At 46.5% G+C, this 70,897-nt stretch overlaps 2 protein-coding genes and 1 non-coding gene across 4 annotated transcripts in view; 1 reads left to right on the top strand and 2 right to left on the bottom strand.

Moving 5' to 3' along the window:
- Nup133 (nucleoporin 133) overlaps window positions 1-29,557 on the bottom strand; it is a 45,062-nt gene extending 15,505 nt beyond the window's left edge. Inside the window, exons 1-18 of one of the 2 annotated variants that reach the window (XM_041650203.1) lie at window positions 29,321-29,557; window positions 27,642-27,760; window positions 27,379-27,482; window positions 24,351-24,458; window positions 22,082-22,216; window positions 20,692-20,862; window positions 19,252-19,407; window positions 18,527-18,597; window positions 16,724-16,871; window positions 13,350-13,497; window positions 11,718-11,875; window positions 9,892-9,983; window positions 6,032-6,195; window positions 4,546-4,640; window positions 3,555-3,779; window positions 1,674-1,796; window positions 861-960; window positions 96-347 (exon numbers count right to left, since the gene is read on the bottom strand). In XM_041650203.1, coding sequence (XP_041506137.1) covers window positions 96-347; window positions 861-960; window positions 1,674-1,796; window positions 3,555-3,779; window positions 4,546-4,640; window positions 6,032-6,195; window positions 9,892-9,983; window positions 11,718-11,875; window positions 13,350-13,497; window positions 16,724-16,871; window positions 18,527-18,597; window positions 19,252-19,407; window positions 20,692-20,862; window positions 22,082-22,216; window positions 24,351-24,458; window positions 27,379-27,482; window positions 27,642-27,760; window positions 29,321-29,499 — 2,548 coding nt within the window. In that variant the 5' untranslated portion in view covers window positions 29,500-29,557. Of the gene's footprint in view, window positions 1-95; window positions 348-860; window positions 961-1,673; window positions 1,797-3,554; window positions 3,780-4,545; window positions 4,641-6,031; window positions 6,196-9,891; window positions 9,984-11,717; window positions 11,876-13,349; window positions 13,498-16,723; window positions 16,872-18,526; window positions 18,598-19,251; window positions 19,408-20,691; window positions 20,863-22,081; window positions 22,217-24,350; window positions 24,459-27,378; window positions 27,483-27,641; window positions 27,761-29,320 lie in introns of those variants that run through there. The other variant, XM_041650204.1, reaches the window with a different exon arrangement.
- Window positions 29,558-32,510: 2,953 nt separating this feature from the next.
- Window positions 32,511-69,166, bottom strand: Abcb10 (ATP binding cassette subfamily B member 10). Its single transcript, XM_041650233.1, has 13 exons — window positions 68,601-69,166; window positions 56,978-57,178; window positions 55,719-55,921; window positions 53,251-53,385; window positions 51,426-51,572; window positions 50,429-50,564; window positions 48,255-48,350; window positions 46,795-47,004; window positions 42,872-42,951; window positions 40,538-40,718; window positions 37,076-37,119; window positions 34,782-34,816; window positions 32,511-34,616 (listed from the first exon to the last, which is right to left on the bottom strand). The coding sequence occupies exons 1-13, from the start codon at window positions 69,016-69,018 to the stop codon at window positions 34,385-34,387; spliced, it is 2,118 nt and encodes a 705-aa protein (XP_041506167.1). The 5' UTR covers window positions 69,019-69,166; the 3' UTR covers window positions 32,511-34,384.
- Window positions 44,633-44,774, top strand: LOC121447727. The gene has a single exon (XR_005974250.1). It is a non-coding gene; the product is annotated as a small nucleolar RNA SNORA43 (small nucleolar RNA).
- Window positions 69,167-70,897: the final 1,731 nt, after the last annotated feature.

Raw genomic sequence — 70,897 nt, 5'->3', positions numbered from 1 at the left:
TCACAGGAAGATTAACTCTGCAGGACTGCACTGTGCAAGTTCTCCAACCCCCACCTGTCTGTAGCCCACAGCCATTTCTAACTGCAGACACTCACGAAGGGGAGAGAGGAGTTCCGATCTTTTCTGCAGATACTCCACTTCCAGACTGCTGTATCTTTCCTGGTCTGTGGATTTCTCTAGCGACTTCAGCTGGGAAACGTAACTGTCCAGGAAGCAGTCGATCAGCGCCACCAGCTGCTCCATCACAAGGCTGCGGAGGTTGCTGTCGGCCTGAGGGTACACCATCTGCAGGATGATCCCATGCTGGCGCAGGATGACTGTGCGGATGCCGGACGGACCGCTCGTAGCTGTAAAGTGCGCAAAGTAACTTCCTAAGAAAGCATTCATGACAGTAGGGAGAAGACCAACGACCTAAAAATTAGGTTACCTCACTATTCTAGGAAGACACAGCAGTGTTCAGGTGATACCTGCTCGTGCCCTGGTTGAACCCCATCTTTCTTCTCAGTGGAGATTTCCATTAACACAGGTCGCCGGGATCCCTCTGCCTAACTCAATTCCTTTAGTGCTAGCCCACTTACTCCTTGTCTTGAACATGAAATGGAGCCTATTCCTCCAAAGCCAGCACCTGTCTCTATGAAGGACTTGGTACTAAAACCTAACAGATGTATCTAAACCCCACTGATAAAGAAATAACAGGTGGGATCAATAAATACACCAAAGGGACCCGGAGAGTCTAGAGGTGTCGCGTCAACTGTTCCTTCACCTCACTCACAAGCCTGCCCCGGGGAATAGCACAGCACCTCCCAGGCCAGCCAGACACGAGCATGCTCTGGACGGCCGTCACCACTCCAGCACGGTACCTGTCCATGGCACATACTCCGGTTCCTCCCCCAGCGGTTCTTCCCGACTGTACATGGAGCTTCTGTTTAGGCGGTAGTGAGTGGCAGCCTGCAGCATGTCCTGAGAGAAGGAAAGGCACCGTCAGGCATGGGAAGCAACAGGCTGCTGCTAAGGCCGTAATTTGGTCCATTTCCTTCTGTGGGAGGCTGTGTCTAAGGAAGACCTACAACACCAGCCTACAAGGAAGAAAAGCGCTCAGCGCTGTGGATCCTGCCTTCAAAGTTTGGTTTTATTCCACAAATTTAACTTCATTTGGAAAACTATAACCAAAGCAGAAAGTTAAAAGAGAGAGCGAGAGAGAGAGCACTATAGAGTCTAATAGGTAAAACTGAATGAAAACCCTTAGTTAATAATTTAATAAACAAATTTTGAATAATTAAAAAACAGAAAGCAGATGTAGTAGTATGTGCTTGTCCCTGGTAACTGGAAAGCTGAGGCTGGAAACAGGAGTTCAAGGTGAGAGAAATGAATAAATTTTGATAGCTCTGTTAACAAGCACCAATACCTCTGCAATGACAGAAGAGAAAAAAGTTTCTTAAAAAAAAAAAAAACAACTTTACCCAACAGAAAGTCAAGACTATAGAAACTTATAAACTTACTAGTATGCAAAGGGAATACTCAAAAATTCCCATAATTCATAAAAATATGGGTTCTTGTAGTTTTTGAACTTGACAAGCAGTCTTCACCTCACTAGGTCAGGCATAGGAAAACCGCTGTCTTGTCCCTCCCTGTACTGGAGCGTGGTTTGCTGACACCACTGTCACGTGTGGTACCTTGAGGACTGTATTCACGTGGATCGCCACCTCTGCCCACTCCTGAGAGTCCAACGCGACATCACGCAGGACTTGTTCCTCATGCTCCAGCAGGCACTCGCAGATAGTGTCCACCTGGGACACCTGAGGGCAGAGAAGCCACAGTCACAGCCTCTTAGGGACAGGGAGTCCACCTGGTAAGGTAAACCTTCCCATCACGCAACAGACTCAATAACAATGAAAGTAAACATAAAGGAGGAAAGTCTGACTGTTTACAGTTATTGTCGTTTAGATAATAAAAAGGCTGCACACTCTTACCCTCAGTCTTCAGTGGTAGGAAACACAGCTCCTATGCTGTGCCAACACAGCCTGTCTCTGAGTAGTTAGTACTATTTTATGAAGCCTTGACTAGTCCCAGGCCTCTTCCCAAAGTGAGTTAACAGTAAAGTTCTGCACCTCCAGAACCAGGCCCATTGTCTTTTACTTTCTACAAGGGCTACAATAGCAAAATTCTCCCTCCATGGCTGATCTGAGCAACCATCTCTCTCTTTTTTTTTTTTCTTGGTTTTTCGAGACAGGGTTTCTCTGTGGTTTTGGAGCCTGTCCTAGAACTAGCTCTTGTAGACCAGGCTGGTCTTGAACTCACAAAGATCCGCCTGCCTCTGCCTCCCAAGTGCTGGAATTAAAGGCGTGCGCCACCACCGCCCGGCTAACAACCATCTCTTAAAATACTAGCACCCTTCAGGAATATGACTTTGCTACTTGCAAGCAAGTGGACAGGAGAAAGCAGCGCTCCAGAGGTCACTGGGATATAGCTAGCCGCACAGAAGCTTGACTTGGGTCAGCGAGATGACTCAGCAGGCAAAGGAGCCTCCTGCCACGCCAGATGACAAGCCTGACCCCTGGGACCCACATGGTGGAAGGACAGAACTCCTGAAAGTTGTCCTTTAACTTCCACACGTGTGCCATTATGTGTATTGCGCATGCACACACGAATAAAAACATTTTTTTTTTTTTAAAAAGAATCTGATCTATGACAAAGGGAAACCACCAATGTACTGGAGAATAGCTACTCGGATCTTCTTCCCGCAGTGCCCCAGCTCTTCATCCCAGCACCAATGTACTGGAGAATAGCTCCTCTGATCTTCTTCCTGCAGTGCCCCAGCTCTTCACCCCTGCACCAATGTACTGGAGAATAGCTACTCTGATCTTCTTCCTGCAGTGCCCCAGCTCTTCATCCCAGCAGCAATGTACTGGAGAATAGCTACTCTGATCTTCTTCCTGCAGTGCCCCAGCTCTTCATCCCAGCACCAATGTACTGGAGAATAGCTACTCTGATCTTCTTCCTGCAGTGCCCCAGCTCTTCATCCCAGAACCAATGTACTGAAGAATAGCTACTCTGATCTTCTTCCTGCAGTGCCCCAGCTCTTCATCCCAGCACCAATGTACTGGAGAATAGCTACTCTGATCTTCCTGCAGTGCCCCAGCTCTTCATCCCAGCAGCAATGTACTGGAGAATAGCTACTCTGATCTTCTTCCTGCAGTGCCCCAGCTCTTCATCCCAGCAGCAATGTACTGGAGAATAGCCACTCCGATCTTCTTCCTGCAGTGCCCCAGCTCTTCATCCCAGCAGCAAGCCTGGGAGCCTACTGAACAAGAACAGCTTCCTGTGCTAGATACAAGGGGGTGGGAGAGACACGGGAAATGGGGAGCCCCTTTCTCAGCCAATTATTGCCCCCCTTAGAGGGCAAACAGTAAACAAGAGACATGGAGTAGCAGTTTCATAAAGCAGGGAGCCCAAGTCAGCATTTCAACGAGGTCCTTTAACAACCCGGTCAGGGACGTCCACCTCCGCGACAGTGCAAAGAAGACACAGAAGACAAGAATGAGGGTGTGTCTGACCTCTCGGAAGAAGACGTCTGCAGGAGTCAGGCTGGAAGGGACCTCACACTCCCTCTTGTGCAGGGCACGCAGGATAGCTGCATTCACCAGCTCAGGCAGCCGAGAGTGATGGTTTTTGAGTGTGATCGCAGCCGACAGCTTTTCTGCATGTTCACAGAGCAGCAGGCGGGTTGTCATGGGTGTCCCTCTGATTGGGTAAGAGCTGAGACGTCTAAATAAGCCGACCTCACCAAAAAAAGAGGAAAAGGAAAAAAAAAAGAGAAAACTATAAGCACCTGCTCTCAGAAAGCACTCACAGAAAATGTGGCCATTCTGCCAGGAGCTTCCCTGCCACAGGCCACTCTGGGTGCCACTGTCCCCAGTGTGTACGAGGTGTACTCATGCAGTATCCATGTCAGAGTCTCCTCACCCTTCCTACCCATGGCTGCAGAGTTTTCAAACTACTCTTTAAATATTGTAATGATCAAATGGCTTTTCTGATTTGTACCAGTCACCTATTCTGGAATACAGATCTTTGGGAAATGGAAACTTGGTTTTTTATTTGTTTTGTTTTTCAAGACAGGATTTTCTCTATATAGCCTTAGCGCCTGTCCTGGAACTAGCTCTTGTAGACCAGGCTGGCCCCGACCTCACAGAGATCCGCCTGCCTCTGCCTCCTGAGTGCTGGGATTAAAGGCATGAGCCACCACCACCCAGCGTCTATGTTTTTACACAAAAGAAAATCTGTTTAAGATTGTACAAATTGCTGTTTGGGGGCTGGCGGGATAGCTCAGAGGGGAATGGCACTAGCCACCAAAACTGACACCTGAGTTTGATCCCCAGAAAGAAAGAACTCCCGAAATTTGTCCTTTGACATCCGCATGTGTGCCATGGCCCTGGAACTGCTTACATCAATACACAATCCAGGCCCCTCCAAGGAAATACCCCAGAGGGCAGGGCATCTCACTGGGCTACAATGCCAGGCTCACCCTTAGCCTATGCTGGTGCTTACTTGGTGAAGGAAGTCCACCAGCAGACAGTGGGCTTTCATCTTGTCCTCCAGCTGGTGCAGAATGATCAGTGATGTGTTGCTCAGTCCAGGGGCCTCTGTCAGAACACAGCAGTACAGAGTAAGCACAAAGCGATTTTCGCAACAGTAGCTACTAGAAAGTGACAAGCTAAGAGGATCTGAAGGGAGCAGGGCACCAGTCCTTTAAAACATTACTTAGAGCACTCAAGGAGTCTTAGAATGGATCTATAACTCAGTGGGGGCTCACATCTGTAATCTCACCTCTCGGAAAATTAAGGCGAGAATGCTGAGTTCAAGGCTAGCCTGGTAAGTTCTAGAGACACCCCACATTACAAAAGGAGACCTTGCCTCAAAAAAGTTTTTAAATGCAGAGGAAAACCTAGCCAGGCAGATACTGTACTTACTCAAAACAGAAAGCATGCCCTGGTTTAGCCATTGTATGGTTTGGCTAAAAGAAAAAAAAGCAAGGAAACTCCCTATATCCCTAGTGCAGAAACTTGTACCTGAGACACTGTCTGGTAACTGGGAATGCAGAGCAGCCTAAGGGGGTAGTCACCTGGGACAGGCAGGGGGATGTGAGATGTTCACTTCTGAATACCAAGCATTTCTCTAACACTTGGGAAGTCCTACTAGCCAAATGCACGGAGTATGCCAAAGTTGTTTACTCTGAAGCAAGTGAGTGCCAAATGCCTATCACCACCATCGTGATGGCTATTCTTGACCTCACGTGGAATTAAGTAAAAACCCAAGCCACTGTGAGGGATTTTTATCTAACTGGATCATTTGAGACAGGGAGAAGATTCACTTTAAATATGGAACATCTGAGGTCAGAAAATCCACCCTAGATCTGGGCCACATCCTCCCTCGGCAGCCTACGTAGGACAAGGAGAAAGACGCTTTGCTCTTTGTCGGCTTGCTCTTGCTCTCAGCGGCAGAGCGCTCTCTCTCTCTCACTGCAGGCTCGCTCTCTCTCACTGCAGGCTCGCTCTCTCTCACTGCAGGCTCGCTCTCTCTCACTGCAGGCTCGCTCTCTCTCTCACTGCGCTAGAGCCTGCTTACCTGGGATTCTGAGACACACTGAAGACCAGCTGAGTCATCCGATCTTGTGGACTGACAACTACTGACTTCCTGGACTTTCTGTCAGTAGACAGTCATTGTTGGACTAGCCGGGCCACTGCCTGTAAGCCATTCTAATATCTTTAAATATCTATATTCTACCAGCTCTCTTCCTGACTGACACACCCACCCAGTTCTTTCAGAAATGAAATGGTGAGAAGCACGAGGACTTGTTTCAATGTTTCCGTGTCCTCTCAGACGCTCCTCTAATTGACAAACAGGGCCATCTGCCCTAGCCTTCTCAGATGTGCCACAGGGAATGTTACCTGCAACTACTTGAGAAAATAAAGATTACAGCATGATCAAGGAGTGCAGAAGCAGCACTCCCCTCTCCCATCACGACGCTACTGACCTTGGGGGACTGACTCCGCCCACCGCGGGTCCGAGGCTGGGTAGTCGTCCACCAGGTCCATGCTGATCTGAGTCACAGCCTTGTCTAACTCAGCGTCCGAATTCAAGTCAGTGTGAGAGGAAAAGAACTCATCCGCCATCATCTGAGCACGGCCCAAGTCTTTCCTGTAGGAAAATGGGAATGCGAAGCTACAGCAGAGGCCAACCGTCCCAGACTCGCCATAGAAAAGTTAACGGTGGGCTGGAGAGATGGCTCAATGGTTAAGAGCATTGCCTGCTCTTCCAAAGGTCCTGAATACAATTCCCGGCAACCACATGGTGGCTCACAACCATCTGTAATGAGGTCTGGTGCCCTCTTCTGGCCTGCAGACATACACACAGACAGAATATTGCATACATAATAAATAAATAAATAAATAAATATTAAAAAAAAGTTAACGGTGAGGTTAACATCCATGTACAGGCTTTAGCCCACAGGACTGGTCACAAGATTCACCTCATTACATAGAAGAAGGCTTCTGTGCGGCTGTGAATTCATTAACACACTGAACGTTCTAACAGGAGAGGCACTAGACAACGGCTAAGACTGAAACCAGCCCTAGGCTTTAGGCTACGGTGCCAGGAGTCAGACCACTGAACAAGTGAAGGCACATGTGCTGGCCAGTACTCAGACAGCAGCCGTGACGGTTTATACTGTTAACCTGAGGTCTAGAATCACCTTACGACAAATCTCTGCATTTTCCTAGTTTGACGTAAAGCCTCAACTTCCAGAATGAATAAAAAGATGAAATCGGGCTGTGGCAGCTTCCTGACTGCTCCTGCTGCCATGTGTCTCCCCAATGATACAATGATCCCCCGAACGCTAAGCTACAACAAAAGCCCCTCCTTTCCTAAACTGTTTCTTGTCAGCTATCTGGTCACGGCAAAGAAAAAAGTAACTAACAGACCACCAAGCACAGGGAAGGGCAACCAACCCATCAGAGGGCAGGGAGAGCTCTCTGGGGGAAGAAGCCACAGCGGCGGGGTAAGGAGAATGAAGTGGGAGTGGTCACCCACTGAGCATGCCCTGCTGGTTAGCAAGGAAGCTACAGCAGACATGGAAACAGGTCTTCTAGGAAAAGGAGTCTTGGAAAAAACCAGAGCAACAGCCTGAAGGACAGTGAGCCCCTAAAAAAGAGGACTCTTCTAAACTGGGCCGACGCGAGAAAAGAACCAGGTACTAATGAGGCCAAGAGGAAGGTAAACGTGGCCTACACTCAGGAGGAATGAACAGGTCAGAAGGTCCAGCCCTGAAGACTGCGGTGTAAGAACTGCACAGACACTGGGAGAGGCTGTGCACCGTGAAGATAGCACCAGCCAGCCCAGCAGTGGCCACGGCTGTTAGGATGAACAGCAAGGAGAGGCACGAAAGTCCCCTAGACCCTCCAGGGGCTGCATGGCCCTACTGGCTCTGTAATGTTGGACAGGAGTCCCATCAGCATAGAGCTTGTGGTAATTTGTTCTGGTAGCCACAAAAAATCAAAATAAAGACTCCAGTTGCTGGCCGCATTATCATGTACACTTAACAGACTGTCACTGAAGAGAAATATGTGCAAGACGAAGTAACCCAAATCTTTCTAGGAAGACTGAACCATGCAACAGAACAAGGTCATAAAGCATACTACACTGTTTAGTGGCATCCCCACCTGGGCAGAACAGGGAGTGCAGCAGATCATTGGCAAAGCAGTCAAACAAACTTAGAACTTAATATTATATATTTCAGGGAATGAGCAGCCACCCTGCACAACTGAGTGGGAGGGCAGGTCAGGACCTGAGAACTTGTCATTTTTTTTTTTAAATGCTTAAAAAAAAATACTTTCTTCAAAACCAAGACACGCTAGGCAAACTGGATCCTTCACTCTTCTCAAGCAGGCACAAAGGAAGAAACAGGGCCAGTGACTGTCCTGCCAAAGCTTCACAGCTCTGGGAAGAGGCTGACTTGGCAAGGCTTGGCCAAGACTTTCACAAGTGTCTATTCAATTGTGAAACAACTCTGCTGATGAAGGAAAGCGTGTAAGTGGCATCAGGCATGCTGATAATAAACGGAAATGTGACCGTGAGCCCAGGACACCTCTGCTGCAGGTTCACGCCCACAGCACCTAGGACACCTCTGCTGCAGGCGCATGCTCACAGTACCTAGGACACCTCTGATGCAGGCGCATGCTCACAGTACCTAGGACTCCTCCGCTGCAGGCGCATGCTCACAGTACCTAGGACTCCTCTGCTGCAGGCGCATGCCCACAGTACCTAGGACCCCTCTGCTGCAGGCGCATGCCCACAGTACCTAGGACTCCTCTGCTGCAGGTTCACGCCACGGCACCTAGGACACCTCTGCTGCAGGTGCATGCCCACAGTACCTAAAACACCTCTGTTGCAGGTTCACGCCCACAGTACCCAGGACCCCTCTGCTGCAGGTTCACGCCCACAGTACCTAGCCCTCACAGTTCTAAGGGTGCTGTGCCTCTAGTACATTAGGAATCCTGCATTCCACAAACAACCCAGACAGCCAGTGAGATAGTGGAGTGGACAGGATGATGTGTAGTTAGGTTCCAGAGGCTCTCTGGACAGGTGGTAACTCATCTGCTTAAGGTCATGAAGCGTTAGCAGCCAGGCTGAAGCTGGAAGCAGTCGTTACTCCAGGCTGCAGGATACTTGTACAAGACCTGACCAATAATTACACAAGTTGTTTGCCCAAACTGTCATCAACAAAACATCTGTATTTGCATTTTTTGAATAAATTAAAATGAAAACCAAACAATACTAAGTAAGAAAAATAAAGACAATACTTAAAAGCTCTATGTTATGTTTGACTCAGGGCATTTGACAGTGTTTGGAGACAAGGTGGTTGTAACAAGCAGGGGAAGGGCTACTGGCTTCCAGTGGGAAGAGGCCAGGGCTACTGCTCTATAGCCTGCAAGTCATCAGATGCCCACAAATGGTTACCTGTCTCAAATGTCAACGCAGCGATCAGAAGCTACAGGAAGCAAAGAGCTGGCCAGCCAAGGCCCTAGAAAGATGAGAAGCCCAGGCACAACACAGCCAGACTGGAATCTGGCCACAATGAGAGCCCAGGTTGGACTTGGCCAACTGCCACCTGACCTGACCTCCAACAGCCAAACTGCAGAATCTGAGCTTGGCTGAGCAACCACTATGTTCTGTGGTCACTGAACCCCAGCTAAGGGGTAGGCTTACTTCTTTCATAACACCCATATGACTCCATCTGCAACTTACTTGCTCGGATGTGTTAAAAGACATTTTGTCCTCCGTCTTTAGGACTGCCAGTTTTAATGGTCACTGCTTCCTGGGGAGGCTATTAGACCCGATGTTAGATCTACGTAGGGTGGGGCCTCTTGCGATGCCAGATTCAGATAATCAGCTAGCTCTCACCACCCACCAATGCACAGTAAGCATCAGGAAAAACACACATAAGATGGGCTGTGATTTTAAAATGTGCTGTGCCTGCTGAGCATAACAGTCATGCCTGGAATTCCCTAGAGGAGGACCAGCCTGGTTTACACATTTAGGAGCACATTTAGGCCTTGAATTTAGAGAACCACCTACCTCTGCCTTCTGAGTGCTGGGATTAAAGGCACGTACCACCACCACTTGGCTAATTCATACTCATTTTTATTTTTGTTTGTTGTTTTTTTGAGACAGGAATTCTCCAGGTAGCTTTGGAGACTGTCCTGGAACTCACTCTATAGGTCAGGCTGTTCTCGAACTCACAGAAATCCCTGTTTCTGCCGCTCCAGTGCAGCGATTAAAGGCGTGTGCACCACCACCCAGCTCTAAAGCAGATCTTAAAACAAGACTGTGCTATACCTGCAGTACTGGAGGAATGCAGCCTTAAGTAGTTTTGTCTTATCTTCATGGGCTACAGTTTGATTTTTTGTTGTGGTCTCAAAAACCATACTCTACAAAAGAAAACAGAAAACAAACTGTTGCTTCCAAGAACTGGGCACAGGAACAGTCGCACATGTTGAAGGAAGTGTACGCCACACTCACAGATGGATCAAAGCCCTACAGAAAAGGCAGGTGACTCAGCGCTTGACCCCACTGTCCCTATGCTTACCACAATAAACATTAAGAACATGGGGAAGGACACAGCTAAGCAGAACTCAGGAAAACTGCAAGAGATGGACTAGTGCAGAACAAACCCAGGAGCATGCAGCAGCACTAACCTAGAAACACACAATCACAAGCAAAAGTTCAAATACATTACACTCTGTACAAACTGACAAATCGATTTTCTTGGTTTAAAATCAATTTTTTTTAATTTTACACGTGTGAGTGACTGCATATATATCCACGTGTACACATGTATGTTGTGTGTGCAGTCCCCAGAGGTCAGAAGAGGGTATAGGATCTCCTAGAACTGGAGTGACAGATGGTTGTGGGTGCTGGAATTGAACCCAGGTCCTCTACAGGAGCAACAAATGTTCTTAATTGTTTAGCTTCTCTCTAGGCTGTGTTTGAGACAGGGTCTTATTATGCAGCCTGGGCTGGCCTAGAACTCTCTACGTAGATCAGGTTGACCTTTAATTCAGAGTTCACCTGCCTCTTCCTCTCAAGCGCTGGAATTCCAACCAGCTTCTTGCACTTCAATTTTTAACTAAGAAAATGGTCTATACAAAGACTACTCATGGTAGCATATGTCTGGTATTCCAGTGCTTGGAAGACTGAGGCAAGAGGTTTAGCCTGAACTACACAGTAACTCTGTCAACAGACGACAGACAAGCCAGTGTCTTATGATTAACAAAACCAAATATGTGAATCTGTCATGTATTTCAGTAGAAGATACTCGTATTTTAGCCTTCTGTAACTGAAATATTTTTTTCTGTTTAAAAACTCCAAACTTACAGATAAAGTTACCTCAGGTTTCAAGATAATAGAAAGGTGATTGCTTTTGTTTTTTGTTTTGTTTCTCTGTGTAACAGCCCTGGCTGTCCTGGAACTCATTCTGTAGACCAGGCTGGACTTGAACTCAAAGGGATCTGCCCGCCTCTGCCTCCCAAGTGCTGGGACTAAAGATGTGCACTACCACACCTGGTGAAAGTTGATTTCTTATTTATTTATTTTTAATCTCATCAAGCCTCTCAGAATTCATCTGCTGAGGTCACCGAGATGTCTCAGTGAATAAAGACATTTGCTGTGCAACCTGAGTTTGATCCCCAGAGCCCATGTAAAGTGGCATTCAGGTCTGCCTAGCCCAGCTGGGGACAGGTCCTTATGGATAGTGACCACAGATACCCCAACAGGCACCTTCCAAAGCTGCCAGACAGTGTGTGCAACAATCGACTCAGCAAATAGAATCGATGCTGTCAAAGCTCCAGGAATCACCAGATGTGTATTGTGTGGAAGGTCACTGGTGCTTCCCTGGAATGAACCGTTCCAACACTCATCTGTCACCCCATTCCTCAGCAAGGCAAAGGAGAGGAGGACGCATAGAAGTTGTTCCAAGCCCCTGTTCTAAAACTGTGACCTGGAGACAGCAACACATCCACTTGGCTCAGAGATGCAGAGGAAAACGCAGATGGGACCGAGACAACGAACAGCGAGAAAAAGGACAGAGAGCGGACCTCACCCCAGCCTTTCTAATTCGACTGCCCTTTCCAGTGTGAAACGCAGCAAATGTCAAGTGATCTTACCTCATTGCCCTGCCCACCAACTGAAGAGGTCAAAGACTCTTCCAGGTCCTCTGCTAACAGGGACACACTTTCCCTTGGAGTGACAGACACAAGGCCACTGTTCCTAGAAAAAAGGATTGGAACACCTCCACAGGAGCCAGCGCCCAGAATGCCATCTCCTGAGAAAAAAATGCACAAAGATCGCATAGAACAATTTCTCAGATTTCCGATGACCTGCATCCTTCTTCCTTTATGACTCCTAAAATTAAAATGCTATGGCATAAATGAATTTAATTTGTTTTTACTTTCTTTGTAGAGACAGCCTTACTATGCTGACCGGGCTGGTTTACATTAGAAGGCTTATGCCATCACCTGCCTCAGCCCCTAGACTTTATGTTTTACTTAGGTCTCAGCTTTTAAATTGTAAAAATGTCAGGACCCTGTTGCTTCTCAATAAAGCAGACTGTCCACGTTAAAGACAAAAAAAAAAAAAAAAAAAAACTGGGCTGGCGATGACTCAGCAATTAAAGCATTTGCTGTCTCCACAAGAGAGTTCAGTTCTCCCCCCACCCCACCCCCGAGACAGGGTTTCTCTGTAGCTTTGGAGCCTGTCCTGGAACTAGCTCTTGTAGACCAGGCTTGCCTCGAACTCACAGAGATCCGCCTGCCTCTGCCTCCTGAGAGTTCTTAGGGGCCTCACTGGGAGGCTCACAACCTCCTATAACTCTACAGGAGACTACACCCTCTTCTGGCCTCCACTGTACCTACATAAATAAAAGTCTAAAAAACAAAAACAAAACAACAAACACCCCCCAAAACAAAACCACAAAACTTGTCATTGCAAGAGAACAGTGAGCAAAACCCCTCCTCAATCCCTCCAAAGTTCTTGTTCTGTCAAACCCAGAATGGCAGCATCTCCACCCTGTGGCATCCTCTTGTTTCTTGCCTAATGGTCTTTCTCTAGGGGGCCAATCCAGGCAGTAGCCAGCCTACTCTGTGCCTTAGGAACAGCCCACTATACTGGTCCCTCTGTGTGGACCACCACCTAGGCTCCATCTGTGGCCTGGCCCTGTCCTGTAGGACTATATGCTTGTCAGTATCGACGTGTCTGATCTGTATTGCAAGCTAGCCCCCCAGGATTTTCCCGTCAGGGGTCTGGACAAACTAGCTTAAGAACGCTAACCCAGTCTGAGCCACTCTCCTAAACCAAGATGAGCACTTACTTCTCTCATAGTTAGCTCTTACCTTCTTGTCTCTTCTGGGGAACCTTTTTTTTGTGGGGGGGTGCGGATACTAATTTTGCCTATAAAGATAACAGTTTGTGAATTCTACCCACCCTTGGGTATTCAGTATGGCTATGAATTCAGCTACTGCCAACAGTATTAATATTTCTAACGGGCAAGTAGCAAACCAGAGGCAAAATGTACAGTAAAAGAGAAACTGCCAAGAACGGCTAATGAGCTGGCCAAAGCGCTTGGATCTAAGAATCACTTATTGGAGACTGTACAATACTGGTGGGTGGACAGACACGTATAAAAGGAGAACAGAGTCCAGACAGACACATGCATTGGATTAACTGAATTCTGACAAAGGTGAAAATATAATTCAATGGAGAAAGAACCATCTTTTCATCTAAAGCAGCCATCCATGTACCTTGTGCATCAAAGACAATTTTCTCCTGAGGAAGAGAAAACTTCCCAGTTCCCGTGGAGCACACAAAGACCGCATTCTCCATATAAAGATAGGTCATCTGGCTTGAAAAGTTTGGCACCATCAATTGACATGGGATCAGGTCTTCAGACTGAAAGGTAAATTTAGGATTATAGTTTGTAAGATTCAAGACAAAAATATTTGTATGATTTTTGCAACTACATTAATATGACACCATTCCACAAAAAATGTTAAAATTCTCAGTCACTGAATATCCTTGTGAAAGTCTACACAAGATGATTCACAAAGACAGGAGAGGCTTACAGTCACTGCTGGGCCTGGACATTGATGTCCTCCTGGAATCTAGAAGCCGACTGCTAACTGTGTGAACATGTGGGGTCTTGGGAAGGCTCTGTCTACTAGGAATAGGCACCATAAACACTGGCACCTTTATCTTGGACCTCTAAGCTCCAGAACTTCCCACCCTTAGGGATTTTGCTGCAACAGCCCAAATGGACTAACATATTTGCCTTACAGAAATTATTTCCTAAGTTGCAAATTAGTAAACTTTTAAAATACTAGGCATAGTAGTAGGATAAAACATCTTTAATTTCAGACCTTGGGAGGCAAAGGCAGGCAGACCTCTGAGTTTGAATTCAGACTGGTCTACAGATTAATGATCCAGGACAGTCAGGACTATACAGAAACATCCTGTCTTGAAAAAAAACAACCAAGCAACCAAACAAAAAGATTATAACTAGAAGTTTGCAACAAATGAGACACAAAAAGCTCTAATATGTTATATTATTTATTTTTAAACTGGCAGGTACAAAAGAAAACGTTTTGTTTCTGGCTCCCTTCTCTTCTGAGAGTCTAGCGATACTCGCGATGTACCTTGGTTGCCCTGGAGTTCCCTATGCTGACCTTAAATTTACAGAGATCTGCTTGTCTCTACTTCTAGAAAAGTGTGAACCTCCATAAAAGTGTGTGTCACTGCATCCAAATGGCTTTGTTTTACACCAGGCATCAGGTACAAGCTTGCATTTAGCAAGCCCGAGACGCCCCCACAGCTCTCAAAGATAAGACAATTGAATTCATTTGTTTACATGTAAAGTCAGAGAAAGAAATACAGTAAGAACTCACTAGGCACAAAAATTAGGAAATACTAACAATCACCAACAATTACTAAAGAAGTATTAAAATTTTACAAAAATTAATGTGTATGTGTGTGTAGTGGATATGTACATATAAATGCAGGATAGAGAGGACAGAGAGGAGAGATGTTTTGGATCCCTCTGAGCTGGAGTGATGGGTGGATATAAGTCACCTGGGAACCAAACCTGGTCCTCTGCAAGAGCAGCAAATGCTCCTAATCACTGAGACATCTCCCTATTCCCCTAAAATAACTTTTAAAGCATTTCATTAAAGTGAGACTCCTGGTTTTACTCTCAAATTGTTTTCTTTGCATTCTTTTTGCACTTTCTGAAAACTTTTAAATGACATTGTGTTATGATTTCCAAAGTCTACTTAACTGAAACACATGATAAGGTTTATTCTTGTTAGAAATAAAAGAATAACAGATTTTCTTATGGGATTCAGATAAGCAAGCACATTAAGATTCAAGACTTAGTAGCTGGAGAAATGGCTTTGTGGTTAAGAAAGCTTGCTGCTCTGCTTTGGCAGAGGACCCAAGTTTGGTTCACTGCAGCCCATGCTGGGTGGCTCACAATCAACTGTGACTCCAGCTCCAGGGGTGTTGACTGAGGTTTTCTGTCCCACCAAGTCCCACATCTGTTTGCCTCCGCCTTCTATAAGCACCTGCACACACATGCAAAAACACCCCAAAATAAATAAATTAAAAAAGGGCTAGGTAAGGTTACACATACCTTTAACAGCAGCACTTGAGAGGCAGAGACAGGCAGCACTCTGAATTCCAGGGTGAGCCAGAGCTACACAGTGAGACCGTCTCAAATATATAATAAAGATTTAAGAGAATTAACCAGGTGGTGGTGGTGGTGCATGTCTTTAATCCCAAGCCGAGCGGTGGTAGCGCACACCTTTAATCCCAGCATTTGGGAGGCAGAGGCAAGTGGATCTCTGAGTTCGAGGCCAGGCTGGTCTACAGAACTAGTTCCAGAACAGCTAGGACTGTTACACAAAGAACCTTGTCTTCGAAAACCAAAAGACAAAAAAATGATTTAAGAGAATTAGATGCTACATAAGGCTAAATGGCATGTTTCATAGTTGTCCCCTAGTAAATATCAGTTATTAGACAACGTGTTTTGTTTTGGTTTGGTTTTTCAAGACAGGGTTTCTCAATGTAATAGCCCTAGATGTTCTGGAACTAGCTCTTGTAGACCAGGCTAGCCTTGAACTCATAGATACCCACCTACCTCTGCCTCCCAAGTGCTGGCATTAAGGCGTGCACCACCACCGCCCAGCTAGATAATTGCTGTTTATACTCAACATTAGTGCAACTGTCTTCCAGGGACTTACTTTGTAGAGTATGTAAATAGTCGTTCCCTAGGCACATGGAATTTTTCTATAATATAAACGTCTCAAAATTGGACCCCTGGAAGATAGGGTGGCACAGACCAATAATATCAACAACTTGGGAAACGAGACAGAAAGATCTTGACTATGTAGTCAGACTGGGCTACACATCTCAAACACAAAACAGCACATACCAAACACACACACAAACCAAAATGAATCCAAGTATTTCACCAGGAACCTCACCATCAAATTTCATTTTTACTCAATAAAGAGCTACAGCAGAAGGGTCAGAGGACCAGCTGCTGATACAGAGCTACAGCAGGAGGGTCAGAGGACCAGCTGCTGATAGAGCTACAGCAGGAGGGTCAGAGGACCAGCTGCTGATACAGAGCTACAGCAGGAGGGTCACAGGACCAGCTGCTGGATACAGAGCTACAGCAGGAGGGTCACAGGACCAGCTGCTGGATACAGAGCTACAGCAGGAGGGTCACAGGACCAGCTGCTGGATACAGAGCTACAGCAGGAGGGTCACAGGACCAGCTGCTGGATACAGAGCTACAGCAGGAGGGTCACAGGACCAGCTGCTGGATACAGAGCTACAGCAGGAGGGTCACAGGACCAGCTGCTGGATACAGAGCTACAGCAGGAGGGTCACAGGACCAGCTGCTGATACAGAGCTACAGCAGGAGGGTCACAGGACCGGCTGCTGGATACCTTCACTGTCATCTTTCTTTAGCTCGGACTGGACCAGAAAGACGGAAAAACAAAAAATCAATAATATTTGAAAGTATTTCCAAATCTTGCAAGTGAACCTTAAAAGACACCAATAATGGTCAGAGAAGGAATTTGAAGTGTTGTGGAGTCTGTGTAATTTTACTTACCTGGAAAGGTGGGTTGTACTGAGTAACTTCTACAGTAATCATATCTGACATTTGGTTACCACTGTCTTCCACCGTTATCAGAGAGTAATAGACGAGGCAGGGACTGTCTCCCGGGTGCCATGCTGCTGCCAAAACCAGGAGTCCATCACTAGACGAGAGGGGGAAAAAGACAGGCTTCCTGAATGTGGTTTTTTTTTTGTTTTGTTTTTTCCCTTTGAGACTACACAGCCCTGGCTGTCCTGGAACTCTCAGAGCTCCAATGTGCTACCAAACCCTGTACGCTTCTTTGTAAACAGTATGCTAGATTATTACAAAATTAAACACACCATGTATGGTAGAGCCCTGTACCTACATATTTACCCAAGGGAGAAAATATGCTCATAATTACCTTCATGCAAATGTTTATACCGGCTTTATTATAGAAGCCAACCTAAAAATAACCCAAAGTCTTCAACCACTGAGGAGATAAATCCTGGTGTCTCTCTCTCTCTCTCTCTCTCTCTCTCTCCATATATATATAGTCTCTTGAATATTTAGTTATGAAATAAATTTCTGAATCACCTGGGCAGTGGTGGTGCAGTCCCAGCACTTGGGAGGCAGAGGCAGGCAGATCTCTATGAGTTTGTGGCCAGTCTGGTCTACAGAGTGAGTTCTAGGACAGCCAGGGCTACACAGAGAAACCCTGTGTTATTTACACTGCATGATTTATTTATACACCATTCTGAAAAAGACAAAACTTTGAAAACAGAACAGATTAATAAGTTCCAGGGGCACAAAGGAATTTTGGAGGAAAGGCGATCTCTTTCTCCACCACTCCCTCTTGAGGTTCAAACTCTGCCTTATGTATGTCGATACTGCCCTACCACCGAGCAACACCCCCAGCTCTGTTCTATGTCATGACTATGGTCAAGATGACTGTATGTGCCGGGCGGTGGTGGGAGCACGCCTTTAGTCCCAGCACTCGGGAAGCAGAGGTAGGCAGAATCTCTAGGTTAGTGGCCAGCCTGGTATATGAAGCTTGTTCTAGGAGAGCCAAGCTTACACAAAGAAACCGTAACTCAAAACAACAACAACCCCACCAAACAAACAAACAACCAGAACAAACAACAACAAAGATGACTATATGCACTTAGCAAGACTCACAGAAAGTCAGGCATGGCTGGTGGTAAATCCATTACTTGAGGCATGGAGGTAAAATAAGGCAACAAAAAGTCTTAATTTTGTTGTTTGCGACAGGGTCATATATTGCTCAGGCTGGCCAGGAACCATAACCCTCCTGCCTCAGCCTTCCTGAGTGCTGAGACCACAAACTGAGCTGCCAGGCCCTGCCTGAGAACTGTTGCTAGGAGAAAACTCACTCCAAGAATAATCCATGCCCAGTCTGGCTTGCGCTGGAGGAACACAGCTTCATGACATCAGCTTAGCCAATGACTATGGGACACAAGAGCTCCTTCCTGACAGTGATGAGAAACTGATGTCTCCATGGAGACCAGAGAGACCACTGTTCAGGATTCCCTTGGCAACAGAAAAGTGCTGGCATTGCCTTAAGATGGAATAAAGACAGACAGAGCTGGTCCAGCTGTGCAAGCCCAGAAGCCTCAAGTCTAACATGGCAGGAACACCCTATTTAAAGCTGAGGAGTGTGTCCATTTCCCACAGCAGCCGGCAGCACCACAGAAGAAATGAGACCACTCGGAGGCTCAGCAGAGACGAGCAGAGTAGGCAGAGCAGGCAGCAGGCCACACGTCACCACAGAGATGCCAATGTGTTGTCCAACTTCTTTAGGACAAATCAGTTACTTACCAGTTTTGCTTCAAGTCCAAATACTGAATGTGGACCCCTTCTTTAATGGCTTCGTAGTTGCTTTCGGATCCCTAAATGGAAATACCAAAGTGTAAGCTCGCCGTAATTACTGTGTCTTTCTTTCTGCCCAGTGAACGCCCAGTACGTGGCAAAGTGCTGCACCCACGAGCAACTAACATTTAAAATCTAGCACACCAAGCCAGGTATGGTGGTGCAATCTTAAATCTCTGCACTCAGGAGGCAGAGACAGGCAGATCCCTTTGTCTACATAGTGAGTTCCAAGACAGGCAGGTGACAGGAGATCACCTGGGTGTAGTGGCACATGCTCATATTCCTAGAACATAGGTGGTGGAGGCGGAAGATCAACTATGTAGTGAGTATGAGGCCAGACTGAGCTACACGAGACTCTGTCTTATATCTGGCCACCCCACAAATTAGCAAGTTAATCACTGATTTCTATTATAGATAGGAATTGAACACCCAGTTATACTTATTTGACACACACACATACACGTCATGGAAATGTGTTTCAATGAGGCAGATGGGCTGGCTGTGGTGATGCTGACCTACATATAATCCTAGCACTTGGGAGGCTGAGGCAGGACTTAAAGGACCTGGGCTACATACAGAGTGAGTTCCTATCTCAAAGAAAACAAAAAACAAAGAAGGAATAACACATTTGAACACCATAAACCAAACCAGAAATGTCCATTCCGGTTCCTCACCCAAATAGCATCAGCAATGCTTTCCTTCAGGGCTCTGTGCACGTCCCAGCTGTGAGCCAGCTTCTCTGAAGAATCATCCAGTTCCCATTTACTGATGTTTGAACTCGTCAGGGTGTAGAAACTGGATCTTGTGCTGTTCCAGAGAACACTGGCCAGCTGTGGAGAGAGGAGGGGTCACATTGAGACTGACTCCAACTTCATGTGCTTTGCAGCTGACTATAAACCTTCCTCAGGCTCTGGAGGAAGAACCCCTGAACCTCTGAGGCAGACCTTGAAAGCAAGGCCGAACCTCCAAAGGAAAGGACTGGGGAGAGCAGAGCTGAGATGGGAAAGTTAAGAGTCCTCAGGGGACCAGCGTCTTAGTATGTAAGAACTTTTAGAGAAACCACAGCGGAGTCTTCACTGTGTCTATAAACCTGGTGAGTCAAGGAGGTGTTGCTTGTGGCTTTTGGGCCTAGAATTTGAAGGAAGCTGGCAGAGAGGACACTCATCAGACACGGGCATTGCTTGCATGAGTAGACTTTTGCATGAAATGAATGTGTTTAAGCTGAATGCACACAGTAGTTTTTAGTTTAAACTTAAACCCCCATTGCCTCCATTTCTCCTGTTACAGGTCAAGAAAGGTCAACAATGAGGCTTCGCTGGCCTGTGAACAAGAGCAGACGATGGGATGGATGCACCCAGAGGCAGCTGGGGAGCCACTCTGTACAAGAGAGGGAAGTGCAGTGACGAGCACCATGGTTTGCAAACCAGGTCACTCAAGAGAAGGAACAGTGCCATTAGTAGAAAGATGTGTCAAAAGACGATAAATCTGTGTTTAAACATGTTGTTTTGGGTTTAAAGAACACCCAAGGGACCAAGTGACAAAGTCGCCTGAGGTGCGGAACAAGCAGTGTGTTGAGGAGCTGAGCTCTATCTAGTTCAGGCTTGAGTATGACAGGTCCACCTCAGCGCTCGCGACCTCAGCCTCTCCAGCACAATGGAGAGAAAAGAAAGGCTCTGCTTCACAGGAGAACCAAAACAGCTGGCAGATCCAAGCCTATACCCGCCTCTCCTCCAGGCCAGCCAGGAGGGGAAATGTGAGTTATCCACACTTCAGTTCAAAACCAGCCTTAAAAAAAAACTCATTATTTTCACAATGTGGAGATATGGATCAGTGGTCAACAACACTTACTGTTCTTCAAGAGGACCATGGTTTGATTTGCAACACCCACAGCTCCCAACTGTAACTCCAGTTCCAGTTCCAGGGGATCTGATGCTCTCTCTGGCCTCAGCAAGCACCAGACAACCACGAGGTGCATAAAAATGCATGCAGGCAAATACTCATACACATAAAATTAAAAAGCAAAAGCAACAACACAACAGCTTACACTCATATGAGACCAATAACACTGTCACAGGAAATTTCAACTCAGTGCAAACAGCTCTTTACAAACGCACCATGAGGTCACTAGCAGGAGACAGAATCCCGAAAAGGGAGGAAACCCTCCGGCCAATCCCTGAGAGCATGCCTTGTCCCTGGGGCAGCACGTGCTGGTGAATCTTTCCTGAGCTTTCGGGAATCAATCTGATCAGCTGGCTCCCCACAGAGGACAGGATGAAACTTCCTCCCTGTGAACAAACAGAACAAAATGAGCCTGGAATACATACACTCTCAGGATGGAGAACTAGAAAAAAAAACAAAACAAAACAAAAAAAAAAAAAAAACGGGTTACAAAGCCTGGTGTGGTGGTGCATGCCTGAAATGCCAGCACTTGAGGAACTGAGGCAGGAGGATTACCATTAAGGCCAGCCTGGGCTGCAGAGCAAGACTTTTGTCTCAATTGAAAAAAAATACACACACACACACACACACACACACACACATATTTGATAGACAAAATTTACCCCTACCTTAAATATACCTGACAGGATTTTTCAAAAATCTTTTTTTTTTTTGTTTTTTTGAGCCGGGGTTTTTCACCTGACAGGATTTTAAAAGGGTGCATTATTTCATTAAAATTCTTTCACTAAGCAATACACAGAAATATTCTTACAACAACATAGTTCACCTTGTAAATTAAGGCTTTACCATTCATAGGTTCAACAAATTTCAGACTTTTTTTTCCTTCCTTTTTTTCCCCCTAGGCAGCCTCATTCCAAGCTGACCTTGAACTCACAGCCAAGGAGGACCCAGAATTCTCTATCCTGAACGTTGGTATCATAGCTATGTACCACTACATCTGTTTTAAGAGGTGCTTGGCCCTGTGCATGTTAGGCAAGCACTCTGCTGACCAAGCCCTAACTCCAGCCCAGATTTCTTCCAGAACTGAAGAGTAGACACCAACAAGCATTTGCCCAGAGTTAAGCTTCTTTCTTTCTATTTATTTTTTTTATTCTTTGTATTTTTCTGAAATAGGGTTTCTATATGTAGCCCAGGTTACCCTGGAACTCACAGATACCTGTCTGCCTCTGCCTCCTGAGTGCTGGGATTAAAGCTCTGCACCACTAGGGCTAGCTTGTCTAAGAGTTTTTTTTGTTTATTTGTTTTTTGAGATAGGGTTTCTCTGTGTAGTTCTGGCTGTCCTAGAGCAAGCTCTGTAGACCAAGCAGGCCTTGAACTCACAGAGATGAGTTCTCTGTGGGAACCACCTGCCTCTGCCTCCTGTGTGCTGGGATTAAAGGTGTGCACCACCACTGCCCGGCTTGTCCAAGAGTTTCTAACAGCTGCATTTATAAAGTGCTTAAAGGGAATGAACCAACAACCTACTGCCCCAATGAAAGGCCTTCCCCGCGCTACTCACACCACAGCCCTCCCACCCAGTTCATACTACAGCTCTCTCCCACACACCTGTACTGCTGTCAGGAACCTGCACATCTTCTCTCCTCCCAGGTCCACACACGTCTCTGAGTAGGTGTCTTCCCTGGCGAGGCTGGGCCAATAGCGGATGGACCCCTCTTTGGTAGCAACCATGACAGCAACAGCCTTGAAATAAAACATAGTCATCAGCAACAATAAAAGAAGGCCCCAAAACCAGCTGCCCATGGCACTGGTGAAAACAAGACTTTCTTATTCTTTATATTAATTTTATTATTATTTTACATATTTATTTGTTTTAGAGAAGGGCACACTATGTAGGCCTGGCTGGCCTCAAACTCATAGAAATAAGACAGTCTCTGCATTACAAGTACTGGGATTAAAGGTGTGTACAATTATGCCCATCGAAATTCTTTATTTTTAAGACTATGCAACCGGGGGCTGGAGATATGGTTCAGGCTGCTCTTCCAGACGTCCTGAGTTTAATTTCCAGCAATCACATCTACAATGAGACTTGGTATGTAACATGCCAGGACACTATAAACATAATAAATAAATCTTTAAAAAATATAATGTAGCAATAAAACCACCTTCACCTTTCTGTTCTGAACAGAACACGTGTGACGGTGTGGCCACCCATCATCGGAGGACAGAACAGTTCTGTCATTCCAAACCCCGAAAGCTGAGGTAAAGGAGAGTCAATTAAAGCTAGGTTATGGACCCTATAGTAGTGGTGCACGCCTTTAATCCCAGAAGCATGCAGATCTCCATAAATTCAAGGGTAGCCTGGTCTACATGCTGAGTTCCTAGACAGTCAGAGCCACATGGTGAGACCTGTCTCAAAACAAATAAATGAATAAACAAACAAGCTAGGGTATATACAAAAATGCCACAAGAAACTTAATAATATGTATATATTTCTCATTTCTTTAAGAGAAATTGCCAGGAATGGACTGTTGGGTCACACGGCATGTGTACCCTCACTTTATAAGAAACTGGGAGGCCGGGTGGTGGTGGTGCACACCTTTAATCCCAGCACTTGGGAGGCAGAGGCAGGCAGATCTCTGGGAGTTCGGGGCCAGCCTGGTCTACAGAGCGAGTTCCAGGACAGGTTCCAAAGCCACAAAGAAACCCTGTCTCGAAAAACCAAGTAAGTAAAATGCAAAAAAAAAAAACAAAAAAAAACAAAAAAAAAAACAAAACCAAAAAAACCCCAACAGCAACAACAACAACAAAAAGAACCAAAAGCATGCACTCTTTTACATCCCAGCAGGAGTTTTAGCTGCTCCACCCCCCCCCACCCCCTACGCCCCTACCCCCCACTCAGCACTGTCAGGCTCCACTGGTGCTGTCTACACAGCGCCAATGGAAAAGGATGCTACACAGTGCCATGCTCACTCTCTCTCCAGAAAGTGTCTATTCAAGACCTTGTCCTGTTTTACTTTCTTTCATCTATATGTTTTATATGCATGAGTGTTGCCTGCATGTACATACATGCATCGTGTACATATGCGGAGCCTGTGGAAGTCAGAAGGTCTCTGATTCCCTAGAACTGGAGTTATAGATTATTGTGAGACACCACGTGGCTGCTGGAAATTAAACTGGGGTCCTCTGCAGGAGCAATTAAGCGCTCTTAACCTCCGGCCTCTAGGATTGCTTGTTTCCTCATCAGACTTCGCTTTGGACTTTTCTGTATACCGGATGTAAGTCCTCAGCTGGATTTGTGAGTGTATCCTTGGTCTGTACCTTGTTTTATTGTCTTATTTCAGAAAAGGTATTGTTTGAGGCAAGCTCTCATTAAAGCTCCAGGTGGCCTAGAATTTGATGTAGACCAGGCTGGCTTTGACCTAATAGAGATCCACCTGTCTGCCTCCCCAGTGTTGGGATTAAAGGTGTGCACTACCATACCAGGCTCTTGATCAGCTTTTTAAAAATGATTTTAAAAAATTATGTGTATGTATGTATGAGTGTGTGTGCATGTATGTATGTGTGTGTGTATGTATGTGTGTATATGTGTATGTATGTGTATATGTATGTGTGTATGTATGTATGTGTGTGTATGTGTGTGTATGTATGTATGAATGTATGTATGCTTGCCTGTATGTTCACCACCTGCTTGCAGGTACGTACCTGCAGAGGTAAGAAAACATTGTTGGATCCTCTAGAACTGGAGTTACATACAGTCATGAGTCACCTAAAGAGGGTGCTAGGAACTGAACCCACTCCCTCTGCATGACTCGTATAGGCTCTTACCTACTAGGCTACCTCCCCAGCCCCTTCAATCAGCTTTTATGCCACCTACCTGAACAGAATGTACTTCACCTGAGGTTACAGCATAAGAGAGTGCCACCAGGTCAGCGCTCCAGGGGAAATCACTAGGGGGCAGCTGGAGTTCTTTGCAGACAGACAACTGCAAGACAAACACAAACAGAAAAACCTTCACATAAACCCAGTTTGTTCATTCTGACTTCTTTATTTCTTCTGTGTGTTTCCTAAGGATTAATTACTGGAATACTATTTTACAATATCCTTTCTTTCCACAACTCTTTTTGATTAGGTATAACAGAGTATCTTAAGAGACACAAAGTCAGGAATACACAGATGCTAAAATAGACTGCTATATGAACTCATCTGTGTACTCATGCTAGGCCTGGTTAGTAGTTCTCAACCTTCCTAATGCTGCAACCCTTTAATACACTTCCTCATGCTGTGGTGACCCCAACCATGAAAGTATTTCGTTGCTACTTAATAACTATAATTTTGCTACAGTTATTAATTTTTTATTTTTTTTAAAATTTTTATTTATTTACTATGTATACAATATTCTTTCTGTGTGTATGCCTGCAGGCCAGAAGAGGGCACCAGACCTCATTACAGATGGTTGTGAACCACCATGTGGTTGCTGGGAATTGAACTCAGGACCTTTGGAAGAGCAGGCAATGCTCTCAACCTCTAAGCCATCTCTCCAGCCCCTACAGTTATGAATTTTAATACAAATAGCTGATATGCAGGATATCTGATATGTAACCCCTGTGGGGTTTGCAAGCCACAAGTTGAGAACCACTCGGTTAGGGGAAGTGATCAGGTATTTTACAAAACTTTCCCAGCTGAGGTATAATTTATTTGACATTTAAAATTATTATGGCCAAAGAGAAATTATACCAAGTTTCCTTGAAACCATTTCTTAGGCTTGTTGCTGAACATCCAACTCCCTCTGGTAACTCAGTATACCCCTAAGAATTTTCCCTCACGGCTACTTCGAACCATATATCCTTTCTAAGCAGCTGGGGGAGGACAGCAAGTCTGCAGACACTAAGTGTTACGAAGGAGCCCTAAGCTCCAGTGGAACCATGACCTACAAGGTAGTGACAGGAGCTGGAAGATGTGCTTGAAAGAGGCTGCTGAGAGAGTATTACAGACTTCATTGATGGTCCCGCTCTAGGAGCAGACAGCTCAAGGTTAACCTACACAGAGCATCCTTGAATCCAACTCAGAAAAAAAGCATGCTCAGTTCTTAGCTTAGGCAAACTGCCCAGCACTGTGGTCCCTGAACATTCTTAAAGCTTCTAATTTTATTATATAGATTTTGCTTTAAAATTCGGTGGTCAAAAGGATAAGGAAGACAGAATGGCTCTCTGTGCAGGGGAGGTGCCTGTCAGTATGAGTTTGGTTCCCCTCATCAAGGCTGGGCACTCTCAAGCCTGGCTGAGGATGGGTGCTAAGGTCTATATTTATTCTACACGGAAGGCCAACATTTTAATTCCTCCCTTATACCTTAAGCCATTCCTGTCCAAAGTTGATGTCAGTCAAAGGCATGGCCCCTCTTCTCCCCACCTACTAATCATCTTGGAGTTTAACGCAGGAAGAGACAATAAGAACTTGGAGGGAGAGCACACTGTGCTGATTTTCCAGGATTAGCTTTTGTTTTGTTTTTCCTTTTGAGACAGGGTCTATATAGTCCTACCTGTCCAGAAACTCAGTATGTGGACTAGGTTGGCCTTGAACTCACAAAGATCTACCTGACCTGTCTATGCCTCTCAAGTCTGGATCAAAAGGCATGCACCACATTGGGCTGTTTTGTTTATTTTAACTTTTTAAAAATGTATTTCATATGCATAAATGCTTTGCCCACATGTGTGAATGTGCACTATAGGAATGTCTGGATCCTATAGAGGACTTTTGGAACTGGACTTATAAATATTGTAAGCCACCATGTGGCTACTAAAAACTGAATTTGGGTCTTCTGCAAGAGCAACAAGTATTCTCTCTGACCCACTGAGCCACCTCTATAACCCCTTTCCAAGGTCTTTAGAGTCAGAGTGACTCACAGGACAGGAATCTACATTTTCAGTATGTTGGAATACATACCCAATGTACACTTATGTACATGTACACACAGACTTTCCCCCCATCCCCTGAGGCTTCCAAGGCTGAAAGTATCCCCTCAAACATGATGAAGTCTCCTCAACCCTATTGGACTTTGATTAAAATGCAGAAAGCATCAGCACAGTGTGGCACATAACAAGGTGCAGGATGTTATAGTGGTGCAGTGAGCTGGTCCTCCAGAAAATCCTCAACTGCAAGGAAGAGAATGCTGAGCACAGCAAGGCAGCTTGCAGACCCAGGAGAACACCGTGTGAAACCAAGCGCTGAGAGCAGGAGGGAAAAGGGCACACGATCCAGAGCCCATGAAGACAGTAACATCCCCAGCTCATGTTCATTTATTCAGCTGTGGTGGATCTTTTGAGAACAAAGAAACTATATTAAAAGAGAAGTTTTGTTTTGTCTTTCCCCAAAAAACAAACTATGAATTCATATTCAGTATTTCCCACCACAAATTCCGACTGCCTGCACAGACTGACTAGCATCCTTCATGAGCTTTAAAGAATAGAGGTAGCCAGGCGGTGGTGGCACACGCCTTTAATCCCAGCACTCGGGAGGCAGAGACAGGTGGATCTCTGTGAGTTCAAGGCCAGCCTGGTCTACAAGAGCTAGTGCCAGGACAGGAACCAAAAACTACGGAGAAACCCTGTCTCGAAAATCAAAAAAAAAAAAAGGGCTGGAGAGATGGCTCAGTGGTTAAGAGCATTGCCTGCTCTTCCAAAGGTCCTGAGTTCAATTCCCAGCAACCACATGGTGGCTCACAACCATCTGTAATGAGGTCTGGTGCCCTCTTCTGGCCTACAGACATACACACAGACAGAATATTGTATACATAATAAATAAATAAATATTTTTTAAAAAAAGAAAATAAAAAAAAAAAGAATAGAGGTAAAGTAAAGAACCAGCTGGGACACCTTTTCTTCACTTGCTATCCAAAGAGCCATTACCTTAGTGACAGGTGACACAGCAATCTTCCAAACAAGGAGTTTCTCTTTGCACACCAGGCAAGCCCACCCACCTTCGTCTATGTGGACAGAGAGCTGATCGTCAGCTGAGGAGAAATAAGTTGCACAATTAATCTCACACTGAGACTATGAAACGTTGCTCAGTCTTCTTAGGCCAACATCTACCATATTTGTCACAGAAACAGATAACGGAATATGTGGACACTGTTGTGTGTCTGGCTTTTTAAAATTCATTTGACACCTACCCTCAGCCAGAGTCAGAGCTTCCATGATCTTAACAGGCAGAGACGAGCCAAACATTCTCACATCGTAGTTCACAGACTCTGATATGGAATGGTGAGGGAGCATCCGTGTCGGTGTTCCTCTAAAGAAAAGAGACCATGCGATGTTACTTATAACCTGAAATTTCCTACTAGCTTAGCTCTTACAAATCTGTACATAACAGATCTCTGATGAGGTGTAATGGTGAAAGATTCTAGCTTGTGTACACTACGCAATTAACTATATTTTTCAATAGAACTTTAGGAAAACCTGGTATCTTAGTTTGCTTTCCATTGCTTGATATAGACCATGACCAAAAACAACTTGGGAAAGAGTTTATTTCATCTTATACTTCCAGGTTAACACTATAAAGATGTTACCTGGCCATCACCAAGGGAAGTCACGGCAGCAACTAACACAGGGCAGGAACCTGGAGGCAGGAGCCATAGTAAATGCTCTTTACTGGCTTGCTCAGTTTGCTTTCTTATACACTCCAGGGTCACTTGCCTAGGGATGGCACTGCCCAGAGTGGGCTGGGCCCTTTACACCAATCACCAAGCAAGAACGCCCCCCCCATAGGCACTTCTTAATTGAGCTTCCTTCTTCTCAGATGATTCTGCTTTGTACTGACAAAAAAAAAATAAGCAACATGCCTGGGTTTTGATCATAAGCTCAGTAACTAAGAGCACATGTCTACCTCTAAGACCAGTACTGTTAAGAACTCTTTTCAAAAGATAAAAGTCAAAGACAGGCATGGAGAGGAGGCAGAGACAGGCAGATCTCTGTGATGTGATTTGTACATTTTAAACATTAAGTCTCAGATTCAGTATCTTTTGCTTTCATGTAGGAGAAATTCACTTAAAATTTATTTTACTTTTGATTGTGTATGTGTTCACACACACCTAAGTTCAGGTGTCTAGAAACCAGAGGCTTGGAACCCTTGGAGCTGGAGTTACAGGCAGCTGTAAGCCATCTAACATGGGTGTTCCAGATCCTCTTGGAAGAGTAGCAGGTACTCTTAAGCTCAGAGCCAATTTTTCATTCAAGAAATTCACTTATGAAAGAGGAACAGAATAAATTGGTAAGGATGTTGAGACCCTGACATAAAGACAGAGCTGTTAAATAAAATTACAGTAGCCAGGCAAGCTAGCACACGCGGGAAATAGCAATACTTGAGAAATGGTGACAGAGGATTGAGCAAAAGCCATCCTGGGGTACAAAGAATGACTTGTTTCAAAGTGGGCAGGACACAGTTCTGGGCTGCACGTCTACACTAGATCACAAAAGGATTAGTTCAAACCAAAATGAGTTACCAAATGCCACACAGTTCCTTGAAACTGGCCTGATTTTCTTTCCTGCCTTTGCCAATAAAGAAGTCACTTTTGCTTTAATCTTTACAATAATCTGAAGTATGTTTCTACCTTACAAAATCATTGCTTTGGTACTGCTCACAAGGTGCTTTCATTCTTTTCTCTAGCGCGAAGACTGAGTGAATTCATGAATCCAATAAAAAGTTAGCAAAGGGAGTGCAAAATGAGGGCCCCCATTTAAAATCGGCAATAATACCCAAGAGAGACTACTTCCCAACGCCGCGATAGTTTCCCCCCGCTGCCCGGTTCCACCTGCCAGCTTGGGAGCCGAACTTGCTGGTCGCCCCACTTACCTAGAGCTCACCGAGCTGCGCCGGCCCACCGGCGAGAAGAGCACCGGCGAGCTAACTGCAGACCCCAGAGACAGACCCCTTCGGCTCGCTCTAGGCGTGGACGCCGGCCCGATTCCGACTAGCGGACCCCTGCGGGTCCCCGGCCCGGGGGTCCGCGGAGAGGAGACGCCTGGAAACATGTCTGCAGGGAGCGTAGAGGAAACTCCACTCGCCGGAGAAAAATAAAGCAGAACCTCGCGCGCCAGGAGCTTGAACCCTAAGGGGGCGGGGAGGCGCCTGCTGATGGCGTAAGGTGGACGCTTGGCAATGATTCGCAATAGGGAGAAATAGGCGCGTGGCGATGATGACAAAGCTTGGCGCCGAGCTTCAGGGCGGGGTCGGAACTGGAACGGCGTGTTGACGTCACGTCACGTACCGGGTGGCCAGAGATTTGGAATCGGAGGGGCTAGGATCCTGCTGTAAGTCACTGTGCTGGCGGCTCGGTGTGCGGTGGCGCTTCGATAGCGTGTGATTCTTCATGCGCTCAGGAGAGCTTTTGCCACCCTAAGATCGGTCGCAGCCTTGGCCTTCGTCCGAATGTCTGGGCTTTCCTTTGGCCCCCAGCTCTTGCTTCCCAATCGCATTTTGCAGTTTGTTGGGTTTGGCCTACTACCCGAGGCACGAAGACGCCCCTCGCCCCCACCCCGAGAGGGGCTCACTCTCACTCCCCCACCCCCGTAGTCCCAGGGCCATGTAGAAGTCCTATAGCAGGCATACACGCAGCTCTGTGTTAGTCTCCTGCATCTGATTTGGAGGGCCGCGGTTCATATAGGGGGTGTGTCTTCTTTTCCACCTGCTCCCACACTACCAGCCAGAGGTCGAGGCTGCACTAGAGTTTGTAAATACGCAGGGCTGATAACGCCCAGGGGTTACTTGCTGAACTCTTTCGTGAGGTCCTCTGTGACTTAACTTCCGGTGACCTTTCCCCTTTTCACCACTTCCCACTTGGATTCAACATTCTATGAATTAAAGTCTCAAGGCCCTTGTGCAAGTTCCTTCTGGATTGCCTGCCCTTCCTGGCAGGCCTCCACCCGCGTCAAATTTACCACTGCAATCTCTGGAAACCTTCCTTAGATCAGGGATGACCTTCCTCCTCCCTGCATGAATAGATAATATATACTTCTGAACTGCCTAACAGCTTTGTGTTTGCAGTGGCCTCTCAAGTAATTTCGTTTTTGGTATTTTTGATGTCTGAGAGAAAGTCTCATGTAGCCCAAAATGGCTTTGAATAACTAACTCCTGGTCCTGCAGAGATTCCAGGTGTGTGCCACCACACCTGACTCAAGTAGCTGCTTCTAAAAGCCTTTGTGGGGGGGGAGGGACAGTGTTGAGACACCCACTCACAAAGATCCACCTGCCTCTGTCTCCCACGTGCTAGGATTACAGGGATGCACTACTACAGCCAGCTATTTCTAAGTATCTCTGAGAGGGTGGCTTTCTTACCTTCGAGTCCACTGTAACAAGTACTCAGTAGACTTTCACAGCAGCTTTGCTGAAATAGGGGAATGGTTAAACACTGGTGGAGTAAATCTTAGGTGGGGAGTACAGGGTGCCAGTTCATATTCCCCAAGATCGAATTTGTTCTACGGGCAGTTACTGTGTATCTTCTCCCATCTGAGAGAAAGTAATGGGTTTGTCTTGTTCTATAGCTGCCTCTGAGTCTTATAGAGCCCAGAACATTTTGTCTGTTTCTATTTTACTGGGAGAGGTGTGCAATAGGAGGTAGAGAGGGTAGTGTCTGAAGGTGTTTGGTGGATGTACAGCTTTATTCTTGTACCTGTAGGACCAGGAGTTGTTCACAGCCAACTGGGGCTACATGAGACCTTGTCTCAAAAACTAAAAAAAATCAAAGCATAGTTACTTGAGAAACCACTGTGGATGTGAAGTTGTTAAGTAGATCAGAAGCTTGGGTTTGCTAACCACGCCTTGTATAAACTTCTGCAGGAGCTGGAATGACTTGCTAGCACCCGTGAGCTGGAACATTCCCTGTGTGGAGATGTTGGAGTAGTGAGGATTAGGTAATACAGGTATGACTACATTTATGGATATGAAAACAAAGAGACAAAAGCCCAGAAAAAGTAAGCAAGCTGAAGGAAAATTGTATTCTTCAAGAAAATCATTGCTGGGTGTGGTGGTGCACACCTTTAATACCAGCACTTGGGAGGCAGAGGCAGGTGGATCTCTGTGAGTTCAGGCCAGCCTGGTCTACATAGTAAGTTCTAGGACAGCCAAAACTACATCATGAAACTGTGCTCAAGCAAACAAACAGACAAATAAGGGCAAATGTGTGGGGAACTGGCAAGATGCTTCAGTGGTTAGGAGCGAATACTTTGCAGAGCATCGACGTTCAGCTCCCAGCACCATACACAAATCATCTGTACCTAACTCCAGAGAGACCAATGCCCTCTTCTGGCTTCCCTGAGCACAGTCTTCTCCGACAACCCCTGAGGTTGTCCCTCTGACCTGCCGTGATGTTTGCCCAGCCAGGATGGACTGAATCCCTCAGGGACAGCAAGGGAACGTCTCTCCCTTAAGTTGCCCCTGTCATGGTGTTTCATTACAGCAGTGGGACACTAAGACAAGTGACAAACCAATTCAGAACCTGCTGGAACTGCTTCCTTCCCTGGGGGAACAGGACCTAAGTGTTTGTCTACCTCGTGGGACTGCCACCACACCCAATGGAATGTGTTCACAGGCTGAAACCAAACAGCTCCGAACACCTTGCTGGCCACAGCACTTTGCCAGATTTCTTTCTACTGATTTCTGCCTGCCTAACCCCTCCAAACTAGAGCTCTCTGAAGGCAGATACTGCTGGATCCCTCCTCACGGCCACAGCACTGTTCTCGTGCTGGGGCAGGGAATACTTAGTCATGGAACTGGGGTAGCTGCTCTGTGAGCGTTCTGTACGCTCACAAACAGCAGACAAGTGAGGAAGAGTCTGATGAGGAAAGGCATGGAACTTGCCGTCACCACGCTGTATTTGGCATGTTAAATTAAAAAGTTCTTTGACTCTCCATAGCAAATTCTATTAAGAAACTGAGTATGTACAAAATGTTAAAAGAACAGACAGACATGAGCCTGAGGGTGTGGCTATAACTGAGAGGCGTGTGTGAGGCCTTTGGTTCCGTCTCAGCATAACAGGCACACTAAATTCACTATAAATTTTAATCTGATATAAAATGTTAAAGACAAACATATTGAGAAATAAAATGTGATGACTGAATTCAGTGTTTTAAATACATCCATGGAGCGAAGGGGTTTCCTGCCAGCCCGATTTGTAGCTGTTCTGTCTTCTGAGAACCATCCTTCCAGCTGAGTAATGTGATATGGGATATATAACACGTGAATGATGGGCTACGATTGTCACAGATGTGCGGGTTACTAACTCCAAGGCCACTGCAGTCACTCAGGGAACCCATCTTACTCAAGTTTCCAAACAACATAAACTGTGAAGTCTGTGCTTTTCATGAAGTTTCTTCCAGTATGGCCAGAGGCAAATGCACTTAGCAGCTGTGTCCATGTACATCTCAGTGGAGCCGTGCCGCGGGCTCTCTGCAGCAGCAGCAGCAGCAAACAGGCCACTTCTTCCTGAGGCAACGTCCAACTAATAGCACTGATATAAAAAAAGATGTGGCCAATCTGTAAGAACAGAGACACTGTAGGTGGGCGGAAAGACGACTCATCTCCTTTTAGGGGGCATGCACCCCATGGAGCAGGACTTTCAACCTCTTCAAATGTCTTTGAAATAAGGTCTCATGTCCTGGCTGGTTTCAAACTCACTACTGTAATATAGGGTTTGGTCTCCCAGCTGCCAAGATTAGGGGTGTGAGCCACGATGCTGATTTTTTCTTTTTAAACCAGAACAGCTATTTCATGACTGTTAGCCTCTTCAAGATGAACTGGATGCTGTAACAGCTACCTCTCGGCTTTAGACTGCTCCTTCACAGAACCCATGTCTGAATATTCGAGAAACAATTTTCAGGCTCCTCATTTGCCCGGTCCTGGCAGGGCAGCCATATTTGCCACAGCAGCAGGACAACATGCATCTTATGGTGACGCTTCCCAAAAGACGATGCTCCTTTTGTCATTGTGCTTCTGCTGCTGAGGCAAAAGAGCCACCATAGTAAAGGCTGAAAATTATATTATTCTGATTCAGCCTTATTAGTCAAAATTTAAAATATTAAATTATATCTGAGAATTACATATTTAAAACAGGCATTTTCCCCCAAAGATACATGCTTCAATGAATGTAAAACTGATTTCTATTCACTTCTGTGTCAATTCCTGGCTATTGGTACCCTGCTTTTCAAAGGGAGTCATAAAATAAGGAGGTGAATAAAAAAATAGAGGCTTTCCTGTTTACAGAATGGGACTTCTTCCTTTGGCAAAATGTATCAGGCCCTCACATGCCCCAGTGCTGCGCACCGCACACCCGGACAGTTGCAGCCTACTGCATCCAGAGCTCTGTCCGCTGAGATGTGGGGGGTCAGACAAGGCAAGCTCTCCTCCAGTGGCCCCAGGTAGGAGCCCAGTGACTAGCAACCTAGCTTCAAGTCCGCATGTCTTTAGTTTATAGTTCCCTTTTTAAAGCCGCCACCTGACAACAGCTTGACTCTGGCAGCAGGCAAAGGAAATGACGTGCTGTGCCAAGCTAGCAAACATCCCAAGACCTGCGGCAACCTCTGGGATTCAGACATTCAGAAAGTTACAACTTTAAAACTGAATAAGGTCAGAGAGGACAGGTACATGTTAAAACAATATTTTACATTCTTTGTGAAAATAGGCTTGTCTCAAATCACTGAAGTATGATCCACAGGTTTCATACAGTCCTAAGCTCTGTTTTCTCCAATGCTGCTTGGTTTTAAAAGTCTCTCAGACAACCCACCAGTACCTACGGCTTTGTTTTTGTTTGTTTTCAGATAGGGTCTTGCTATGTACGCGATGAAGTCTTCACCATCCTTCTACTCCAGTTTAGTGATAGCTGGGATTATAGGCTGATCCTGTGGCAGCTCCAGGGACTCTCCATTATACTGACATAAAACTCTGTTTGTTCATTAGTTTTCTGTAAAGCCCATTGGGCTTCAAAAGCAGCTCTTCATGGGTCCCATGTTCACTGATTTTCCCTTGGTCAAGGACAGCAACAAAATTGGCATTCTTAATGGTGGACAGGCGGTGAGCTATGATCAGCACTGTCCTTCCTTCCATCAGCCGGTCAAGTGCTTCCTGGACCAGATACTCGTTCTCAGCATCCAGGGCACTGCAACAGACAAGGTCACACACAAGAGGAAGCAGAGAGGTCAGAGCTGCATACATTACTGAGATACTCCCGCCTGAACACGCACATCACTAGAGACACCCTCCAACATGGATCCACATATTAGACAATCTAACATGATTACACACAGCACGGAGATACCCTCACCTGGTCGCCTCATCAAGGAGAAGAATTTTGGGGTTCTGAAGACGGAAAAAGAAAAATGACTTATTAGCAAACACAGCTCTGGGTAGTGGCAGGTGAGAAGGTTCTGTAAGTAAAGACACTTAACCACCAAGCCTGACAGCCTGAATTTGACCTCCAGATCCCACACCATTAGAAGGAGAGAACTGACTCCCACAGGTTGTTGGCTGACTTTTGTGTATCTTTGACCCCAAGAAAAATAAATAGAATAAAAACATTTAAAGTTAACTATTACAGTTTAAAAGACAGAAAGAGGGGGTGGAGATATGGCTCAGTGGTTAAGCTCTGTTGCTTTCCCAAAGAACCCTGGTTTAATTCCCAGCACCCACGTGGCAGCTTCTGTATCCCCAGGCCCAGAGAATCTGATGCCTTCTACTGGTTTCCTAGGACGCCGGGCACAGGTGTGGTGCACAGACACACATGCAGGCAAAACACGCTTATACATTAAAAAAAGAAGGAGGAGGAGGAAGAGAGTTCTGACCTACACAGTGGCATTGCTGCCCCTGGCAAACAAAGGACTGTCAAGTGGTCAGACACAAAGGGTCTGTGTGAGGCCACCCACATGAAATGCCTGGGCAGGCACCAGGACAAAAGGCTAAAGAGAGGTCTTCTGGCTGATGTGGAGGCTGACAGGAAGAGGAGAGTTGCCGAGGGAAGACCCTGTTGAGTGACAGACACATTAGAATGTTTCCATCATCCCATGGTGAAGGATGAACCAGTTCAGTGCACCAAGGCCCAAAGAACTGTATTTAGATGGGAAATAACTAAATAATAATTAATAATAATAAAAATAATAATATAGCCAGGTGATGGTAGCACATGCCTTTATTCCCAGCACTCAGGAGGCAGAGGCAGGCAGATCTCTGTGAGTTCAAGGACAGCCAGAGCTGCTGTTACACAGAGAAACCCTGCCTTGAAAAAAATAAAAATAAAATAAAAACAAGCAAAAATTCTTAATAAAGAGAACCTCTTCCTAAGCATCTGTGTGAGTGTGTGATGTCGGTGATTCTGTCAAGCTGAAGCCACGGTCACTGAAATCACTAGATGGAACTGGCGTAAAGCACTGTTACCTGCTTATCAGCCAGGAAACAACTGGAAGCCAGCAAGTTCATTCTTCGGCTACCTCCACGTCCTCCCAATAGCTTATTTAAGAAGAGCACACTAATGCATAATGCAGAAAAATCAAAACTGAACCAATATGTACACCAAATTCTAGTTTTTCCTAGAAAAATAATCTGTAAGAAAACTAAATGTGTCGACAAAAGGTACCTCCATGTTCAAACATCACAAAACCTTCAAATCAACTGAGGCACAGACATTACTCATTGCTTAAGCAGCAAGAGAGGGAAGTTCTCAACACAAGGAATTCCGACATTTCTGAGTGCTGTGAGAAAAAGCAGAGGTGCGTACTGCTGGTTCCATTGTCCAGACTGTCCAGAAAGACAAATGTAGACAAAGTGTTCCACAGCACAGCATTCTGGGTAGACGGAGAGTTAGCCAGGCTGTATGGACAAATGTGCACGACGAGGTACATTTAAACAGGTATACTACGGAATCACGCTTCCATGAGGCCATAGAAATCACCTGCATGGGCCGGGTGGTGACTCATGACAAGTGCTGGGATTAAAGGCAGCTGAATCCCTGTGAGTTCGAGGCCAGCATGGTCTACCAAGTGAGTTCCAGGACAGCCAGGACTGTTACAAAGAGAAACCCTGTTTTGAAAAACCAGAAAGAAACTACCTGTGCATCTGAGGAGAGCAACAAAAGGAGACATTGCTTTCTCCCTCAACCCCTGCCCTGAGACAGGGTTTCTCTGTAGCCCTGGCTGTCCTGAAACTTGTTTTGCTTGGTGAGATGTTGCTGTCTTAAAAGAAGAATGCTTGCTCCCCACTGAGGTTCTTCCTGCTCCTGGCTGCAGTCTGTCTGCCTGTGGCTTATTAAAGGTTAGACATGCACATTGGCGCCGCTCTGAAAGTTTGTTAATAATCAGTCACTGGTCAATTGATCCTTCTAGGTAAAAGGTCCATTTGCTAAGTTCCTCCCCATGCTGACACTCCTTTAGCACTGGACTCCTGAGAAGTTTCTCAAATATGACAAATACTTGGACAATGACTCCTCAGTAGAACTCCCAACTTACCTATTTTTACCAGACTGTTAGTCATATCACACACACACACAAGCGCGCACACACACACACACACACACACACACACACACACAGCAGGAACTGCTGAGTCATCAGTCGTTAGAGTTCTTACCTTCAGCAGGGCCCTGGCTATTGCGATCCTTTGTTTCTGCCCACCTGACAGAAACAAATGGTAAAGGTAAGCTTAATAAAAGTCTTAGCAAATTTTCCAATGAGACAAGGGACAATTTGAAGATAACTTTGATTTAACCACAACTGATGAGCATTAAAACAGAAGTTTGTTTTCTAAATGTACTCTCTTACTAAATTAAAAAAAAAAAACAAGCAATTACCATAGTTAATATATGCTGAGATTCCCTTCACAGAAGACATTTTCGAAGTGCATTTGGCATATTAATCTATAACAATCATTCTTGGAGGCAGACCCTATAATTACTTTCAGTTTTAAAGTAAAAACTGAGGCACAGCTAGGCATGGAGGCACAAACCTTTAATCCTAGCACTCAGAAGGCAAGTTCAAGGCCAGCCAGGACTGCAGAGTGAGACACTGTCTCAAAAACAAAGCAGCAATGAAACAACTAAACACGCCACAGAAAAACCGGAGGCTAGATGTGAAATGGCTCCCAGCTGGCAATGGGAGAGCCTGCCCTGTGCTGATGTGAAGTCTTCACTTAGGCCTTTACTCACACATTCCTCCTAACACGATGGCCAGCACACTGTGGGAAGTTGGAACTCTGATGTTGGGAGCACGCCTCCATTGTATTGTGTTGGCACACGGCCTCAGTCCTGTGGTAGCCTGCCTCCCTGCCCCACAGTGGTTCTATGTGTACGTGAAGCTGGAGGTTACAAACCAGGGAATCCGCTCTAGGAACAGGGGTAATGTTAAAACGCAGGCTTGTAACAAGCCGTCTGCCTTGCATCTGGCTGGTTCCCTTGAGGACTCCACAGCCAGAACTCCCAGAGGCTCACACCTCCTGATGTGGGCTGTCTAGTGGAGTCCAATTCTACTTGAAGTGCTAACAGCTCCTTTCAAATTGACTGTGGATGGGACATCTTTATTCATGGCGATGCTAAGTAGCATGCCATTCATCCAGGTGGTCATCATGTTCAACAGATGCTGAGGTACCATACTCGCATGGAGTAGTCTTTGGAGCATCCTGGGTAAGATCCTAGAGTAAACGCTAATGGCCTCTTGGAATGTTGTCCTCAACACCAACTAGCATACTAAAAACCTATAATTAAGGGTCTGTTCCTTTCAAACTGCAAAGGCGTTGGGTGCAGTGGTATATACCTATAGTTCTAGCACTTTGGGGGGTGAGACAGGAAGATTAAACATTGCCAACCTAGAGTATACTGTGAGATTGTGCCTAAAAACAAAAAGATTGAAGGACATGTAGCTTCCTTGACTGCACACTGAAGCATGAGAATACTGTTAAGATGTAAAAATATACAGAAATCATTCCAAGAGAACAGGGGGCTTGCTTGAAAGATGAATCCCACTATGATTAATCTCCCACGATATTCATCCAAAACACCAAAACATCTCCCTCCTGCTTCTTATTTTAATCATGCAAAATTATCACCATCTTTTTGTTTCATTTATCCTCTGTGATCTAACCTCAGAACTAGAAAGGACCAGTGTCTGGTCTAGCCACAAGACTCCTTAGAGAATGGGAGCTCAGAACCTCAAGAAGAAACATTTTAGCATTTGCACTGAAAAAGAAAAGTTTGTGTCTAACCAAAAATGTGTTTTCCTTTAGCTCCACTACAGGTCCTACTTCACATTCTACACCAAGTCAGAACAAGCTTCCCTTTCCCCCCAAGAATGTGGTACCCACAATGCACAGTTGTCTGCTGGAACTGAAGATGTTCCAGAATGACCAATTCTGCCTCCCAGACATAAAGCCTTTCAACGTGCTTGGGCACACAGGTCACACAAGGATGAAAGTCTTTTCATAAAGCCCTCAATGAAGAATGTGCTTTGCATTTTTTAAGGGTGCTTTAGGGAAATAAGCACAGGCTAGTAGGAGTGTAGTTTCATGGTAGAATGCTTGGCTACAACGCTCAGGTTCAGGACTCCATCTCTATCACTACACGAAAGAGAGAGAGAGAGAGAGAGAGAGAGAGAGAGAGAGAGAGAGAGAGAGGAAAGAAAGGAAGAAAGGGAAGAAAGGGAAGAAAGAAAGAGGGAAGAAAAGAAGGAAGGAAGGAAGGAAGGAAGAAAGAAAAAGAAAGAAAGGGGGGAGAAAAAAGAAAGAAGAAAGGAGGAAGAAAAGAAAGGAAAGGAAGAGAAGAAAAAAGAAAAGAAAAAGAAAAGAAAGGGGATCATATGTGTTTTCTGCTTTGTTTTTTTCCTGTGTTGCTGAGAATTGAACCTGGGTCTTTGTGCATGCTACCCAAGCACTCTTGCTCTAAGCTACATCCTCAGCTTTAGGGGATCATAGTTGACACAGAAGATAGATGGTCCACTAAAGAGTTCACTCTTCTTTAATAAATAAATAAATAAATAAATAAAAAAGAGTTCACTCTTTGTTCTTTCTGGAAAATTTATTGGTCCCTGGTCCACGTTGGAAAATAAGAACATTTTTGTGGTGATATGAATATAAATGATCCTTCCTGACTCATATATTTGAATGTTTCATCACCAGGGAGTGTCTGAAAAGGATTAAAAGGATTAAGAGCTGTGCCCTTGTTGGAGGAGTATTGCTGGGGGTAAGCTTTGAGGTTTCAAAAGCTCACACCAGTCTCAGTCTCAGTCTCTCTCTCTCTCTGTCTCTCTCTCTCTCTCCCTCCCTCCCTCCCTGCGTTGGATCAAGATGCCAAGTTCTCAACTATGTTTCCAACACCATGCCTGCCTGGCACCATGCACCATGTTCCCCACCATGATGATAATGTATTACCCTCTGAAACTGTAAGCAAGTCCCTAATTAAACGCTTTCTTTTTATAAAAGTTGCCTTGGTCATGGTATCTCTTCACAGAAACAGAACAGTAACGAAGACAACTTTTGATATTTGGTTTCTTTGGGATAGTCTCCTTTTCCTCGGGCAGGTCACGGCTCCTTTTTATTTCCCTAGAGCCCCAGGCTGCGCAGCACATCTCTTCTCTGACAGAAACAAAGGCTGTCCCTGGGTACTACACAGCAGTCCCAGGGAAGCTGTGGGCAGAAATGGAAGGAAACACATCCTTTCAGAAAGGATGAAGGGATTTTCCTATGTTCGTCTAGAATTGACACTGGACTGGAGAGATGGCTCAGGGGTTAAGAGCACTGGCTGCTCTTCCAAAGGTCCTGAGTTCAATTCCCAGCAACCACATGGTAGCTCACAACATCTGTAATGAGATCTGGTGCCCTCTTCTGGCCTGTAGGCATTCATGCATGAGGAACACTGAATACATAATAAATAAATCTTTAGTAAAGAAAAACAAAGGAAGGAAGGGAAGAAGGAAGGAAGGAAGGAAGAAAAAGGACTGACAGTGTTCTGGGAACCAGGCAAGAATTTCTTTCTTCTGTTACACAGCAGGGCAGTTACACACCTGGCAGGAGTGAGCCAACAAATAAGATTCAAGAACCACGTACCAGATAGAAGGATGCCCTTCTCCCCGACCACAGTGTTGAAGCCCTGTGGGAAGCTACGAATGAATTTCGCAGCATTGGCCACCTCTGCTGCCCTCTCCACCTGCTGGGCTGTGACTGAGGACGGGTTGTCAGCACCATAGGCAATGTTTTCTGCGACAGAGCAGGAAAACAGGACTGGCTCCTAGAATTGGAAACACAGCACATTTGTCGGAAATTTCAGGTAGCCACCATGGGTACCAAGGAGTTGAGGACAGGCCTCAGCCAAGAGAGACACATGGTCCAGAACAAGAGCTCTGCCTGGAGGCCCTGATCTTCTACAACCTTACCTAGCTAATTTTATTTCAGTTTTTCAATTATCTTATGTGTTCTTAGTTTTATTTTTTGTTTTCTTTTTTATTGTTTTTATTGAGCTATACATTTTTCTTCACTCCCCTCCTTCCCTCCCCCTTCCTTTCTATTCTCTCCCATGACCTACACACTCCCAGTTTACTCAGGAGATCTTGTTTGTTTTTTTTTCCACCTTCCTATGTAGATACATGTATTCCTCTCTTAGGGTCCTCTATGTTGGCTAGGTTCTCAGGGGTTGTGGACTGTAGGTTGGTTTTGTTCTTTGCTTTATGTCTAGAAGTCACTTATGACTGAGTACATATTGTATTTGTCTTTCTGGGTCTGGGTTACCTCAACCAATGTTTTTTTTTTCTAGATACATTCATCTACATACAACTTTCAAGGTGCCATTATTTTTCCACTGTGTAGTACTTCATTGTGTAAATGTACCACATTTTCTTTATCCATTCTTCGGTTGAGGGGCATATAGTTGTTTCCAGGTTCTGGCTATTACAATAATGCTGCTATGAACACAGGTGATCAAATGTCTTTGTGGTATGATTGCGCCTCCTTTGGGTATATGCCCAAGAGTGGTATTGCTGGATCTTGAGGTAGACTATTTCCTAATTTTCTGAGAAATCACCACACTGACATCCAAAGGAGCTGTACCAGCTTGCACTCCAACCAGCAATGCAGGAGTGTTCCCTTTAACCCACATCCTCTCCAGCATAAGCTGGAGTGTTTTTGATCTGGACCTAGCCAATTTTAAAAGCTCCAGTTTAGGGGCTGGCAAAATGTCTCAGAAGATAAAGGTGCTCATTGTTAAGTCTGACAACCCGAGTTCAATGAGTTCATTCCTTGAACTCACACAGTGAAAGGAGAGAACCAAATCCCCTAAGTTGTCATCTGACCTCCATGTGCACACCGTGGCATGTGCACACACACATGTACACAAACAAATAATGTAACTTAAAAAAAAAAGGTATCAGTTTACCATGAACAAGACCAACTTGATCTGCTGTCTTCACCACCCTGCAGAAAGGAGACCCCGAGATGGGTGCCCACAACTGCTGGTCCATGACATCCCTGTCAATCTCAGCCCCTCCTTTAGGGCTAGCAAGGCCTGAAAGACTCCAATCCAACTGTCTACCATCCATTACAGATAAAAGGCCCACGTCATCCATGCTTTCTGACATACAACCAGACACGACCACAGCATTCTGGCAGAGCCCTGGGATGCACATGCACACATGGGTGTCTAGTCAGCGCCCATGGCTGCACCATCCAACCTAGCACAGGAGGGGTCCCCCCCAGAGTGCAGGAACGGAAGGTGTGAGTGTTACTACAGGGTGCACAATGGTGAGAGAAACTGGCTGTGATACAGTTTTGTTGCTCCATGCAGTCCTGAGCAAGCAGCTTCATGAAAAGAAAGCACGCTTGATTCCCATGCCCATGCACGGGGAATTGGGAAGAGTAGTGAGAGCTTGAGACTCTCCTCCCTCTAGACTCTCTATGCTGCAGAGGAGTATCAGTCTCAGCTCTTAATAAAAAGTCAGCACTTCAACTGACAAAAGTGTTTTGAGTCTTTGGGACATAGCTGCTTTTGGTTTGTGGAATGGGTGTGATCCATCTGGAAGTCTCAGTCCCTCTCCTGAGAAACATGAGACCAAAAGAAGCAAAGAAAGATGGGGATGGTGGTGCACGCCTTTAATCCCAGCACTTGGGAGGCAGAGGCAGGCTGAGCTCTGTGAGTTCAAGGCCAGTCTGGTCTACAAAGTGAGTTCTAGGACAGCCACAGCTGTTACAGAGAAACTTTATCTCAAACACAAAAAAGAGCTGAGTGGTGGTGACACACGTCTTTAATCCCAGCACTTAGGAGGCAGAGTTAGGCAGATCTCTGAGTTCAAGGCCACAGACTTCCAGCACAGCCAGGAGCCAGGAAAGAAAGAAAGGACAGGAAAAGCAGCTTCAACAAAAATGAGATGCAAGGGAAGCCTGTCTTCTTACCTGACTGACTGTCCCAATCTTAGATCTCAGCCAGACGGGGTTTAGTTGACGAATGTCGTGGCCATCAAGACTGACTGTTCCTGTTGGGTGGAGGGGGGCAAAGAGGTCACCAGAGGTCAGGACTGATAACCAAAGTGAACACAGAAAGGACCCAGTGAAAACATTCCAGGTATTTTCCACCTCTCTCTGTCTCTCTTTCTTTCCCTTCCTGTTTTTTTCTTAGACAGGATCTCTTGTAGCCTAGATAATTTCAAACTCACTATGTAGCCAAGGACGATCTTGAACTTCTGATCCTCCTTTTCCTACCCAGAATTATAGGAGTGTGACAAACAGTGAGTGACCCCTGTCCCCCTAAGGCTGTACTGGGGATCAAATCCAGATTTTTATGCTAAACAAGCAGTCTATCAATCGATCCACATCCCCAAACTGCAAGCAATTTTCAGAGACTAAACACACACTCCGGACTTGGAGTGTGGCTAGTAGGGAAGTATTCGCAAGGGCCTGGGCTCCATCACAACCACCAAAAACAAAAACAAAACAACAACAACAAAAAAAAAAACACCTCACTTTCTGGTTTCTGCATGGAACCCAAAACCAACAAGGTTTGGACTTTCAGAGCAAGAGGGGTCTTCTGGAAGGTCTGACTTCCAGAGGACTAGGACTTCCCTAGTGGATGGCAAGACCAACCAGGCCACCTTCCTGAGTCTGTAGGTTGCTGGAAGCTGGGCAACCTGGTAACATCGGTGCTCCATGGATCTGATGTCTTATGCAGAGCCTTGGTTACAAAGAGAATTGTCTGGGACAGGAGAGCACACAGCACCCACTGGCTAGCAGTCCGCATGGCAGCCTTCTGACTCTACAGTCTCCTGATACTTCAGAAGCGACCCTAAGACCTGGTTCAAGGGGGAAGTTCTATAAGTGTTCTGCAAGTGAAAACGGAGTCTATTTTGTCATTCCATCTAAGATTATGCAGGACATATATGCATATATCCTATGAATAAATGAGTCAGTGTCATACCTGTTTTCTAAATCCAAAAATTAAAGTTCATGCACAGATCATCTACTCTAGGCAAGAAAAGGGAGAACTATATAAAATAACACACATTTGCACTTAAAGAGGTGATATAATCCAACTGAAAACATAGCTGGGCACAGCGGTGCATGCCTTTGATCCCAGCACTTGCAAGAGAGATGCAGACAGATCTCTGCGAGTTCCAGGCCAGTGAGAGCTACATCATGAGATCCTGTGTCAAAAAAGAACAGAAGAGCCGGGCGGTGGTGGCGCACGCCTTTAATCCCAGCACTCGGGAGGCAGAGGCAGGCGGATCTCTGTGAGTTCGAGACCAGCCTGGTCTACAAGAGCTAGTTCCAGGACAGGCTCCAAAACCACAGAGAAACCCTGTCTCGAAAAACCAAAAAAACAAAACAAAAAAAAAAAAAAGAACAGAAGAAAGAAGAAAACACAAACCCAAACTGGGGGAAAGTCAATTAGAAAAATATCCAGGCTGTGGGAATGGCTCAGGAAGAAGAGTGCTTGCCATAGAGGTGAAGACCTGCATTCAATAAAGTACATGATAGATTACAAAAAAACAAACAAAAAAAATCATGCTTGATCCAGGCCTCTAATCCCTGCTACTCAGAAAGCTGAAGCAGAAGGATCACAATCTAAAGTCAGTCTGTAAAACTTAGTGAGAACCTGCTTCTAAAGAACAGGGGGATGGTGGTGCACACCCTTCACCACAGTGCTCCTGCCCTGAGGATGCTGTCCTAGATCTGTCACTTTACAGGCATAGTGCAGCTACTCATCTGTGCCTGAGACTTCAGGGCAAAGGATGAGGGGCTCTTTCTACACTCAGTGTTCAGAAGGCAGTGAGCACTAAGAATGGTTTATAATCTGACATTTTACACAGCCATGGTGAGGTGGTACTGGGGCGTGGTTTTGATGCCACTGGCCAGATCCCAGTGTCAGACACCTCAAGGGTTCACCAATAGGTGCATGGTTAGCTACTTAGCAAGACAGAACTTTAGAGTTGGGGGCGTGGAAACTGGGTTTTGGGGGGAGGACACTCAGACGGATCAGGAAATACAAGAAATTATTCTAAAAAAAAATCCCAGCATTCAGAGGCAGCACAGGCAGTTCTCCATGAGTTCAAGGCCATTCTGGTCTACAGGAAAAATTCCTACTCGGTCAGAACAATTTTAGCAGCATCGCCACTGTTGTTCTTTTTTAAAAGTGCTCCAAGATCCCCGTGGCAGTAGGCAGCAGACATGCTGTAGGTTCCAAATAGTGGCGGCGGGCCATGTGGTGGCAGGCAGCGGGCCCTGGGAGCAGCCAGTCCCAGGCAGAAATGGCTGCCGGTCCCAGAGTGGCGGCCGAGCGGTGGCGGGCCATGTGGCGGCAGACAGCAGGCCCTGGGAGCAGCCAGTCCCAGGCAGAGACAGCTGCCGGTCCCAGAGCGGTGGCCTGATTGGTGGCGGTGGCGGTGGGCCATGTGGAGGCAGACAGTAGGCCCTGGGAGCAGCCAGTCCAAACATGGATAGACACGACATGCAGGGTGAGGTTGAATGTTTATTCAGGGGGTTATGGAGGAGGAAGGGTGAAGGGGGGGGACAGAGAGAGAGGGGGGGGAGAGAGAGAGATAGAGAGAGAGAGAGAGAGAGAAGAGGAGAAAGAGACAGAGAAGGGGGAAGAGAGAAGTGGGGAGAGAGGCAGAAGCAAAGCTGCCTCTCAGAGAGGAAGATGGAAAAGAGCTCAGGCCAGAAGCTGAAGATCAGCCTGCCTCAGTGGATGGGGAGGGGAATGGGTGTGGCTTGTCTCTTAAAGGGACCAAAACCATAACAGCCACCACATGGAAATGGACCCCTGGTCACCAGGTTAACTATGTATAAAACAACTAAGGAAGTGGGCATGGTGGGGCATGCTTGGAATCCCAGCACTCAGGGGACAGTGGCAGGAGGATTGCTCCAAGTTTGAGGTTAACCTCATCCACATAGTGAGTTCCAGGCCAACCCTGTCTTTAAAAAACTAACAACAAGCCGGGCGGTAGTGGTGCACACCTTTAATCCCAGCACTCGGGAGGCAGAGGCAGGCGGATCTCTGTGAGTTCGAGGCCAGCCTGGTCTACAAGAGCTAGTTCCAGGACAGGAACCAAAAAAGCTATGGAGAAACCCTGTCTCGAAAATCCAAAAAAAAAAAAAAAAAAAACCGAAAAACAAACAAACAAACAAAAAACCAGCCTAGGAACAGTCTGGAGGCAGAAGCATCAGAAGACCATTGCTACCTGAGCATGTGACACAGCAGTGTCCCAGTATGGGCACAGGACACTGCACAGCACCCTTGGCTGCTGGCACTAGAGGGCATTTACTGAGAGCTGCTGGGCACAGTCTTGCTGACCCTGCTGGCTAGTCGTACATCAACTTGATATAAACTAGTTATTTGAAAGGAAGGAACATCAATTGAGAAAAGCCCTCCATAGGTCTAGCTGTAAGGCATTTTCTTAATTAATGATTGATGGGGGAGGGCCCAGCCCACTGTGGGTGGTCCTGGGTTCTATAAGAAAGCAGGCTGAACAAGCCATGGAGAACAAATCAGTAAGCAGCTCCCCTCCATGATCTCTGTGTCAGCTCCTGCCTCCAAGCTCCCACCCTGTGAGTTCTTGTCCTGACTTCCTTTGATGATAAACCGCAATGTGGAAGAGTAAGCCAAATAATTGTTTTCATCTCCAACTTGCTTTTTGGTCCGTGTGTTTTGTTGTAGCAACAGAAACCCTGAGACACTGACCCACATCCAGCCGTAGGGGAGGGATGCGCCGTGAGTGTGAAGACCAGAGCATCACACAAGTCTCCTCCAAGAGTGATCCGCCTGAGCATGGGGTGAGAGCAGGCAGCAGGAGAGTACACACACAGCCCAGGATGCCACCTACCAGACACAGGGTCATACAACCGCAGCAGGAGGGAGACCACTGTCGATTTTCCGGAACCACTAGGGCCAACCAGAGCTGTGACAGATCCAGATGGGATGGAAAGGCTGAAATCCTGGAACACGGACACTTCTGGGCGAGCAGGGTACGTGAAGTGCACGTTTCTAAACTCCAGGGCACCCTGGAAGCTTTTCTCGTCTAACACAGTCCCCTCTGGAACACAAGAGAGAATACGGAAAGATAAAAATGGAGCTCGTGGTGGAACATGGCTCCCTTGGCTGTCTGAAGTGAACAGAAACGGTGGTCCTTTCCCAACACAGCTCATGCTGGAGGGACGGGCCTATGTGCTGGAGGGGTGGGCCTATGTGCCGTGCTTATCGTGCATAGGATAATGTGCATACAGTCTTGTGTGACCTTATAAACATGAGGTGCCACCTTCCCTTAGGAGGATTTTAAGGCTGTACAAGTTAAGTTAAGTGCCATGTGAAGATTCACTCTTGGGGCAATCTGCTTCCCACTCGGTAACTCACTCTCTCTCTCCCCCTTCCTTCCTTCTCTCTCTCTTTTTTTTTTTTTTTTTTTTGTATGAGACAGGGTTTCTCTGTGAAACAGCCCTGACTGTCCTGAAACTAGCTCTGTAGACCAGGTTGGCCTCAAACTCACAGAGATCCTCCTGCCTCTGCCTCCCGAGTGCTGGGATTAAAGGCGTGCGCCACCACTACCCGGCTCAACTCAGTAACTTTTCTCAGAGCCACTGCACTCAAATATCTCCTTTGCAGAGCTCTTCCTACCCCAGATAAACATTTTGAAAACACAACAATGAGGGTTGCATGAGAGCCAAAAGAGGGTCAAAGGTTTGCTTAGCCCCAGTGGGACCTTGGCCTGACATGGAGTCCACTTCTCACTCATCACTGGATTTCATGCCCTAGCTTTCATCATACTGGACAGTACCACGAGCCTACTCACTGCACTGCAGGCACCAGCAACGTGCAGGTACCCTGAGTGCTGAGTGCTGTTACTTCCTCCCACATCTCCCAGGCTCAAGGGAAGCTGATGACGAAGGAGGAGATAATCCTGGCCACGTAACACCAGCATTCCCAAATCACCCCAAATGTCAAGAAACGTAAAGCCTTTTATTCATCTTCCTCCAACCCCTTGCAAATGTCAGAATCTCTAAGGAAGAGTCTAGAAAACCACCTGGGTGTTCCTGTTGACACCAGGCCTGCTTGCTGCTGGCCTGCCCTTGGTGCAGATGCCATGTCCTCAGCCCCACACTTCCAGATCATTCCCGGAAGTGTGTCCACCAGTGTCCCGTGGGAATCCCCACCTTTCTTCTCCCTGCTCTGAAGCAGAGGCCACCTCGTGGCAGTGGCCCACTCTCTGAGGAGGGCAGAATACTGCTCTAACTGTCCAAATCATGCTGTTTAAAACCCCAGCAGAGAAGAGCCCCACCTCAGACCCACCATTAAAAGGCATTTGTGGCTGTCTCTCCAGCAGCTCCCAGAGTCGCCCACCAGCGCCCAGGCCTTTCATGAGCTCCGAGTAGAAGGAACTTAGACCTAAAGACAGAAGAGTCCATCGTTAGCTGATGAGAAAGGCCACATGCTCTTCCTGGCCTGGGGAGTCCTGGCAATTGTGCCTGTCAACGTGAAATCTGCAGCTCTCACTGAAGGAGCTCTGGCTGGTGCGAGCTGCTCCGTCCATCCACCTTTTACCCTGGCTCGCCTACAGTTTCTCTTTATCAGGTTTCCCAGATTGCTGATAACGAAGGGGAAACTTCTATGTGACCACACTGATCGCCAGAGAAATCACAGTACTGCAAGGAAAGCGACCTCCTCAGACAGCTCAGTAAGCGTCTCTCGGGGACCTACCCCATGTGAACTGAAGTTCCAAGAAAAGATTCTACAGGGGCTATTAGGCCATAGTAGACATAAAGAATCTTAAGTGTGCATTAATAAGGGAAAGAAACCAGCCAGAAAATGCTGTGTGCTTAATTGATTCCAACCCCATGACACTTAAAATCTTCAAAGCTTTACAGAGAGTAAAAAATGACCTGTGGATGCCAGGGGTGGAAGAATTAACAGCTGGAAGTGGAAATACACAGGGCAGCAAAGGCGGCTGTTTGTGAGATTATCATGGTGAACCCAGGACCATACACATTTGTCCAATCCATTCAATGTGTATATACCACCAGGAATAAGCCTAACGTTAGCTTTGACGACAATGTGTCAATGTGGGCTCAGCAACTGTGTAACAAATGGGCCACTCTGGGGAAGAGAATGACTGTGCTGAAACTGGGCCGGGGAAATTCTCTGTAAATGCAACAGTGTTGCTTTTTAGAAATCAGTCTAAGGCCTCGTGTATTCTGAGCCAGCCTGGTCTACATGGCAAGTTTTAGAATAGCAAAAACTACATAGAGAATTTGTCCCAAAAAAAAAAAAAAGTTGAGTATGGTGGCCAACATTGGTAATCCCAGTACTTAGGAGACTGAGGAGGACAGATTTCAAAGCCAGCGTGTGCTATAAAGAAAGGCTCTCAAAAAAAAAAAAAAAACCCAAAAAACAAAAACAACTAAATATTTAGATTTATTTAAAGATTTATGTGTATACCAATGTACAAACGCTACTTTCAGCTTTTCTCAGAGAACCCTCTCCTTGTAGCAAACAGCAGTGAATACAGACTCAGCTAAGATGCTAAAATTTGGCAAGAGATCCAGTTGGGAGCTCAGCCCTAAACAGGGCATTTATATCATCCCCTACCAAGGCTTTGGAACATTTCCCAAAGAATGGGCCAGAAGCATGCTCGAGGAAAGAGAAGGAGGAAGATGTGAAATTCCATCTTCTAGGCACGACAAGCCACTGCAATTGTGAGCTCACAGAAGCTGTGGCTACAGATGCTAGGTCTGAAAGAGACCACCACTGTAAAGGACAAGAAAGGGTCTTACAGGGTCCTAAGGGTCCTACAGGGTCCTAAGAGTCCTACAGCTCACCGCTGAATTCCTGGCTACCAGCAGGTTCTGGGACAGCCATTACCCACGGGTGAGCTCCTAAGCTCAAGAGGTAGGCTCTAAATGCAGAGTCACACTCTGAGTCCAGACCAAACTCCATGGGACACAAACAAAACAAAAATTCATGAGTGTGGGGAAGAGATCTGTAGAGAAGAGGAACTGAGAAGGACAGAGGCGGAGAAGAGAGGGCTGGGGAAGCAGAATGACCTAGTACGTGGGATGAAGGAAATGGTCACAGAACAAAATTAAAAAAAATGACAAAAACTTATTACTAATTCTGAGGAAGACAGAAGGAAGAGAGATTAAATCTGGAGAGGTTAAAACTCGGGGCAGCAAAATGTGTGAGGCGAAACTCTCACCATGCAGGCCCAGGGTCTCCTCCACTCCTGTCAACCACTCCCTTCTCCCCTGGGCACTGGGAGACACAGTTCATAACAGCAGGCTGGGAAACACCGCTCCCCCCCATAGCCCTGAGCTGTGGAAGGACACTAGGGCCCCAGCCCAACAGGGAACCCATTCTCCCACTCATGTGATTTCACTTTTGCTGAAGGGAATGGCACAGCAAGAACAGCTGTTCAGAGGGGGCCTGGTTTTCAGTGTGTACCCACAAAGCCTGTTGACGTGATATACCTCCAATGCTCAGTCCAACCCAGAAGGCGTACATGAGGAAGGAAGAGAGCTCGCCCACTGTCATGTGGGCACTGCCCATCAGCAAGCCCCCCTTGTACAGGACAGACAGCACGATCAGGTTTCCAGAGAGCCCAGCCTACAGGAGGAAGAAAAGAAAGTGGTCAGTAGGAACTAAGGCCTCTTGGGACCCAAAAGTATAAACTAGGCCTCTGACTCCCTTTTATTTATTTTTTGATGTTTGAAATATCCTTTTTTAAATTTTTTAAATCGATTTCTATTGAGTTCTACACTTTTCTCTGCTCCCCTCCCTGCCTCTCCCCTCTCCTTCAACTCTCTCCCAAGATCCCCATGCTCCCAATTTACTCAGGAGATCTTGTCTTTTTCTACTTCCCATGTAGATTAGATCCATGTATGTCTCCCTTACAGTCCTCATTGTTGTCTAGGTTTTCTGGGATTGTAATTTGTAGGCTGGTTTTCTTTGATTTATGTTTAAAAAACACTTATGAGAGAGTACACGTGATAATTGTCTTTCTGGGTCTGGGTTACCTCAACTCAAAATGTTTTCTAGGTTGTTTCCAGGTTCTGGCCATGATAAACAAAGCTGCTATGAACATAGCTGAGCACATGTCCTTGTGGCATGGTTGAGCATCCTTTGGGTATATACCCAAAAGTGGTATTTCTGGGTCTTGAGGAAGGTTGCTTCCTAATTTTCTGAGGAATCACCACACTGACATCCAAAGGAGCTGTACCAGCTTGCATTCCCACCAGCAATGCAGAAGTGTTCCCTTTATCCCACATCCTCTCCAGCATAAGCTGTCATCAGTGTTTTTGATCTTGGCCATTCTTTTCCCTGATTCCACTTTCTTGTTCTCCTCTTCTTCCATAAGAACAGTTTAAAGTCCAAGTCATTCTTAGGGTTGAAATAACTCGCTTCTACTGTCTAGAGCCACAGAATGAAAATCTCTTGCAATCTCACTGTCCACAATGATCTACTTACTGCTCCGAAGAAGCCAGCTCGTGCAAAGGCCTCCTTCCGTGCTAGCTGCAGCAACTGGTCCACGTGACCGCTGTACTTCTCCACTTCCATCATCTCCTTCCCAAAAGCTCGGATGGTTCTTATGTTCCCAATACGTTCCTCAGCTAGCTATGAGAATTCAAACACACGGCAAGGGGCTGGAAAGATGGCTTCACATTTAAGAATACTTGTTGCTCTTGCAGAGGATCTAGGTTTGATTCCCAGTACCCACGTGTGGTTCACAACTGCCCTAACTCCAGTTTGAGAGGATCTGATGCCTTCTTATTTCCATGGAGACCAAGCACACATGTGGTGCACAGACATGCATGCAGGCAAAACACTCACACATAAAACACACACACACACTCATGGTGAAAGGAGGTGTGTCACATTGCAACCGACAGCAAAATTAAAATGTGATTCTTGTTCAATATGCTGCCAAGGGAAGGCTGGATGCGAAGCACAGCCAAGTAAGATCACATAGTAGAGAGCAAAGAAGAGTCCCCCTTGCTGTCAGAAAAGTATAAACTGCAGGGCGGGAGAGACGTCACAGACAGTTAGGAGTGTTTACTGTTCTCGCTGAGGAACTGAGCCTGGGCCCATGAACCTCAGTGAGTGGCGTCTCCAGCTTCAGGGAGACAAATGCCCTCTTCTGGCTTCTGCGGGTATGTGCAGGTATGCGCGCACACACACACACACACACAGACACACACACACACAGATAGATACACACACACACAGATACACACACGCGCACACACACACAATCCCCACACACTTTAGAAAGACAGGTAATATGGGAGCAGATAAAAAGACAGGTAGAAAGACTAAACCACAAAACATTAATGACATTAACTCTGAATTATGGAAGATTATCTGGATTTTAGATTATCTGGAATTGTGGACAAATAGGATTATCTATACTTATGTTGCTTGATATTTTCATATTTCCAATTACAAAAAAGCATGCTTTTTAGAACATGAAAACACAAGTTATTTTGGGTTTTAAAAGATAGTGCTGGGCTGGAGAGATGGCTCAGCTGTTGAAAGCATGTAATGTTATTGTAGAGGATTCTTAGCACCCACATCAGTACCATACAATGTAACTCCAACTCCAGGGGTGTAATGCCCTCTTCTGGCTTCTGGGAGTAACTGAATTTATGTTTACCTATACTATATAGATATAGATATATAAAACAAATCTCTTTTTTTGAGAAAAGACAGTGCTACACAGTCCTTTTTACTGAATTAATAATGGACATGGTGCCAGCTAGACATTTTTCCCAAAGTACATTAGTTTCCGGGTTTTTTTTATTATCTTTTAAGAAAAGGTCTAAAGAGGGAGCCTAGACTAGTCTCAAACTCATGATGCTCCTGCTTCACACTCCAAAATGCTGAGTTTATAGGTGTGTCTCACCACAGCTGGCATATGAGCCTTTTGTCCTACCAGGAGCAGTGAGAAAAAACTGAGAAATTGATAACTGCAAGGTATGGAGGTTCATAACTGTAATCCTAGCACTTGGGAGACAGAGGCAGGAGGATTGCCACGAATCTGAGGCCAGCCTGGGCTATACAGGGAGCTCCAGGCCAGCCTGGGCTATACAGCGGATTGGACGTACTGTGGGGTGAATGGCAAGCCAGGAGTAGAGCATTTCACATCTGTACTAAGGTTTACTGAGAGAAAAGGAAGGCATTTGCTGCTTGTCTCTTTCCCTGGGGCTGGGAAGGAGCACACCTTGTACATCATGCATTCTGCCTGTTGTTCTGAGCCCCACACCTAGACAACACACACATGGGAGGTCAATACCTGTGTGGCTTGTGCCAAAGAGTCCTGTGTGGCTTTGGACAGTTTCCGTAGATATCGCCCATAAATCACGGCGAGGATAGAGATCGGAGGTACCACGCTCAGAACAAAGGTGGCCAGACTGGGTGACACAAAAAACTGTCAAGAACAAAAGTCAAGAGCATGTGTTCCTGTGACAAGGTATCCTCAGACCTACAGTGCACAGGCAGGAAGACACTGTCTCCGGGCCATGCCTCCTGTTTGGGACATCTAAGCTGAGTGTGATGACACAGGCCTTTAAATCCCAGCACTCAGGAGGAGGTAGAGGCGAGTGATCTCTATGAGTCAGAAATTAGCCTTGTCTACACAGTGAGTTCCAGGCCAACCAGGTCTATATAGTGAGACCCTGCCTCAACATCAAAATGACCACAAAAACTCCAGGAGGGCACTACCAAGGAGAACAGTTGCTGCAACTGCTGAAGATATAAACGACATATCCTCTGGCCAGTTCTCATATGCTTTAATATGCTAGACACATCTTCAACAGCAGAGAGAGGGACACGATGGAATGAGGGCTCAGCAGAGAGGCCTATTCTGCTCTGCACTGGTCAAACGACATCATGAGTTCTAAACATGGCCATAATCACCCTAGGGCCCTGAGTGTCCAGAATTTTTCCCATCTAGATCAAGAAGTCAGAGAAGTCACCAAAACACTCCGCATCATACATAGGATCTGAATACAACCACCATAGGTTAGAGCGGGGGAACTATTTCCAGAGTTTAGCAACCTAGAGCCAGAAGGCCAGGTTTGGTCAGTTTAACTACAACAGTGGCTCAAAAAACAAGAACCTTTTGGTTTTGTTTTTCATTGTTGTTGTTTTCTTTGTTTTTAAGGCAGGGTTTCTTTGTGTAGCCCTGGTTGTCCTGAAACTCACTCTATAGACCAAGTTGGCCTCAAACTCACAGAGATCCATCTGCCTCTGCTTCCAAGTGTTAGGATTAAAGGTGTAAGCCATCACTGCCCGGCTTAAATGCTTGGGTTTTTGTTTTGTTTTTTTTGGAGACAGGTTTTCTCTGTGCCCTAGATGTACTAGAACTTGCTTTGTAGACCAGGCTGGCCTTGAACTCATGGAGATCCACCTGCTTCTACAAGAACCTTCCGAATCAGCAGATTAGACTCCCTCAACTCTGCAATGTGGTGACTGTTTTAAATGGTGCTGGTGACTCTGCAATGCATTATTAAAATGCGCCAAATCTCACTTGCACAGAAGATAATATCAATGGCACAGGGGCTCCTAAAGTTGCAGTGTAACATTGAAGCCTAAAGTGTAGAGGTAAAAGACAGATTGGCTAATTGCTCATCTGCAGGAGAATTGTCTGTATTCTGTCAATCTGTTTATTTTGAATAAACGCTGGTTGGCCAGGCAGGCAGTATAGGCGGGTCAACCAGACAGGAAGTAGAGGTAGGGAGATGAGAACAGGAGAATGCTGGAAAGGAGGAAGCCCATTCCTCCCATTCCAGCCCAGACCACCAAGAAACAAGATGTAACCTGCGTGGCTAAAAGGTACTGAGCCACACAGCTAACATAGATAAGAATAATGGGTTAATATAAGCTACAAGAGCTAATAAGTAGCCTGAGCTAATGGGGCAATCAGCTTTATAACTTATGGAGATCTCTGTGTGATTTTCTTTGGGGCTTGCCGGCTGTGGGGTACCGGGCGGGACAGAAACCCCAATAAGCCAGGCCCCCGTTCATGTTACACTCATCTATTTCTTACTCTCAGATCACAGTTCTGCTAAGTAATTGGCAATACATTTTTTATATCCTGTCCCTTGCTTTGGCTTGGTTTTTGTTGTTTTTAACATACTCTCATATTATCAAAGGTTAACTTCAAACTAGTTTGTGTAGTCAAGAATGACTTTAAATTCCTGATTCTCCTGCCTTTTCTCCTGAGTTCTGGTATTACAGGAATATGCCACAATGCTAGCGTTATACAGTACTGGGGACTGAGCCCAGGGCTTGCCTTTTATTCTTGTCCCATGAACATTAAGGTCATACTCAGAAGCTACTCAGGCCAGCAGGGATGGCTGGAACACAAATACTACCTGGAGAGTGAGCTGAGATGGGTTGAGCCATCAGAGATGAGCAAGATAGCTGTAGAACACAGATTTCTTGCAGGGACACAGAAAATGAGGTCTACATCCCTAAAACCTGACACTTGGTTCCCAAAGGGGCTCTTTGGCCTGACATTCCTGGCTGTCTTCACACCCTGGTCTTACACATCTTCAGGAAAAGCCAAACTTCAGATTAATACTTCCTCAAGAGAGATACAGGCCAGGCCAGGAGAGATAATCCCCATGTCCCAGTCTGGGGCAATGTTCTTGGTTCTGTATGCTTACAAAATGACAAGAACATATCAAGCCCCTCATGCTCAAAAGCCTGGCCCTGAGAGCCCTAACAGAAAGCACCAAGAGGAAATGGCTGACGTACCATCATGCCAACACCAACCGAGGCCTGGGCCCCAGCCCTCAGTCCGTCAGAGAGGTTTTCAGTCACTGAGCGCCCCAGGAGTGCAGTATCTGAGGAGAGGCGGTTAATCAATTCTCCTGTGCGGGTCTTATCAAAGAAAGCAACCTCTTGCTTTAGGACAGAGGAGAAGAGTGAGGTGCGCAGCCTGTTCACAATGCTCTGACCTGCAAGGCAAACACAGCAGCTAACAATGAATGCAGTCACCTGTCCTTCATGGGGCGGCCGCCAGCGAGCAGTGTAGACAGTCTGTGTTAAAGCCAGTTTGTAGACTAAGCACATCAACTCCGTGGATCCTGGCGTGGGAGGGACCTATATAGGCCAGCATGCTGACTTCCTGTTACTAGCTATAGACTGTGGGCACAAGGGGAGGAGATCATGATAAAGGCAAAGGGGCTAGCGAGGCAATTCAGTAGATAAAGGCGCTTGCCATGTAAACTTGATGACCCAAGTCATCAGATGGAACCCTCAAACTGACAGAACTGACTCCAGAATGTTCTCCTCTGCCTGCACATGTATGTGAACATACCATAACAACAATAAAAATGCATTTTAATTTTTTGAAAAAAGGCTCCTTGACATGTGAGGAGCATCATATACCCACAATGCCAATATGTTCATGACTGGCAGCCCTTATAAGAATTGCAGTTTGCGGGGCTGAAGAGATGATGGCTCAGTGGTTAAGAACATTGCCTGCTCTTCCAAAGGTCCCGAGTTCAATTCCCAGCAACCACATGGTGGCTCACAACCATCTGTAAAGAGGTCTGGCTCCCTCTTCTGGCCTACAGGCATACCGACAGAATATTGTATACATAATAAATAAATAAATAAAATAAATATAAAAAAAAGAATTGCAGTTTGCAGTGGCAGGAAGGGGTCAGTCACCTAGAGACCGTCTTACTAGCCATGTAGACATGGAATGCAGTCCTAGGCTGCCAGCACTGGGGCAGTTCCCTGCCTGCTAAATGGGCCTAAAGAAATGCCACTCAAGATCCCATCCCAGTAGCTACACAGCATGAATAGACAGGTCTTGCTTTTACTACCTGCTCAACTCTGACCACACAAAAGTAGAGAATGTACGCCATCTTGGTGGGATGTGGGATCTGTCCCCAGCGAATGCAATGTCAGGAAGAGACTGGGGCCTAGAGCTGTGACACTCGAAGCCCTGATACTACCCCAGGCCCTCTGTCATCTTTGACGAACCCCCGCCTCATGGGACTGACCTGAAGACTGCATGAGGTAGACACGAACGGCATTCGCAGCAGCACCACAGAGGAACACACAAGTGAGGCCGGTACAGAGGCGAGTCAGGCTCTCACCAAAGTCCCCACTCGGGTCGGTGTAAATGACATCAATGATCTTCCCCAGGAAGAAAGGGGCAGACATGGTGACAACACTGGACACGGCAAGAAACCCAACGGCAGCTGGAAGAGAGGAGCAACACTCAGAACTCACAGCACAGCACAGGGCAGGGGTTGAGGACAAAGGGCCTCAGATCACCGACAGTAGCCTCAGGGGCTGGGCTTTCTCCTCTCTCATCTACCGGCCTGACTAAAGGAAGGACCAGATGAGCAAGAAGCATGGCTGTGAGGGAATGTGTTTGCCCAACCAGCAGGAGGATGTTATGGTTTGTGCATTCCTTCCTCGCTAGGAGAGCCTGAAGCGAACCGCGGACATCTGTCTGGCCTCCCTCTTGTCTTCCGGTCTTAGTACTCATTTCAGATCCTGCTTCTCCTGAATTTCTGCTACATGCTGTTACTGCTTGGCATCTAACTACACCTCAGCTTCATTGCCAGACTATCCAGGGAATGTTTATCTGTTGTGAGTATGAGGGAGGGGAAGTTTTTTTGAGACAAGGTCTAACTCTATAGCCTAGGCTAACTTCAAACTCACAATGTAGTTCAGGTTAACCATGAACTTCCTGTGACATACCACAGCTTCTTGAATGATGAGATTATAGGTATACACCACTGCTCCTGGCTTAATGTTCTTGACTACGGTTAGTAATTCAAAGTCTCTACGTAGGCTTTAGAGAGCAGTTCCTGGGATCCACTTTGCATGTGGTATGTCCCTTCTTAGTATTATTGCTCTGCAGAATACAGCATGAAATAACAATAATCAGGAAAATAATTGTCCATGTAACTAAACAACAGATAAGGGGCCAGAGGGTTATTAAAAAAGGTGGAGCCAGGCCGGGCGGTGGTGGCGCACGCCTTTAATCCCAGCACTTGGGAGGCAGAGGCAGGTGGATCTCTGTGAGTTCGAGACCAGCCTGGTCTACAAAAGCTAGTTCCAGGACAGGCTCCAAAACCACAGAGAAACCCTGTCTCGAAAAACCAAAAAAAAAAAAAAAAAAAAAGGTGGAGCCAAGTGTGGTGATGAATGCCGGTAATCCCCGCATTTGGGAGGCAGAGGCAGATCTCTGAGTTCAAGACTGGCTTGTTCTAACATAGTAAGTTTCAAGCCAGCCAGGACTACATAGTTGGCTAAAACAAACAGACAAAAAATTTTAAGAAAATCCAGTTAGAAAGAACATATATCACAGACAACCATATTCATACAAAAAGGAATATAAAATCCTAAGACTGGCAATTTTTTACTCATGAGATTGGCAAAGATTACACGCTTAGGATGTTGGTGAAGATGTAGGAAGGAGGCTCTCATCAGGGGAAACAAACAGTGGTATTGATGGAGGAGCACGTTTACACCAGCAACAAGTGAGATCCCAGGTGAAGAATCCCCTAGAACAGCAATGGACTTCTGAGAATTCTTACAAACTGCCACGTGAAGTATGCAAAATAAATCTAAGGACATCAGATTATACCACTAATTATACCAGCAAAAGAATCAGTATCTTAAACACCCACCTAAAAGCTGAACCTACTATAAAGAACTTATAAATATTAAGCCACCAGTATAAGGAATGAGGTAATTCTTTGGGTATCTACATGGAACAGTTCAGTAAGATGTACCATGGGAGCTGGACCTGGAGACACAGAGCTGATATCCAGGAGGATGAGGTTAGAGAATCACAAGTCTAACCTCAGCTACACAGTGAGTTCAAGACCAGTCTAGGCAATTTAATGAGACACTGTTTCAAAATAAAGAGAGCTTTGGATGTAGCTAAGTGCTAGAACATGTTTGAAATCCTAGGTTCAATCCTCAGTACTGCTAAAGCAGAGAAAGACAGACAGACACACAGAAAAAGATACATGATTTGTTAAAAAAACAAGTCCTAGATAATAATATTAGCATCTGGCTGGGCAGTGATGGTGCACGCCTTTAATCCAGGCATTTGGGAGGCAGAGACAGGCAGATCTCAGTGAGTTCAAAGCTGGCCTGGTCTACAAAGCGAGTTCGAGGACAGCCAGTACTGTTACACAGATAAACCCTGTCTTGGAAAAAAAAATATTAGCATCTGTTGGGTATTTTCCTCTTTTTTCTTTCTTCAGAGTTTTAATGAGTACAGAACTTTTTCTTTCTGTTTTTTTTTTTTCCCCAGTTTTTTGAGACAGGGTTTCTCTGTGTAGCCCTGGCTGTCCTGGCACTTGCTCTGTAGATCAGGTTAGCATCAAACTCAGTGATCCACCTGCTTTTGCCTCCCAAGTGCTGGGATTAAAGGTGTGTGCCACCACTTCCTGGTGAGTATGGAAGAGGTTTGGAATATTAAGAAAACAGCAGCAGCCCAGGTTCCTTTTCAGAGCAGTGCTGTGTCTGGGCAGAGGGTAGATCTGCCGTCAGCTGTCTCTGGGCTTCTTTGGTTTGGGACAACAAACCTCTTAGGAACCTTGCTGGTTTATGGCAGACTGCTGGTGAATCTGGGAAGAGTTCCCTCGCCCCATCTGCAGAGGATGGGTGCTTCTTTCTCCTTGGTTTAATGCTCACACTTCAGCTAAAGGGGTCATTCTAACGTAGCCATGAGAGAGTATGAACCAGCATGGTGGTTGGAATGGGAATGGCCCCCACTGACTCCTGTGTTTGGGTGCCTGGCCATAGGTAGTGGCACTAACAGGAGGTGTGGCCTCAGTGGAGTAGGTGTGGCTTTGTTGGAGGTGGTGTGTCACTAGGGGGTGGGCTCTGAGGTCTCAGAAGTTCAAGCCACGCCTGGTGGGGCATTCTGTTCCTGCTGCCTGCAGATCTAGATGTAGAACTCTCAGCTCCTTCCCCAGTACCATGTCTGCCTACCTGCCAACATGCTTCCCACCATGATGATAATGGACTGAACCTCTATGCTGTAAGCCAGCCCCAATTCACGGTTTCCTTTATGAGAGTTGCCATGGTCACAGTGGCTCTTTGCAACAATAGAAACCCTAACTAAGACGGAAGTTGGCACCAGGGACTGACCATGCTTTTGTTTGGAGGAATGTGGACTTTGGTACTTTGGATTAGAAAACTAGTTGAAACTGGGCGGTGATGGTGCACGCCTTTAATCCCAGCTTTTGGGAGGCAGAGACAGGCGGATCTCGGTGAGTTCAAGGCCAGCCTGGTCTACAAAGTGAGTTCTAGGATAGGCTCCAAAGCTACAGAGAAACCCTGTCTAGAAGGGGAAAAAAAGCAGTTGAGTGCATTAAGTGGGGGTTTAATGGGCCATCCTAGTAGGAACATGAAAGACAGTGGTGCTGTGGGTGATTTGAACTGTGGGGCCCTGACTTCTGGCTCAGGAGTCAGAGGAGAAGAATGCTAATATGGAGCCTAGAGATCACGCTTAGGATATTATGGTGGAAATGTGGCTGCCTTTTGCCCTTGTCCAAAAACTCTGCTTGAGGCTAAATTGAAAAGTTTTTGGATTAGTTACATTGGCAGAGGAGATTTCAAAGCAGCCTCGTGTGAATGCTATCATCTGGGGATCAGTGTGCTCTCTTCTGAAGATCTATGATGAACAGGAACAAGCTGAGGGAATTACAACATGTACTACTTGAGGAGAAAAGGAGCACCAGGAAGTGGAGTGGAACTAAATCCCGTGTTCAAGGAGATGAACAGATTAAAGGCCAGTCAGGTCCACAGAGCAAATTCTAGGACAGCCAAGTTTAGGCTTGAAGAAAACAATCGAAAACAGAAGCTGGTGAAGATGTGATTAAACGAGGGGGCGTATTCCAGCCTCAGCCGTGTGATTCTGGCTTCACAGTCAAAGACAGAAGAAAGTGATTATGGAATCTCCCTCCTTGGCCAAGGAAAGCTGCTGAGGCCAGCTGTGTGGCAGGGGTGTCCCTTCATGGAGGCCCCAAGAGACCACTGTGGGAAGCTGTAAAGGAGAAGCCTGGGTTGCCTCAGAGACCCCAGGTTGTTGGAGGTGCCAGAGTCATGGGAAAGCTGCGAACAGGGAGTGGAACCAGCCCGAGAGAAAGAAGTGTGCTGCAGTCAACAAAGCTGAAAGGAGTTGGAGATCTGAAGAGCATTTGACATCAGCCATGGAGATGTAGACTTTGGAGTTTGCCTAGGTGATTTTCACTCTTGCCCTGGTCCAGTATTTCCTCATCATGCTCCCTTTCCTCCCTTTCTGAAAGGTAATGTACATCCTGTGCCACTATATGTTAGAGTGTGTGATTTGCTTTCCACTTTGATTTTACAGGGGATTACAGTTAAAAGATGACGTGGTCTCAGAAGAGACTTTGAACTTTGGACTTTTAAACAATGTTGAGACTGTTATAGACTACTGGGACTTTTGAAACTGGACTAAATACATTTCTGCATTGTTATGGCTGCAAGCCAAAGGGAGTGGAGTGTGGTGGTTTGAATAGGAATAGCCCCTATAGACTCATGTGTTCGAATGCTGACCAGAGGGAGTGGCACTACTAGGCGGTGTCCTTGTTGGAGGTGGTCTGTCACTAGGGGGTCGCTAGGTATGCCACTTTGAGGTCTCAGAAGTTGAAGCCATGCCCAGTGTGGCATTCTCTTCCCGACTGCCTGAGGACTAAGATATAGAACTCTCAGCTCCTCCTCCAGCACCATGTCTGCCTGCATGCCACCACGCTTCCTACCATGACAATAATGGACTAACCCTTTGAAACTGTAAGCCAGCCCCAATTAAATGTTTTCCTTTAGAAGAGTTGTCTTGGCCATGGTCTCTCTTTGTAGCAATAGACACCCTAACTATGACAACCGGTGAGCAAGCAGAGCCCTAAAAGGAGGCGGTGGGGCAGACGGCAGCTTTTAAGCAGGCAATGTGCCTTGCTATCTTCATTCCAATGCCACCTCTTCAGAGGACCAGCTCTGGAGCCTCACTTCAAATGAAGACATCTGGGGCTGCTTCCTGTCCTTCATCCGGCTGCTACCTTCCCTCCTGGAATTCTAAATGTTATCACTGACTCATTATTCATGTCTCTTTTGCTTGCTGCTTTGTAAGCCCACCACCCTCCCCTACAGCACACAGCAGGAAGTCAGCAAATAATGAATGAATGAATGAATGAATGGGCACATTGGACTTTGGCAAGGGAAGCAGGAAAGTCTCTTACCAGAGCAAAGTCCTTTGCCAACTCAATAAGGAAGGTCCTGGCCACTCAGAGAGTTCACACACCAGTTTTCAAAACTCATAATCAAGAGTGAAAAAAAATCAGGGCCTGGAGAAATGACTCAGCAGTTAAGAGCACTTATTGCTCTTGCAGAGAACCCTTGTTCTATCTATAAAGTTTGAGGTTATCTTAGGTTATATATCTTAAGAAAGAAAGAAAGAAAGAAAGAAAGAAAGAAAAAGAAAGAAAAGGGACAAGATAAGACATGGTCATGCTATATAAGCTCTTGCTAGCCTGAAACTCTTACAGGCCAGTTAGACTTAAACTTGCAGTGATCCTACTGCCTCTGCTTCCCGAGAGCCACGATCACAGGCATTCCTGAACAAGTTATGCAGACCAGGCTGGCCTCAAGCTTGCAGTGGTCTTCCTGCCTCTGCCTCCTGAGTGCCCGGATCGCAGGTGTGAACTACTATGCCAGGCTTCTCTAGTTTTCTGAATCACACGGAGCACGAGCCCTTTGCGAGCTCTTACACAGTAATGGCAACTGTAAAAAGATGCGGGGGAAACCTGATGTGGAAGCACATCTGCAGCTCCAGAACTCAAAGGCAAGCTCAAGGCTAGCATGGTCTGCCCAGCCATCCTCAGGCCAGCCAGGATTACAGTGAAACAGAGTCTGAAAAAAGGGGGTGGGGCTATTTAGTTAAATCCAAAATCATCCCAGTATATCCCATCAACTTATTTATTAATTTACTCTTTTGTTATTATTTTAATAGTCTTTTTAAGATTTATTTTATTTTATGTATATGGTGTTCTGTCTACATGTACACCAGCATGCCAGAAGAGGGCACCAGATCTCATTACAGATGGCTGTGAGCCACCATGTGTTTGCTGGGAATTGAACCAAGACCTCTGAAGAACTACCAGTGCTCATAACTGCTGAGCCATCTCAGCTAGTTTTCTTCTGCCTCTACCTCCTGCTCTGGCATGCTGGGATTAGAGGTGTGCAGACAGGCTAGGTTTTATGCAGTGCTGGGATCAAACCCAGGACTTTGTGTGTGCTAGGCCAAGCACTCTGCCATCTGAGCTATTATATCTCAACGCCAAGTTTATTTTACTATTGTGTACCCCTTTGTATTATAATCTGTGGTGGTTTGAAAGAAAATGACCCCCATAGGCTCACAGGGAGTGGCCCTATTAGGAGGTGTGATCTTATTAGGTGTGGCTTTGCTGCAGGAAGGAAATGTGTCTCTGGGTACAAACTGTGGGGTCTTAGATGCTCAAGCCAGGCCAGCGTCTTGCATTTTCTTCCTGCTGCCTGCAGATCCAGATGCAAAACTCCCAGCTACCTCTTCGGCACTGTGTCTGCATGTGTAACCACCATGCTTTCCGCTACAATGATACAAACTAAACCTCTGCATTGTAAACCGGCCCCCAATTCCATGTTTTCCCTTATAAGAGTTGCCGTGGTCAAGGTGTCTCCTCACAGCAATAAAACCCTAAGACACATCTGAATATAAGTAAAATGGATTTTGGTCATCTGGATTCTTGGGATCGCGGTTCTGCCTTATGGGGCTGTGGGCATATCAGGTTCCAGCCCCAATCCGACCTGACTCTGTCACTTAGAATTCTCCTCCTTCCTCCACACCACAATGCAGCTTCTACTGCTGTTTCCTGACTGACGCTTTCAAACACCTGACCATTATCATCCTAATTCTACTGAGTCCTGGTGCCAGAGGGGTCAGAACAGTAAATGCAGATGGTTTCAGGTCCGCAGCATCAGTGTGGGAGTTCAGAGGCTGGGGGGTGGGGGTCCAGGAAAGCTGCTTACAGAGACTAATGGCTCTCCTGCCAACATGTCTGACCTAACACAAGTCACTCAAATCCTCTATACCTCAGTTTCTCCTACTATAAATATGTAGGGCTATATTATACAGGCCCATATTTCTACATTGTATGGCGGCCAGACTTTCAGGCCACAGTGTGCACCTGTCACACAGAAGGTGGTCACCTAGCCTTTCCAGACAAACTGACGCCATCCTAAACAAAGAGTCAGGATATGCTAATGTCACTCTGCTCCTTTGTAATTTGGGGAGATCTTTGTAAATTTGGGGAAGAGGTGTTAATTCGGTCTCCGTGACAGAGCAGGCAGAGTTGCAGACATGACTTAAGTCCCAGCTACCCCTTAACAAAATGCTAATAAATTTCCCCCTCAGCTTGCCTTTTCATATAAAAGCTGTTTGGATAATAAATGCCAGGTGATCTTCAGGATTTGAATGAACCCTAGTCTCCCTCCTGATATTGCTGTGTGAACTGTGCCTCAATTATTCCCACGCCTCTCCACTAGTCCAAGAGACAATTTATGTCAGGGCTGGACCTCGACATAAATATCCAAACAACAACGGCACCTTCTCATGGAGCTGTCTTGAGCAGATTAGACACACAGAAAGCACCTGGCATGGTGCCCACTCGCCTGCAAGCAAGCATAGCAGCTGTATGTATCCTTATCAATCCTGCTGTCACTTCAAAAATGACCTGTGCGGTGGCTCGGTTCAGAGGTAACTCAGCTGTCCCATCTCAGAGACCAGGGGCTGGAAGGAAAAGGGCAAAAAGGCAGCTTCCTCAAGAGCGTGACAGCTGTCTGCAGACATTCTGGTTCTGGGGGATCAGGGAGACATTTCCAGGGATGCTGTGAATGTGACAAGAACAGGGTGGAGGGCAGATGGGAGATGAAGGCTGAGCTGAGCTGGCCCTAAGTGGAGGGAAGGAAGTGAAGATATGGAGGCTGAAAACCCAGGAAGAAGCTGAGGAAGAAACAGAGGCTCAGGAAATACTCAGATCCCTGGAGCAGCCCCGACATCACAGGCTGTTCCTCTTGTCCCTTAGCCCTTTCCGGCTGGACCACATCTCTGCCTGGGCATCAGGAAGCAGCAGCTGGAGACAGTCTCTTTCCATCCTTTCTACACTGTATTTCACTACGGTCACTCCACAGGCACAGCTATAAAAGTCAACCCACAAACTCAGCCACAGTTCCAGGCAGGCATCGGCTTTCAAGAAAAGTCATTATCAAGCTGGACAGTGATGCGCACACCTTTAATCCCAGCACTCAGAAGGCAGAGACAGGTGGATCTCTGTGAGTTTGAGGCCAGCCTGGTCTACAGAATGAGTTCCAGGACAGCCAGAGCTAAACAGAGAAACCCAGCCCTTACCGGTAATTCAGGAAAGCAGCAGACCCAAATCCTACATATCTGCACTGTCTGAAACATGAAGGGAAGAGAGCAGAATGTACCACCCAACAGTCTAACTCTACTCTAGCTAAGAACCCGCTCTGTGAGCCAGGAGACCTGGTACTCTAAGTATCTTCTCATCTTGGGGCCCACTGCTCACTGGGACATCTGGGCCCTGGCCTCCTATCTGCTAAGCACACAGAAAGCCTGAACAAGTACCTCCTGTCTGCTCTGGGCATGTTCTGATGATTCTGGGCTCAGCACCTTCTGAGGTTCCTTGTGGCCAAAGTGATAAGAGGAAGACTTATCAGTGAGAAAAGGCTCTGGGTAGCACTGCAGACCCAGGGATACCAAGATAGCCAAAATCCTGAAGGAGTGGGCTGCCTGGAGGAAGAGCAATCATGTGACTTCTGCTCTGGACAAGTAGCCGCAGCCATTTCAAACAGGAGGCCCTGTTTTCCAAATTTTGGATACTTAACATCAAAATCGTCTGGGGAATAAACTGCTGAACAGTACGGAAGGAAAGGTTATTATTCAAACACAACCACACTTTTGGGATGTTAACTTTCACTAAAATTAGAAACTGAACATCAGAAGCCAGGTAGTGGTGGTGCAGGCCTTTAATCTGAGCACTGGGGAGGCAGAGCAGAGGCAGGCAGAGTTCTGAGTTCAAGGCCAGCCTGGTCTACAGAGCAAGTTCCAAGGCAGCCAGGGGGGCTACACAGTGAAACATCTCAAAAAACCAGAGGAGGGAGAAAGAGAAAGGGAGAGAGAGAGGGGGAGAGGACACCTAACACCAGATTTTTTCTCTTGTATCTGTTTTTCGGAGCTCTTTAAAGAAATAATGACAACATGATGGCTCATGCTTATTATCATCTCAGCACTGAGGAGGCTGAGCAGGAAGATTGCTGTGTGCTCATGGTCGTTTGGGCTACCAAGTGGTATCTGTCTCAAAAACAAGACAGAGAGACAGAAAGACACAAACCTACACAACAGCTTTGCTCCTCCAGCATGTCGGAGATGTGCCAACTCTTGCTTAGCCTGATCTTATTACAAATTAACGACTTCCTTTTACTTCCACCAGCACTCACAACCAGACTGGCTTTACCTCCGATGACTTCTGACGAAAACATAGGCTATATAAAGAGGTCTTCAGACATCCTGAAGACAGAATATCTTTACTATCTACTTAGAAGCCTAAAGTGTTCCTAGCACTTGGGAAGTTGAGGCAAGAGATCTCAGGTTAGAGGCCTGCCTGGATGACAAAGCAAGCCCCCGACTCAAAAGCAAGCCCACTATCATGCCAGCTGCAGTGAGGTTAATTCTCAAATCATAACGTTTGATGTTTCAGTAAGGCAGACTGTCTGCTCTGATGATGTAGGTTGGTAGAGTGTCTGACTTAAGGCAGACTTCACAGCATATGTTAGCAGGCAGGACAAGTGGGGAGAGGTCACAGAGATGACAGATAGGAGCAGATAGGGAAGGGCTAGGTGGCACTAGCAAGGCCTGAGTCCCCAAAACTTTGAAATCTGAAGCTTCAGAAGCAGACTAGGTTCTTTTTTTTTTTGGTTTTTCGAGACAGGGTTTCTCTGTGGTTTTGGAGCCTGTCCTGGAACTAGCTCTTGTAGACCAGGCTGGATCACAGAGATCCGCCTGCCTCTGCCTCCCGAGTGCTGGAATTAAAGGCGTGTGCCATCACCGCCCGGCTCGCAGACTAGGTTCTTGTCTCAGCTCCTCACCATCTGGGCATGCCCAGTTGCCCAGGGTCTCCAGACTCCTCTATGCATACCCAGCTCTGTGTCCTCCCCTCCCCCAAGAATATACTTTAAACCTGGGTTTGGTGGCTCACACCTCAATTCCAGCACTTGGGAGGTGGATAAGAAGATCAGGAGTTCAAGGTCATCCTTAGCTACCTAGTGAGTTTGAGGTCAGCCTGTACTACATTAAACCTGTCTCAATAAAACACAGGGGAGGGGGTCCAGTGGCTCAGTGGTTAAGAGCACCGGCTACTCTTTGGGAGGACATGGATTCAATTCTTAGCACCCACATGGCAGTTCACAGACAGTTCGGACATACATGAAGGCAAAACACCACATAAAATAAAAACAAGCAATTTGTTAAAAAAAAAAATAATGAAACACAGCTAGCCAAGAAGAAAAGGACTTTTTCCATTAAAACCCACAACCATAGTAAAATGTCTCTTCTTTATACTTAAGGGCACCACACCTGCTAACTCCTGTAGATGGCAGATCTATATGCCCTCGCTCCATAGACACCCTTCTCCAAGCCCAATCTCTCCCAAAGAGAGTAATCTGTACAGCAAGGGACTCAGCAAGCAATTTAGGGTCCTGCCTGTCTCAGAGCTGTATAACAAGGTGTCTTCCTCTTGCAACACCCTCATGCCTATCTCCATTTCATCTCTAATTCAAATTATTTTCCTGCCCACTAAGCAGGGAACCTCAGCAGGGGTGGGACTCCATGTCAGTTCCCAAGACAACCCCCCAGAAGGAGGCCACAATCCACTGTCACAGGGGAAATGGAGAGTTAGAAAACCTCCAGGACTCTCCAGCTCTCAACAGGTCTTTGCTCCAGCCATTCTTCCAATGACTGCTAAAAAACCCAGCGAGTTACAGAATATTTTCATTTAGAATCAGCCCATTCTGATTTCTTTTAGTTGATCCGGTTGAGTTACTGTCTGGTTTTTTTTTGTTGTTGTTGTTTTTGTTTTTTTTTTTTTTTTATGCTGTGGCTAGTGCCTGGTCCTGACCACTTAGGGAGGTGACAGCCAGCATGAAGTTCACAGGGCTCAGCTTAATGTGAAATATTGCTGGTTGTTTGATACTGTGTAGCCCTGGTGATGTTTTTAAAAAACATTATAAATGTATAATACAAAGTAGACATGGTTTTGGCAAAACTTTTTCTTAAAGGTCTAAACTCCAGTTTATTTAGAGAATGTTCCAAAGCAGACGCTGCCAATTAGCTGTTGGGGACCGATTTAAATATTCTGGTAACAGGCTCTGCTGACCTCAGACGGTGAGCGCCCGCCAGTAAAGAAGGCACCCATAGCCTTCCAACAGGTGTCGGCAGATCTGAACGCCCTTGTCGAGGCCGCGGCCGAGGCCGAGGCCAGGCCGGGGTCCCCTGCAGCCCGCTGGTCCCCCCAAGGTTCCTACCTGACAGCTTCCCGCGCTCAGGGTGCACCAGCCCCAGGAGCTTCCACACTTCTGAGCGCCGTGGCGCCGCGGGCCGCCGCCGGGAGTCCTCCCCAAAGTCTCGCACACCGGTGGCTGCCGCTGGAATTCCCTGGAACCTGGCGAACAGGGGACGCGCGCCGCGGGATCCTGCCAGTACCCAGCACCTGCGGGCCGCTGAGGATGTGGCCCATCGCCCCACGCCGCCAGGCAGCCGGGAGAGGGGCGCGGGAAAGCGGAGGCCCGGGGACGGCTCAAGGATTCGAGACGTCCACGCTCGTACGAGCGGGTTCCACTCAGAAGCCAGCCACGTCCTAGAGGACACTGCCGGGGCCCACGCACGCACGGCCAGGCCCCGGCGCGTGATCAGCAGCAGCGCCCTGCCAGGGGGGCTGCGCATGACGCTGCGTCTGCCCGGAGAACCACAGCCGCTGGTCCGGCCGCAAGCCCGGGGACCCTCCCGGCCCGGCCCGGCCCGAGCGCGGGGCGGGGACGCAGCAGCGACCCGCCCCCCTCCCGCCCCATCGGGCGGGCGCCCGGGCCGCGCCTTCCGCCGCGCAGGGACCACCCCTGGGCGGCGACCAGCGGGTGGCTCCAGGGCCAGGTCGCCTTGTCTTAGCAGCAGTCCGCTAGCGCCTGCGCTCGCGAGCTGCACGCGGAAGATTTTTGGCGCTCCCGAGCCCTTTGGTTGCAAACACTGGAGCGTTGGAGCCCTTTCTGTCGCCCGCGACAGGCGGAGTGCGCACGCGCGTTGCTCAGGTCGCTTACTACAGATCAGTGCTGGGTGATAGCGAGGCGCTCAGTTCTCGGGCCGGTGCGTGGCCTCCCGCTATTTTGCGGTTGTGGGGGCAGGGGGACGACAGTGAAGTATACACACCTTGGGAGTTCTACGCTATGTAGCAGGTGCCGAAGAGGCCGGGACCCCGGAGCTGCACCCCGCAGTGTCCCGGAGAGTCAAAGTGACCCATCGTGTAGTGGTCTCGAGATCCACGAGGGTGGGGAGGCCCGGGAGGTGGAGAAGAGTTTGTGGACTCGTAGCTATTTCACAAGACCAGAACGAAATGCAAGTGAAAGACGCTTCCTACTGGTTAAAATGGATGAGTTCAGCTGGGCGTAGTGGCGCTGGCCTTTATTACCAGCTCTTGGGAGGCTTACATCTCTGTGAGTTCAAGGACAGCCTATATAGTGAGTTGCAGGACAGCTTGAGGTACATAGTGAGAAGCTGTCTTATAAAAATAATAACAAATAATAAAATTTTAAAAAATGGGTTTACAAAACAACGTAGTATTTTAGTTCAGTATTAAAAAAAAAAACCAACACGGACACACGACCCTTAAGGAACAAAACATGAGACTTTCAAATGTGGAATCCGTCTCTAAATTTTCAGGATTCTTCCTCTTTTTACCCTAATCCCAACCCTGGAAACGTCATTTATTAGAATAGAGAGTGGGGGGGGGGGATCATACAGCTCAGCTGATAGAGCTTCATATCAGACAGATACAGAAAAAACAAAAAAACAAAAAACACAAACCAAGCAGGCAGCGACTGGCTGGAGTTTACTTTGCTTACATGTCTTCTGTTTTGTTTTTTCCTTCCTTAGAAAATTTCCATGTTTGGCCCAGACGTATTGGGCAGGCCTTTAATCCCAGCATTCAGGAGGCAAAGGCAGGTGGATCTCTTTGAGTTCTAGGCCAGTCTGGACTACATAGTGAGTTCCAGGATAACCAGGACTCCATAGAAAAATCCTGTCTCAAAACTAACAAAAAAAAAAACCAACAAAATATTCATATAAGAATTTTCCATATTGGTCTGACTTCCTGACATTTTAGCATCTGTTACGTTTTCCCTCTCAGACAAGGGCCTCACCTACACTTGGAAGTTACGAGGTCAAGAAGGATGAGCAACAACATGAGGGATGAGGAGGGATGAGGAGGTTACCCTTGCCTTGAACATGCTGGAGAAGTGGGAAGCAGGCACGGCCTTCTGTAAAATCCAGCCATGAGGTCCAAGGAGACTTGAGTTTTCTTGAGCGTGGCCTCTCCATCACAGCAGAAACTCTAAATGCCAGGGTGTCACAGTGTGAGCTGTACTCCCCTGGCTCCTGAGGACTCAGGCTCCTTTCCATGGCCCACAGAGTATTTCCTTCTCCTTCCTCTTGGACCCCCGCTGAACAGCATGAAGCAATGAATGCCCATAGATGGGAATTTCTGTTCTGCTTGGTCCCACAGCCAGTTCCAAGGAAGCACACAGAGGCTCACGTTAATTATAAACTGTCTGGA

This window comes from Microtus oregoni, unplaced genomic scaffold (genome assembly GCF_018167655.1).
Source record: "Microtus oregoni isolate MIOR12 unplaced genomic scaffold, Mior012 000004F_ref0000308, whole genome shotgun sequence".
NCBI lineage: Eukaryota > Metazoa > Chordata > Mammalia > Rodentia > Cricetidae > Microtus > Microtus oregoni.
The sequence above is the reverse complement of the archived record's forward strand: the minus strand, read 5'-3'. Positions and strand labels throughout refer to the sequence as shown.

Coding starts and splice junctions, on each gene's coding strand:
- Abcb10 (XM_041650233.1), bottom strand. CDS start 69,018: ATGCGCAGCCCCCCTGGCAGGGCGCTGCTGCTGATCACGCGCCGGGGC. Junction 53,386..55,718: donor CGGTTGGTGTTGGCATGATG/GTACGTCAGCCA, acceptor TGTTCTTGACAG/TTTTTTGTGTCACCCAGTCT. Junction 50,565..51,425: donor GAGCTGGCTTCTTCGGAGCA/GTAAGTAGATCA, acceptor TTCCTCCTGTAG/GCTGGGCTCTCTGGAAACCT.